Genomic DNA, 72089 nt, shown 5'->3' on the forward strand with positions numbered 1-72089 from the left:
ACAACAGCCCAACCCATTTCAGAGTCATCAGCCATCTTAACAGGCTTTTGCCTCTGCATCATTAAACCCATACCTTTTGCTATGCTTGCTCCCGCTGCTTCAATGTCCATCTTTCTAACATGACTTTCTGTTTCCCTCAGCTACGTTGTTACTTTAAGATTAAACTTGAACTGGTCTTCACAACTTTTTTCTCTTGAATTGATACGTATCGTTACACAAAATGTCCTCTTGCATCTTACAGATTTGAGAGTCTGCAATGTCTTTCTGCGACTGAGAGGTCCTTTCCTCAAAACACGCTAGCTTGTTAGAAATCATTTTCTCAATTCTGTCCATTAAAACATTCTCACTATTGGCACTGATACTTTCGTCCATTATGAAAATAAATTAAAGAAAACCGAACTCATAATTTTGCCAGACTACTGTGCATGCTAGAACTGAATCAATTTTCGTCTCCAAAATCACGGTCTATACCGTTAATCCTTTCTATTGAATAACTCGACCCCTCATAACAAAAGGCAATCGCCTATTGGTCAACTGTGGTCAAACTGACCGTACAGTAAAGACAATACTTTCCAGCTATACTACGAAACGCTGTAAAGTAAAAACTAAATATCGAACACAGTGGTATGATAGACGGAACGTTGCAATTGAAAATCTTTAGACCATGAGGTATTATGACCACATAGACCAAAGGCATAATGGCATGCCGGATACAATGACGGAACGACAAAGCGTGATTCATTGAGAATTTTCTATTTAAAAGGTTCTAAAAAATCACCAACAATTCCAAATCGTCATTGTAATTTTCAAGGCAATATTTCGTGTAAAAATGCAGTTCGCAAAAAATGTAAAAAGACTATTTGTTCAGAACATGTGCCTTTTTAATTTTGATATTTGCTTGATTATTTTCATAGTTTTGTATAAACAATTTCTTTGTTTTCCTCAAATTCAACGTAAAAAACATTTTTTTTTATCATAAGGTTGATTCTTTTCCATATGATGCTTTATTAATACTGCCCCTGGACTTTTGTGTTTTTTGTTTAAAATAAAACAAAAAAACGTATAAATATATTCAAATTGATAATTTAAATAGATGTAATATATTTTTATTTCGTAATCTGTTTGCTCTCGAAGAATTACTGTTAGGTTTTCTAAAATTAATTTGAGTATTTTTAACAATTCTTTAAAGGAAGAATGAACTATTGGATGTCATTATAGGGGATACGAACACAGTTGGGCTTTTTTAAGTACGTGTTCAGTTTCTTTTGACTCCACAATCATTTACCTGCTCAACTGCGTTCATTACCCGGATAATGATATCAATAACACAATTCATTCTTCAAATTTAGTAATGCTGAAAAAATATGCAAAAAATTAGTTTTTATGAATTGCAATCTTTGATCAATACTTAAACACAATGTTGGTTTATACTTTATCGCGCATTTTTAAAGTTCTAACTTTACACACAACTTTACAACGCCTTAAATTTAATGAACTGCTACGGTAGGTTCCCTTTGAGTTATTTCAATTGCAAAATACAAGTTTACATACTCCGGGATGGACTACGTCTTGAAAACAATTGCTGAAACTCTATACAAGTAAGCCAGAATGGCGTGTCAATAGAAGTTTAAGTTATAGGTGTTCTTATATGTTCAGATATTTTCGACGTTGTGAAACATGACTTGTACATGCAATTCACTTGTGCATACGGCATTCAGGTATGTGCACTACGGCATTCAGGTAGATGCACTACGGCATTCAGGTAGGTGCACTACTGCATTCAGGTATGTGACCTTCGGCATTCGGGTACGTGCACTACGGCATTCAAGTACGTGCACTACGGCATTCAGGTATGTGAATAACGGCGTTCAAGTACGTACACTACGGCATTCAGGTACGAGCACTACAACATTCAGGTACGTGCACTATGGTATTCAGGTATATGAACTACGGCATCCAGACATGTACACTACTGTATTCAGGTATATGAACTACGGCATCCAGATATGTACACTACGGCATTCAGGTATGTGTTCTAAGGAATTCGGGTATGTTCACTACGGCATTCAGGTAATGTGCCATACGGCAGTCGAGTATGTGAACTACGGCATTCAGGTAATTACACAGCGGCATTCAGGTACGTGTACTAAGGAATTCGAGTATGTTCACTAGGTATTCAGGTATGTGCACTACGACATTCAGGTATGTGAACTACGGCATTCAGGTAAGTGCACAGAGGCATTCAGGTACGTGTACTAAGGAATTCGGGTATGTTCACTACGACATTCAGGTAATGTGCACAACGGAATTCACGTTCGTGCACTACGGAATTCGGGTTATGTGCACAACGGCATTCGGGTTATGTGCACTACGACATTCAGGTTTGTGAACTACGGCATTCAGGTAAGTGCACAGAGGCATTCAGGTACGTGTACTAAGGAATTCGGGTATGTTCACTACGGCATTCAGGTAATGTGCACAACGGAATTCACGTTCGTGCACTACGGAATTTGGGTTATGTGCACAACGGCATTCGGGTTATGTGCACTCCGGAATTCAGGTACGTGAACTACGGCATTCAGGTATGTGAACAACGGCATTCAGGTACGTGCACTACGGAATTCGGGTATGTTCACTACGGCATTCAGGTTATGTGCACTATGGCATTCAGGTACGTGCACTACGGCATTCAGGTATGTAACACGTTAATCATGTTTTGTGCACTTTGGCATTCCGGTACGTACACTACGGCATTCAGGTATGTGAACTACGGCATTCAGGTACGTGCACTACGGCATTCGGGTATTTAACACGGTTATCATGTTATGTGTACTTTGGCATTCCGGTACGTACACTACGGCATTCAGGTATGTGAACTACGTCATCCAGGTAAGTGCACGACGGCATTCAGGTATGTGAACTACGTCATCAAGGTAAGTGCACTACTGCATTCAGGTACGTGCACTACGGCATTCAGGTATGTTCACTACGGCATTCAGGTATGTACGCTAAGGCATTCAGGTATTTGCACTACGACATTCAGGTATATACACTACGGCATTCATATACGTGAATTACGGCCTTTTAGGTATGTGTACATTGTAACTGTTTTATGATGAGTAGAATGATTTATGGGAAGGAATTTGTTTGAATAAAACAGAAAATCTCCACTTTCAAAATCTTGGTTGGAAAACCAACTACTCATGAATTGTTTCCTGAATCATATTATACATGTATATATACATACAGAAGGTGTTGTATTTGCAATTTTATATTTCTATATTCATAAAGCTTACCTCATTAAGTGACTAATATATCTGTTTTAACAATGGTAATCGGATATATCTTGGTAAATGTAAGGGATTTGATTAACTTTTTTTCTTAACCAGGAAGTCGTCTTTATAGCGTAGTTTAAAAATGCAAGCATGAATTCGTTGAATCAAAAATACTATAGTCTGTCTGCAAACAAATGGTAACAGTTCATGTTTAAATTCAAGAAGACACAAAACAAGTTTAAGAGTAGTTTTTTATGTGTGTGTATTTGACATCTTTGCATGGTAAAAACAATTATTCAAACATTCAGAGTTGCAGGGACAACGAAATCTCCGCAAAGCACACACACACAATTTGAAATAAAATAACAAAAGGTCAGGAAAAACACAGTTTAAACCAATGCGTGTTGGGAAAAAGATAGCAAAAGAAATAGCAGAAGGGGCGGGAACCTTTCCTGGTCAAGTACTTTTCATCACAATTTTCACGTTAAGATTATTTTTTTCAATTTTTAGGGTATCGAACAGACTACCAAAGTTTAGTTTAATTTGCGAGGAGTGCCAAAGGGATAAAGTCATGGTAGTTGCATGGACCTTTTCAGGAGTATACAACCTTTATTCCGTTACAACGAATCATTTGCTGCGACATTTCTATCACATGCTTAACCTCCGCGAGCACTTCATTCTCTACAGCGTATGCTGATTTCCGTCACACAACTTGTTCAATCTCGTTAAGCACCGCCAGCGTAAATCGGTGAACGCCTGTTTGAGAAAAAAACGACGAGGCAGACTAATGTAGGTATAAAACAATAACTATACTATCTGAACAATGTTGACACCAAAATATTACCCTACTAGCATTTATATAAGTCAAATATCTGCATATAGCCGTCTTAAAATGTTGCTAATTCGGGTAGGAATGAAGATGGTCCTTTAGCTTGCGTCCCCGGCAATTCTACCAACCATGCAGTATGATGAACTTGAAGGTCTGAAATGTATATATAGTTTACTAATTAAACATTAAACTAGTATTAAATCTCTGTTGCATATACATAGATACTGGTAGTGTTTTCAGTGCGGCCTTGTGGTAACACAATTGACAGTCAATCCAGGGGTCGCAGGTTTACTACCTCGCCGCACCACTAAAATACCGATCGAATTACGAGAGGGACGTTAAATGGGGGCCTGGTGTGACAGTGTTATACACTGGTGCACGTTCAAGAACCAGGGCAGCTCTAACCATCGTTAAATTCTGTTTCTGTTTCTCCACCCCGACGCCCCCACCCCTCCCCCAAACAACAATAACAATCTTCTCGGAACACTCGCCGAATAGACAAGTGACGACTGCGAGTATAAATATGCTTACATACACACACATCTCAGTTGAGTAAAGATAATAATTTTGAAAGTTTACAGATTGATTGTTTTCGAATGTTACTTACGCGTAACTAGGGTTTGTCGTTCCGTTGGTATTCCTATTTGATTCTAAAAAGAAAGGTATATTTGAGTTGTTGACACACTAATAAGTCTCATCACTGCCTTGTAATTGGACACAATGGTATGAACTGGTTTTTATAAATAAGAATATGTCTAACTGTCATAATGGTTACTAAGGGAAGATAATCGTACATTTATAACGAGTCCCTCGCCTTAAAGGGGAATTATATTGGTTAATCACCCTATTATTATTATTATTATTATTATTATTATTATATTCAAGTACCTGCGGTAGTATAAATACCTGATGCTTGTGCAGTTCGATGTGCCTTTCCATTATTTATCCTCCTTCGAATAAAAACGATCGAAAGCATAAAAGGAATAAGACCAAAACCCGCTACTCCTCCTACGACGATACCAATACTTGCGTTCCTCAAACCTGAATAGACACAATTAGAAACTTCAACCATCTTTAATATAATGATGGATAAACGTCCATATAAAAACCCTCAACAAAATTTAAAGGTTGTTAATTTTATTGTAAATCACTAAGGTTTGTCGGTATAGCAATTTTGTTTCGTGTTGGGTCGGTCTGTGGTGTTGGTTTTAATGTAATGCGACTCTTATCAGGGTTTATTTATGTATCAATTTTTTTTCAATTTTCGACTACAGTGCCAGTCCCTGTACTTTTCATTGTACAATTGTGAAACTTAAAAAAATGAAGAAAAACAACAACATACACATGTAAATACTTAATTATTATGCAAAATGTGTCGTTGTTATACAAGTTTTATAGTGCATGAAATGAAATTGATGGAATTATTTCCACAAAATCACCTTTTTTATGTTTTGGTGTAGTTGATGTGTCCAATAGTGTTGACCCCAAAGTTGTTTTCGAATTGGATAAAGTTTCTACATTTATTATTGATGTTGTATTCTCTTCTGTTATATTTGAAGTGCTGGATTGTCCAGCAGTCGTTGAGATCGATGCTGTTGCTGTGGTGGTGGACGTCGTCACCATTGGTGTAGATGTTGAATCTGTTGTTGTTGTGGTGGTGGTGGTGGTCGGCGTCATTGGTGTAGATGTTGAATCTGTTGTTGTTGTTGTTGTTGTGGTGGTGGTGGTAGTGGTTGTGGTTGTGGTGGTCGGCGTCATTGGTGTAGTTGTTGAATCCATTGTTGTTGTTGCTTTGGTGGTGGTCGTCATAGGTGTCGATGTTGAATATTTTGTTGAAGAGACACCAGCACATGGATTCGTTTCAGGAGGACACGAGACTGTTACCCTACCATCCGGGGAGGATCCTGAAGGATAGAAAATAATGCCCTATGCCTTGGTTTTCCGCTAACCGTTGCAAAAACTACAAATATTGGTTGAAAATTTCTTCATATAACTTTTAACTTGAGTTTGTTTTTGTTTATGGCTCCGTGTGTCTTTTTGCATTGACATTTGTAGCATTGATCATAGTAATAATTTTGTATTTCTCTTTTGTTTCTCAAAAGCAATTGAGTTCGTACTAGCAGTTCGTACTTCAGTAAAGAAACAATTAGATTTAACATACATGCCCATAATCTATGATGGTGTTAAACGTTCTTTATCAGTAAACATTTTATTTTAACTATCAATTCCAACGGCATTGTAAACGTGATATTTCATACTCCGAAACCATGGTATACTTACCAGCAAATCCTAGCCAAAACGAGCCCAAATCAGATGTAAGGCTGTTCTCTAGCTGAATGATAAGATACTGTTCGCTTGTTTGCAATGTTTTCGGCGAAGCTGTGTTATTTTGACAGTTCCAAATACCGATAATGATACCGTCGGGTCGTCTCACAATAAGTCTTTGTTGGCATTGACCCCACCTTAAGATATTTACATTTTTACTTATCATAATGGTATCTAAAAAGAACAATAAAACAGAACATTTTAACCAAGGTAAATATGACTGCCTTAAATCAATGAACTCCTTGTTCGAACACAGAAAAAAATGCTGCTTTGCAAACAAAATACTTTCAATATTTGTTTTATATATTCAAATGTTCAAATACTAATGAATGGTAACTATACTTGTTTTCCATCACAATCTGCCACAGTGTTATAGATAGTTTTGAGCCCATATCACACGTGTGGACAGAGCAAGTCAGAGATTTTCCCGACGGGATCTTCTGAACGTTGTTGAAACCGGGACTTTGCAGATAAACATGCGGCCCTAAGCTCGTAGAGGTTATCGTTCCTGACATGCTGCTAAGAATACTCGTCTCTAAAAATAAACAAAATGCCATCAAAAAATTAATAGCAGGTACGTCAGAGATAGTTAAGTCCCTGAAGAGTTTCAAAATGAAACATTATGAACAGACATTTTGTATACAGTCAGTTTTATTATACGCTTAAAAATAATGATGTTAATGGGAAATTGAATTTATTTCCATCGAAATAATCCACCCCTATTGTTACATTTGAAATGTGAGAGTGTTGCACGAGCATCACTGTCAATACTCATTTCCAATTATTTTCATACCTGGATGTAGTTTGAAGGATCGACATTTCAAGAATGTATTTTTAAACATAACTGAACGTGGAGGATAAACTACATTTTACGTGTATGACCAAACTTACCAGGTATGCAATAGTAGTTTATATGCATGTAGTTTGGATAGTGGTCAGGTATTCCAATACATTCCTGTGATATAACACTAGTAGCCATCACGTTGCAACTACGCCTACCATTGCAATTTTCTATATACTGAACTGCATTATTGGGATGAATATTATATGACATTTGGCAGTCTTGTTCGGTTATGTTCGAACAACAAAGTTGAAACTGATTTTGGATGCGAACGTTGTCCAAAGTGCAATTCAGTGCCGCTGTTTTGTAGGCGACGGTAAAAGTCTTTATTGCAATTACTTCTCCCGGTGGACACGAAGAAGACATAAAATTACTTGCTGGTGAGGTAACGCCGAAACAAGAAGCGGTGCTTTTGTATAAAGTACCAAGGGCAAAAGTCCCTGAAAATATAGTAATATATTTGAGTACAAAGCCAGAAATGATCTTTTTCAAGTTCATAGTTATCAGTTGTGTCATCGAATGAAACTTGATACCTCGTTGCCTTCGTGTTAAAATCGTTAGGACATATCTGGTCTTATTTTATTGATCAATAATTGGGTCAAACAACTTAATCCATAATAATTCGTTCGGTTCATGCATATAAGTAAAATATTCATAACAGGTTTATGTCATGAATATGACTTATACATATATCTTCATTTTTTGAGTTGCAAAGAACATGAATAGTATTGTTATTCATATTTTAGGAATAAATATAATGTACTGTTATGTGTAGTATTTATTATTAAAATATTGACCTTTTGATAGGCCACACTCTTATTTTGGATTTTATAGCAAATTGGATATACTTAAACTATATGTATTTCTTTAGAACTTGCGGTCAAGGAAACCCGTGAAAGTGCAAGCACTTGTTTCCAACGGTGTCCTTTGTTTTTGCTGAAAGGACAACACGCGGAAGAGACAACGGTTGGATACAAGGAGTCCGGGTGCGATACCCTAGCTCCTTTTCGAACAGAACCCTTGGTTCTTTTACGTGCTCGGTGTAAAGCACCGATACACTGGCTACAGCTTTTCTGGGTTAAACCAGTACTACCCTTTAATTGCTGAGCACTAGGCAAGGGAGCTACTTGTTCCAACTTTTAACGTCTTTCGGTATGACGCGGCCACAGATCGAATCCACGACCTCCCACTCCGACGGCGGACTCCTTAACCACTAGGTCACGGAGACGGTAAACTATACTACAGAAAGACTGTGCCATAAATTTTTATGTACCTTTTTATTTGATCCAGCAAACTTCTGCTGTGTTTTTGTTTAGATTTTTAACATATCACAAACATCACTCGAACGACGTTTATTTTTGTTTCAAATATATTTCTTGTTTAAAATCACCGAACCTAATGATCCCGAATTAGTCTTTGTCATCGCCGACATCTATAAGGAAGATCTTAATTTGACAACACTGTAATGTACCCAAACTTCTTGACATTTTCTTTTCAAAAATAAAGACCTAATGCAAATGTTATCATGTCATCGTATTCTTACAAAATTCATACGTTTAAACGATAAGTTTGTAGAAACGCTATATCACATTACAAACAGTTATTCATGTGTACTTGAAAGAAATTGTATTTGATATTAACAATCTACATTTACCCGTCCTTCTTAAACCCCATCAAAAGGCTGATAATATTACTGCGTTTTATTCTGGATTGTTGTATTCAACTCTAGTGGATTTTCTGCAGACTACACGAAGGGCTAGCATCAAATACAACTTCCCGGATCAAAATCAGTACTTATACATATAAACGTTAGTTTGTTTAATGACGCAACATTATGTTTTCTGATGTCATAAAAGTATCACGCAATAAATATGATGTATTATGATAGGAAGCTTTTCTGGTGACATGTATCACGTCGAGTTCGGTGTGTAAACATGTAACCGTCAAGATTTAAGGTTGAGAAAGCTACATGTAAACACAACAAACGAGACGTGGTGCAGGTCACCAGAAAGGCATCCTGTCGTAGTATTCCATTTATTATATATTTGACTTTTTCAATATGCCTCTCAAAAGTCCAAATATTGAATGGCTTGCGCGTATGAATGTGTTACGTACTTTTGTGTATTGAAGACAAGGGAGGCTTTTCCAGCGAAGCGAAGTAATAAGTTACAGAATTCACATAATTGAACAAAATAAGAAGAACATGTTTTATATCCATGCTATAGCTAACGTATCATAAAATTGTTTCACAGTCATACCTTCCTTTGTTTGGAAATAACTCATAAAACGTAATAGATGCAAACTCCGTTGAATGAGTTAGTTAACAGATTCTGTATTCACCCCGAAGTATTTGAATCATACGGAATAGACAATGTTAACTAACAAAGGTCATACAACCTCAAAACATCAGACGTATATAGGTTGGCATTATTTGGAAGGATATTCAGTGCATAGTTGTGTTGGAATTCACGAAGTTTCGTAAGCAATTCACAATAACTTTATTTATATTACATCAATTATAATAAGACGTTGTTTTTAAGCACAAACAACCGTACAGCTACTTTAATTCTTAAGGAATCAAGAATAATTGAAACATAGATATACAAATTTTCGTTTCGATGAAAACCGATAATAATAAAGCTTAATTTCACAGCGAAATATTCTTGATTAAATACCTAAAAAAAAAGATTTTTTTTAATTCTGTTGAAATTCCTGTATAAGCCGGAAATACAATTTGTTTGGTAAAAAAGACAACAATGAAATAAACAGTTATTGTTGTACATACCATGGACAATATGAAAAGCCAGCAATTGCACGAAAAAACTCATTTCAATGACTATAACTACATGCACAACTTTCAAGCACAAGTGGTATAAATCTTCTGGAAAAAAAATCAGAATAAGGAATCCAGTTTTTTTGACAAAGAACTATTTAAAGGTCCGTGATACACGTGTGAAAAACGATAGTCGGTTTTTAAACTCTCCATTTCATTATATAATTCTAATTGCTAAATGCCTTCACCGACTACTTAAAATGTTTATGGTAATAAAATAGACAAATCATCAGTGGTTTTTCACAGACAATAAGGTTAAAGGTTCTTAAACGTATATTGTATTAAATTATTTTGATGAATACAAGTGTGATAGTGTCAAATATCGGGAAGTGTTGGGGTATTTTTAGTATGACATTGCATTCCTTTTATTGGATATCCTAAATGACGTTCTGGTTTGTATAAATTTTCCCATACGAGTTGAACCTTATTGAATAATGATATAGGTTGAATGAACCACCCGCTATGCCAAAATTCAAATTATAAATCTGAACAGTATAAGCCGGTGAATATCTGTTAATATGCATTGATCAAGTTAAAGTAGTCAACTGGCTATTTAAATGAATTAGAATACATGACATAGTGTGTATACCACGTGTTAAATTACGCCATATATGCTACGTCGGATGGCAACATTTTGCTTAAAATTAAGACTTTAATCAAAGATAACTTTTCTTTTTCTCGCATAACACTTTTTAGAACAAAACAAAAACACGAACAAATATTTAACTGTACATATATGACATCTTGAGTAGAAGGAGCAGAATGAACGTCTGACAATTCACGCGATAATGGTGTTGCCTTTTATCATTTTTGTTTAAGTCTGATTAATAGAATAGTAATAGAAACAGAAAATCTACATATATGGTCTATGAACTTCTAGAACATCCCTCGTATATTCGTAAATATAAATGAAGAATTTACACTTACTCTCACTGGAAAAAAGCGGAATGTTAGCAAACACATAGCACGTTTTTTCTTGGACATTTTAAAAAGACGCACTTCTGTAGAAAACCAAAGTGAACATGACATATAGTCGTCGATGGTTGTTTAGACCAATGAGACACTATGTTTTATAGGTCATATAGTTTGCATGGCACGGTGTGGACTTGATCTCAAAATAAATGTTGAAACTCTATACAAGTAAGCCAAAAAGGCAAGTCACTAGGAGTTAAATTTATAGGTAATCTCAAGTGTTAAGTTATTTGAGAGGCCGTAATACACTAATTGTTCATGTACGCGAGAGCAACTTAATGTGCACTTCGGCATTTAAGTTCGGGCACAACGGCATTTCGGTACGTGCACCACGGTATTAAATAACGTGCACAACGGCAGTCGGGTACGTGCATAAGGGCATTTAAGAACGTGCACAAAGCCATTCGGGTACGTGCACTAGGGCATTTAAGAACGTGCCAAAAGGCATTCGGGTACGTGCACAACTGCATTTCGGTACGTGCACAACGGTATTCAAATTCGGGCACAACGGCATTTCGGTACGTGCACTAGGGCATCTGAGAACGTGCACAACGGCATTCGGGTAAGTGCACAACTGCATTTCGGTACGTGCACAACGGCATTCGAGTTCGGGCACAACGGCATTTCGGTACGTGCACTAGGGCATTTAATAACGTTCACAACGGCATTCGGGTAAGAGCACAACGGCATTTCGGTACGTGCACAACGGCATTCGAGTTCGGGCACAACGGCATTTCGGTACGTGCACTAGGGCATTTAAGAACGTTCACAACGACAATCGGGTAAGTGCACAACGGCATTCAAGTTCGGGCACAACGGAAATCGGGTAAGTGCACAACGGAATTCAAGTTCGGGCACAACGGCATTTCGGTACGTGCACTAGGGCATTTAAGAACGTGCACAACGGCAATCGGCTAAGTGCACAACGGCATTCAAGTTCGGGCACAACGGCATTCAAGTTCGGGCACAACGGCATTTGGGTACGTGCACAACGGCATTCAAGTTCGGGCACAACGGCATTTGGGTAAGCACAACGGCATTCAAGTTCGGGCACAACGGCATTTCGGTACGTGCACTAGGGCATTTAAGGACGTGCACAACGGCATTCGGGAACATGTAGAACTGCATTGATGTACGTGCAGTAAGGCATTCAGATACGTGCACAACGGTAGTCAGGAACGTGCACTCAGGCATTCAGATACGTGCACAACGGTAGTCAGGAACGTGCACAACGGCATTCAGATACGTGCACAACGGTAGTCAGAAACGTGCACAATGGCATTCAGATACGTGCACAACGGCATTCAGGTACGTGCACAGCGTCATTCAGGTTTGTGTACAGCGGCATTGAAGTATGAGTGCATTATTTACGTTTAAGCATGAGGAAAGTGATTTACGCGAGTGCACAAGTTTAAATTGAAAAATTGCACACGACTTTAAAACTTAACTATATATGTTACAAAGGCGTGTATATGTACACGTACACATGATTTTCCGCAATCTCTCGAGGTTTGGAGACCTTATTTGCGCTTCTGAATTGAAAAATAAATTATCTGCATTATTTAAGAATAATACTTTATATAACAGGAAGAGCAAAATAAATAATTCTGAATCAACTTAACATCAGTCTTAATTTGAATGCAACCGGTCTTAGAAATTAATTTACATTTACCGCCAGTGAAATTGCAGATTGGCGATCATTCAGTACTAGACTTAATCATTAAGATTTTTACTTTTTGCGGATGTCAGATTTTGTGTTGACAATGTGTCAGCCAATGAGATTGTTTTCTGCGTCAGTTAGATGACCTGAATTAATCTCTTAATAATTGAAATGAAGTCCTTCGCTACGTTCAATCCACCTCTTCTTAAACATTAACATTTTAATTCATGTCATTTTACTATTACATAGAAAGGAATTAAAATGCCACACTTACTCGCTCGATTAGAACACGTACACGTGGCGTTCCGCAACCTATCGAATAAAGAATAAGAGAAAGAGTTCACGATGCAATGATTGCAAAGTACCAAATTATAAATAAATAAACCGTAAACAATGTTAATACTTGTAAGTTCGATGTCAAACCGATTAAAAAGAAGGATTGTCGCGTTTGATCTTAAACCTACCATATACACATATTGGTGTCACGTTTGTTCCAGTGCAGATAGCGGATTTATGTATCACTAGCGGACTCGGGCGAGGACACACACGACCCCACCACCCAGCTAAATTTGACCCAAGTGAAGTTTTGATATCATACTCAGAATTGTAGAGGAGTTATGCATAAATTAAGCCCAAACACAACATTTTGGATTAAGTGGTCCCGCTCTAATGTCACATCTAGGACCCACCCGTGTAAATCCCTTGATTAACACCGAGGCCACAGTTAATAAAGAGTTTGTTTGGCTTTATCCGACCGGCTTATAAAACCCCCAACCCGTAAATTTGTTTAGCCTTAAAACATATTTTCGTTTTCACTACAAATTTAAGGATGACCAAAATAAAAAAAAATCTGCACTCTTAAAATCTTGGTAGGAAAACCAACACTTCATGAATTGTGTCCTGTATCATCTTGTGTATATACAATAATTAATGTATTTGCAGTTTGATATTTCTATAGCTTATCTCATTCAGTGAAAAACACATCTTATTTAACAAAACAAACACAAAACGGGTTTCACAGTGTGTTTCTGTCGAGCGCGCGCGCGCGCGCGTGTGTGTGTGTGTGTGTGTTTGTGTGTGCGTGCGTGTGTGTGTGCGAGTGCGTGTACGTGTGTTTTTATTGTGTGTGCGTGTGCGTGCGTGCGTACATGTGTGTTTGTGCGTGTGTGTGTTTACAAGTGTCATATTTTGATAACTTTACATGGTAAAAATTCAATCATTGAAGCATTAAGATCCGATTAATGTTTGCAAAAAGAAAAGCAACCAAACAAGTAACAAACATGTAAGAATGTTTTCCTTAACAAGGAATTGACTTTAGATGCCAAATAAATGAAAAGACACTAAGATGACTGTTCATATACTACGGGATGGCTGTTTTATGTACTTATTGATAATAATAATAATATAAATAAATAACAACAGATACATACTAAACAATTAGAAAGAAAGACACACTGAAAACAAATAAGTGACTAGCATATTAAAACACATTAAAATCATTTGTTTTGGTAACATTTGTAAAATATTTAAATGTTGAAGAGCACTCAAGCTTTTATAAGAAAACTATATGTTAAATTAATACGATAAACTATATGTTTTTAATTGAAAAGTTGAGCCTCAAGTAAGTGATTAAGTTTAATGAAATGCGTGTAATGTATACTAATTTTCGCGAAATTGGAGCCTGTAATCAGTAAGGGTTTATTCAGTTATATAATGCTTTCTCGCATGAGCTCATCATAACACAGGACCATTAAGATATAACGATAAAACCTCAGATATAGTTTATGGCAATCTGGTGTCCTTTTGTATTTAACTTTTATCTTAAGCTTGGACTAATACCAACTCCTAGCTTTAATGAAGTTCTGCATTTATGTAAATATCCTTAATTGGATGTTCTATAAACAGGGGGATATCGAGGATTTAGCGCTAAAGGGGACGCACTTCGAGATCGCAAGATCACGTGCGCCCCTCTCCTAGGAACCGAGAGGAACGCTTCGAACGTGGTGTGGTTGGGTTTGTGAAACATTTTCCCCAGGCCATTCCCTCATATAAAGCTGATTTTAGTCTGAAGTTTTTTAACCTGGTGTAATTTAGGACTAGATTGTTCTTCCAAATTAACAAGAAATCATCACTTCAACCGCTTTTGGATTCGTAGTGTAAACAGTAAATTCATCTGAATATTCACGTTAAGATTATCTTTATGAAATGAAATTTCACGATATCGAACAGACTACCCAAGCTTAGTTTAATGTGCGAGGCTTGCCAAAGGGATGGGGTCATCGAAATTGCAAGGACATTTTCAGAGTATATATATCCTTTTATCCTTATTGGTATTGTTCACATTTTCAATACATCTCTATGTACTACAAGAATTCAATGGCTTAAGAAACAAACTGTTATGTTTTTTGAAGTTTATTAATGACAAAGTCACAAAGACCAAATAAAACTTAAAAGTTAAAAATCAAATACACAGAACTACAGTGAGTGACTTTACGTTTAATATGTGCAAATTAAATTTTAGTACTGTACATCTGTTTTATCTACAATTTTAACTTAATGTGTTTGTAGTTGTTCGTCTATAATACACGCACATTCCTATGATTGTGAACAGCTCAATTGCAGCAACCGCTAACAGTGCTCCGAAAATTCCCCAAAATGTCGCGATCGGAATTGTGTCTGAAATCGAAATACAAAACAGAAAGCTGGAACCTCAGAGAATGATTCATTCAAAAGCACAGCCATTCCTCTCTTTGTATGTGGATCCATGTGACAATGGAGCATCCAAAGACCTGGATTGTTGGCAGTAATTCTAACAACAGCATAGCCTCCCTTTGGAATCATTATCGTGTCTTTCTCGATGGAAACTTTATATCATTAAAAGTTATACAGTCGACATTTGGTTGACCAGGATACACTAAAAATGGACAATTTACAACAACACACCTATCACTCGAGGTACACGCCCGATTTGATGTCAATGGTTCTGAAGTATCCTATTCGTTATACTGTAAAATGGCGTAAACAGAGTGGTCCACCCCGGCCTCAAGAGTCTTTGCTCTAATCCAGTAGTTTCCCACACTTTGGTGTGCTATCATTTCAATATCGCACCTCTCTCCATTGTGTAATATTATCGACTCAGCAGTTATCGGTTCTATGTCGAATCCGTCGCCAGCCACTATTTTAAGACTATGTCCGTCCATAGAGAATCTAAATGGAAAAGCATTGCCTCCGCCAATAATTCAGAAACGATATTTTCCTCCGGCTGCGACCTTAAATGATGTCAGCGGAGCTGTGTCGGCCGTTTTCATTTAAATATGTTTCTCAACCGGTTATAAGCCCTGCATGCCATTTCATTTTCGTAAACGATGTACCGTCGATTGCCGGTACCTCAAATGGCGCCTCTAATGGTTTGTAATCACCAAACATATTCTTTTGAAGCTGTAGATCTGCCTCCCGTTCATGGTTGTATTTTGTTATCAAGACAATATGCTCCTCAGACGCATTTTGAGTTCTTAACCCCGACATTTGAAGCATCCCAATGTGATTGTGTCACGTAAGCTGCTCCATCCATCCAAGGGATTCCAATCTGATGATTTCCATGCCAATGAATGGCAATTGCGTCACTGTACAAGCTATTTGTGACATGAACTTTCAAATCTGTCCTTCGTAAACGTTTATAGTGGGACCAGGCATTTGACCATTTATGGTTATTATCATTCTAGGTACTGCGTAGCCATCTGCGTGAGTAGGGGTTGGCAAAACGGATGGGTCGGCGGCATTAACGTCGTACCTGTATAGCTTCCTTTCATGAAGATACACCAGTTTGTTGTCGTCGCCGACCATGGTTTGTTTGAAACCAACGTCCATCGTAAACTCACAAAAGTTATCCGTCGTGTCACATTCTAAAGTTGTGTGAGCAGCTACCGAACAGACGAGCAAACTGACGAATAGATGGTAAATAATTGTTTATTTATAATATAATATTGAATGACTTCTTCTTTTTCTTATGAATAACGATTTGAAATTAGTATTTCACAGTTTTATGGAAACTGAAGAAAATCCTCTTAAACAGACACGTTGTATTCGCATGAATATTATATACCGTATCATGTATTCGCATGAATTTTCCATACCGTGTCTTGTATTCGCATGGACATATCATACGATGTGACTGTATTTGCATGAACATTCCATACCGTGTCACTGTACTCGCATGAACATTCAATAACATGTCATTGTATTCGCATGAACATTCAATAACATGTCATTGTATTCGCATGAATATTCCATACCGTGTCTTGTATTCGCATAAATATTTCACACCGTGTCATTGTATTCGCATGGACATTCGATACCGTGTCATTGTATTCGCATGAAAATTTTATACAGAATCATTGTATTCGCATGGACATTTGATAGCGTGTCATTGTATTCGCATGAACATTCCATACCGTGTCATTGTATTCGCATGAACATTCTATACCGTGTCATGGTATTCGCATGAACATTCCATACCGTGTCATTGTATTCGCAAAAACATTCCATACCGTGTCATTGTATTAGCATGAATATTCCATACCGTGTCATTGTATTCGCAAAAACATTCCTTACCGTGTCATTGTAATCGCATAAACATTCAATACCGCGGCATTGTATTCACATAAATATTCCATACCGTAGCATTGCGTACGCATGAACATTCCACACCGTATCATTGAATACGCATGAACATTCCATATCGCGTCACTGTACTTGCATGGACATTCCATGCCGCGTATTATTGCATACGCATGGACATGCCATACCGCGTCTTTGTATTTGCATGAACATTCAATATCGTGTCATTGTATTCGCATGAACATTCAACACCGTGTCATTGTATACGCATGGACATTCAACACCGTGTCATTGTTTTCGCATGGACATTCAAAACCATGTCATTGTATTTGCATGAACATTCTAGACCGTGTTAATGTATTTGTGTAAACATTCCATACCGTGTCGTTGTATACGCATGAACATTCCATACCGTGTCATTGTATTCGCATGATTATTCCATACCGTGTCGTTGTATTCGCATGAACATTCCATACCGCGTCATTGTATTCGCATGAATATTCCATACCGTGTCATTGTATTCGCGTGAACATTCCATACCGCATCATTGTACTCGCATGAACATTTCATACCGTGTCGTTGTATTCGCATGAACATTCCATACCGTGTCGTTGTATTCGCATGAACATTCCATACCGCGTCATTGTATTCGTATGAACATTCCATACCGTGTCATTGTATTTGCGTAAACATTCTATACCGCGTCTTTGTATTCGCATGAACATCCCATACCGTGTCGTTGTATTCGCATGAACATTCCATACCGCGTCATTGTATTCGCATGGACATTCCACACCGTGTCATTGTAATCGCGTGAACATTCCATACCGTGCCGTTTTATACGCATGAACATTCAATACTGTGTCATTGTATTCGCAAGAACATTTCATACCGTGTCGTTGTATTCGCATTAACATTCTATACCGCGTCATTGTATTCGCATGAACAGTCCATACCGTGTCGTTGTATACGCATGAACATTCCATACCGTGTGATTGTATACGCATGAATATTCCATACAGTGTCGTGTTTTTTGCATGAACATTCCATACCGTGTCATTGTATTCGCAGAACATTTAGGAAATTCGCCCCTGTTGTGACATCAGTGCAATTGGAAGGAGATGCACAGCAGGGGATTGTCATGCCAAACATTCCTTAAATTTTAATTCTTCTATAAGTGATCCACTCCCTAAAACACAAAAAATGTGTATAGTACACAACCTCTGTGTATTTATCTTAATCTAATTGCCTAAATATAATTGCCTTATTGTCAGATCTCCGAACTGAGTGTCCTGCTGTGCAGTTCTGGATATTTTTATTATAGAAATGGACCCTAAATGGCCCTGGGCTAATAAACGAATACACCGGAATTCGGCCCCTACTGTGACACCAGTAAAATTAGCAGAAGATGCACAGCAAGGGATTATCATGCCAAATATTCCTTAAACTGGGGCTTTAAGATATTTATCTTGCGACGAAGGTAACGCGAATATTAAATATATAGCTAATTAAGTGGCTAACACGAAACAATTCGCGAACGTTAATAGGTTATCTTTCGGCAGTTATATGCCACCATAGGAATCATATAAACCCGCTCCACAATCTAATTTTTAATTATCACGTTTTAAGTAAATCACCTTTTTACACTGTATAATTGAATAAGAATCATAATTAATGATAGATGGTAAAATCACAATGAAGAAATCTGACAGCGGCACAAATAAATGGAATATGTTATGAATATTTTTTCCAGGCAGGTTTTACAATTATTTTGTTTTGAAGACAGAATGTCAATAACATTGGTCATATCTGGATGAAATTCTATGGACAGGCGTGTTGTCAAATATGTCCGTTGTTTAAAAGAGTAAAAAAAAATAATTTTATATTATTGTATTTCATTTATTGTCGGTGCATGCTTGTGTGTGGTTTATTTCCAAAGATGCTTACTTTCGATGACTGAAGTTTAAAAACAAAAAGTCTTCACTCTCAAATTCTTGGTTGGAAAACCGACTACTCATGAATTGTTTCCTGGATCATATTATACATGTATATATATATATACAGTATGTGATGTATTTGCAGTCTTCTAGTTCTATATTCATAAAGCTTAGTCATTTAGTGACTAATATACCTGTAAATGTAGGGGATTTTATTAATTTTCTTTTTCTTAACCCGGAAGTCGTCTTTAAAGACTGGTTTAAAAATGCAAGCATGCATTCATTGAATAAGAAAACTATAGTCTGTCTGCAAAACAATCGTAACATTTCATGTTTAAAATCAAGAAGACACAAAACAAGTTTTGGAGTAGTTTTTATGTGTATGTATTTTGATATATTTGCATGGAAAAAACAAGTATTCAAACATTCAGAGTTGCTGTGCCAAAGAAATCTCCGCACAGCACATACACAAACAATTTGAAATAAAATAACAAAAGGTCAGTCAAAACACAGTTTAAACCCATGCGTGTTGGCAAAAAATTAACAAAAGAAATAGTAAAAGGGGCGGGAACTTTTTCTGAACAAGTACTTTTCATCACAATATTCACATTATGATTATCTTTATAAAATTTCAGGATATCGAACAGATTACCCAAGTTTAATTTAATTTACGAGCAGTGCCAAAGGGATAGAGTCAACGAAGTTGCAAGGACCTTTCAGGAGTATACAGCCTTCTCTCTGTTACAACGAATCATTTGCTGTGGCATTTTTATCATTTGCTTAACCTCCGGGAGCACTTTATTCACTACAGCGTATGCTGGTTGCCGACACACAACTTGTTCATTCTCGTTTAGCGCCGTCAGAGTAAATCGTTGAACGCCTGTTTGAGAATGAACGACGAGAAGCCAACAATAAAACGGTCAAAATTGGATTGATGTCACTATTTTCTATTAGGCATTATTTACTGTTTTCAATGTCACCGACGTAAGCTGAGTCATGTGACTGACTTGCACTGATTTATTAATGTAGGTCATAAAACAATAACTATACTTTCTGAATAATGTTGACACCAACATATTACCGTATTAGCCTTTATATTAGTCCAATATATGCATATAGCCATCTTAAAATGTTGCTTATTCGGGTAGGAATCAAGTTGGTCCTTTAGCTTGCGCCCTCGGCAATTCTACCAATAACCATGCCGTATGATGAACTTGAAGATCTGAAATGTATATATAGTTTACTAATTAAACATTAAACTAGTATTAAATCTCTGTTGCATATCTGGTACTGGCAGTGTTTTCAGTTGAGTCTGGCGGATCTGTGGCCTTGTGGTAACACAATTGACAGTCAATCCAGGGGTCGCAGGTTCGCTTCCCAGCCGCACCACTAAAATACCGATCGTATATCGGGAGGGACGTTAAATGGGGGCCTGGTGTGACAGTGTTATACACTGGTGCACGTTCAAGAACCAGGGTAGATCTAGCCATCGTTAAATTCTGTTTCTGTTTCTCCACCACACCCCCACCCCCCAAAAAATAAATAAATGAATAAAATAAATCTTCTTGGAGCACTCGCCGAATGGGCAAGTCCCTACTGCAAGTATAAATATGCTTACATACACACACATTTCAGTTGAGTAAAGATAATTATTTTGAAAGTTTACAGATTTATTGTTTTCGAATGTAACTTACGCGTAACCAGGATTTGTCGTTCCGTTGGTGTTCCCAATTGATTCTAAAAAGAAAGGTACATATTTGATGTTGACACACTTATATGTCGATCGTATATAATCACTGCCTTGTTAATTCATAAAAGTGATATTAACTGGTTTTTAATAATACGAATATGTTTAACTGTCATAATGGTAACTAAGGGACGATAATCGTACATCTATAACAGATCCCTCGCCTTAAAGGGCCATTATATAGGCTAATCTTCAAGTACCTGCGGTAGTATGAATATCTGATGCTTGTGCCGATGACAGGGGATTGGTAGTTGGCAGTGCCTTTCTCTTATTGATCCTTCTTCGAAAAAAAACGATCGAAAACATAAAAGCAATAATACCAAAACCCGTTACTCCTCCTACGACGATACCAATACTTGCGTTCCTTAAACGTGTATAAACACAATTAGAAACTTCAGCCTCTTTAATATAATGATTGCGCCTCTTTACAGGGTTTATTTATTTATCTTTTTGTTTATTTTCGACTACAGTGCCAGTCACTGTACTTTTCATTGTATAATAGTGAAACTTAATATAGTGTAAACAAATATGTAAATACTTAATTATTATGCAAATTATGTCGTTGTTATACCTGTTTTATAGTGCAAAAGTTGAAATTGATCAGACTATTTCTACAAAATCACCTTTTTTATGTTTTGGTGTAGTTGATGTGTCCAATAGTGTTGACCCAATTGTTGTTTTCGAATTGTATACAGTTTCTACATTTATTATTGATGTTGTATTCTCTTCCGTTATATTTGAAGTGCGGGATTGTCCAGCAGTCGTTGAGTTCGATATTGTTGCTGTGGTGGTGGTGGTGGTCTTCGTCACCATTGGTGTAGAAGTTGAATTTTTTGTTGTTGCTATGGTGGTGTTTGTCGTCATTAGTGTAGATGCTGAATCCGTTGCTGTTGTTGTTGTGGTGTTGGTTGTCAAAAGAGCTGACGTTAAATCCGTAGTTGTTGCTGCTGTGGTGGTGGTCGTCATTGGTGTAGATGTTGAATCTATTGTTGTTGTTGTTGTTGTGGTGGTGGTAGTGGTTGTGGTGGTCGGCGTCATTGGTGTAGATGTTGAATCCGTTGCTGTTGTTGCTGTGGTGTTGGTCATCATAAGTGTTGATGTTAAATCCGATGTTGCTTCTGCTGTGGTGGTCGTCGTCATTGGTGTAGATGTTGAATCTGTTGTTGTTCTTGTTGTGGTAGTAGTTGTTGTGGTCGGCGTCATTGGTGTAGATGTTGAATCCGTTGTTGTGGTTGCTTTGGTGGTGGTCGTTATAGGTGTCCTGAAGGATAGTAAATAATGTCCTATATCTTGGTTTTTCGCTTACCGTTGCAAAAACTACAAATATTGGCAGACAATTTCTTCATATAACTATTAACTTGAGTTTGTTTATGGCATCGTTAAAGTGGTACCGGTCAATAATATTTTATTCTCCGAAGCCGTGGTATACGTACCAGCAAATCCAAGCCAAAACGAGCCCAAATCAAATGTCAGGCTGTTCTCCAGTTGAATTATAAGATACTGATCGCTTGTTTTCAATGTTTTCGGCGAAGCTGTGTTATTCTGACAGTTCCAAATACCGATATTGGTACGGTTGGGTCGTCGTATAATAAGTTTTTGTTGGCATTGACCCCACCTTAAGATATTTACATTTTTACTTATTTTGATAGTTTTTAAAAAGAACAATAAAACAGAACATTTTAACCAAGATAAATATGCCTTAACTCAATGAACTCCATGTTCGAACATAGAAAAAAGATGCTGCTTTGCAAACAAAATACTTATCGCTTTCTATATTCTTTTTATATATTCAAATGTACCAATGAATGGTTCTATACTTGTTTTCCATCACAATCTGGTATATTGCTATAGAGAGTGTTGAGTCGATATCACACGTGTGGACAGAGCAAGTCAGATTTTTTTTCGACGGGATCTTCTGACCGTTGTTGAAACCTGGACTTTGCAGATAAACCGACTGCTCTAAGCTCGTAGCTTTGCTAAAAATACTCGTCTCTAAAAATAAACAAAATGCCATCAAAAAATTAATAGCAGGTTTAGTTCCAGAAAGGTTTCTAAATCAAACATTATGAACAGAAGTTTTGTATAAAGTCAGTTTTAATATATGCTTAAATATTGATGATCTTAATGCGAATTTGAATTTATTTCTAGTCGAAAAAATCCACCCCTATTTTTAAATATGAAATGTGATAGTGTTGCACATTCATAACTCTCAATAAACAACCCCAATTATTTTCATACCTAGATGTAGTTTGAAGAATCGCCATTTCAAGAATGTATTTTTTAGACATAATTGAAAGTGAATTGAAAAGGGAAAAACTACATTTTACGAGTATCACCAAACTTACCAGGTATGCAATAGTAGTTTATATGCATGTAATTTGGATAGTGGTCAGGTACTCCAATACAATATTGTAGCAGAACAACAGTAGCCTTCACCTTGCAACTACTCTTACCATTGCATTGATCTATATACTGAACTGCATTATTGGGGTGAATATTATATGACATTTGGCAGTCATGTTCTTCTATGCTCGAACAACACAGTTGAAACTGATCTTGGTTGCGAACGCTGTCCAAAGTGCAGTTTGGTGCCGTTGCTTTGTAGGCGACAGTAAAGGCCTTTATTGCAATGACTTCTCCAGGTGGACACGAGGAGGACATAAAATTACTGACTGGTGAGGTAACGCCGTAACAAGAAGAGGTGCTTTTGTATAAAGTACCAAGAGCAAAAGTCCCTGAAAATATAATTATATATTTGTGTACAAAGCCTAAAACTATTTCTTCATAGTTTTCATTTATCTCATCGAAAGAAACTCCATACCTGGTTGCATTTGTGTATAAAATCGTTAGGAGATATATTGTCTGAATTTATCAATAGTTTTCTCAAACAACTTCATCCAAAATAATTCGTTCGGTTCATGCATGAAAGTATATGTAATGTATTCATAACAGGTTTATGTCATCAATCTGATTTATACATATATCCTCACTTTTCGAGTTGCAAAAAAACATAAATAGTATTGTTATTCATATTTCGGGAATACATATAATGCACTGTTATGTGTAGTATTTATTATAAAAATATTGACCTATTTATAGGTCATCCTCTTTAGAACCACAATTATTACGCAAGCTATTAATTTTGATTTTGTAGCAAATTGGATATATTTTAACCATACTACAATGAACAGAAATACTGTATCATAAATGTTTATGTACCTTTTTATATAAGCCATCAAACTTCTGCTGTGTTTTGTTTAGATTTGTAACATATCGTTGACATCACCTGAACGACGTTTATTTTATTTTTGTTTGAAATCACCAAACCTTGTGATCCAGAATTATTCTTTATTATCGCCGATATCTATTAGGAAGATCATTAATTTGTTTACGGTAATGTTCCCAAACTTCATGACATTTTCCTTTCAAAATCAAGACCTAATGCAAATGTTATCATGTAATCGTATTCTTACAACATTCATGCGTTTGAAGGATAAGTTTGTAGAAACGCGATATCACATTACAAACATTTATTGGTGTGTACTTGAATGATACTGTATTTCATACAATAACATTTACTGTTCTTCTTAAACAGACTAATGATATTACTGCGTTTTCTTCCGAATTGTTGAAATCAACTCTTGTGGAATTTCTGCAGCCTACACGAAGGGCTAGCATCGAATACAACGTCCCAGATCAAAATTCAGTAATAATACATTCATACATTAATCATTTTAATGACTCACAATTTTGTTTTCTGATGCCATTTTAAAATCCCGCAATAAATAGGGGATATTATGATAGGACGTTTTTTTTTTGGTCGAGTTTGAAAGTGTAAACATGCATCCGTCGGGCTTCTGGTCGAGACGGCTACATGTTAAAATACCAAACGATACGTAATGCAGGTCAGCAGGAGAGCGTCCAATCGTTATATTCCATTTATTATATCCTGCTAATTTCATTATTCCTTTTTATTTTTCGGTTTCAATTTGATTAAATTTTTTGTGTCTGTCAAAAGTAAAAATATGGAATGGCTTGCGCGTATGAATATGTTACAAACTTTTGTTGTATTGGAGTCAAGGGAAGCTGCTCCAGCAAAACGAAATTTGAAGTAAAAATGTTCACTTTATTAAGCAATATAATAAGGAAATATTTAATATCCAAGAAAAATAAACAAATTTCTAGTACGAAAACAAAAAATAAATGTCACAACAAATAGAAATAACAAACATAAACGGGACTTATTTTACGAGTATACACTTATCGTCATTTCCTGAAGACCCGGCCATTTTAACAAAGCTCGTTGGATTATTTTGACGATCATTATATACGGTGGGAATTCAATTGCTATTAATATTGCTTCTTTCTACATTGACAGGATTTTACCTATGTCACTGATGGACAAACTGAACAGATTCATATCAGTTTTTTTATTATACATATGCAACCTGCTTAAATCTCTGGGCCTTGCGGCAGATAGCTTAAAAAATAAACAATATATTTTCTAATTGTTTCCATCCCATATTTAAGGAATTTTCATTATAGCTAACGTATCACAAAATTATTTCACAGTCATACCTTCCTTTGTTTGGCAATAATTCATAATACGTAACAGTTGAATGAGTTAGTTAAAGGATTCTGTATTTACCCCAAAGTGTTTGAATTATATGAAATTCCTAAAAAAAGATAACAATAAAATAAACTGTTACTGTTGTGAATACCATGGACAATATGAAATGCCAGTAATTGCACGAACAAAATCATTTCGGTGTTATTGACTAAACTACATGCACAGCTTCCGAGCTTCTGGAAAAAATGAATTTCAGAATTGGAAATCCAGATTCTTTGACAAAGAACTATTTAAAGGTCCGTGACTCACGTGTGAAAAACGATAGTCGCTTTTTAAACTTTCCATTATACTATATAATTCCAATAGCTAAATGCCTTCACAGATTACTCAAAATGTTTATGGTAATGAAAAAGACAAGTCATCAGTGGTTTTTCACAGACCATAACGTTAAAGGTTCTAAAACGTATAATTCTATTGTATTAAATTCTTTTGATGAATACTAGTTTGACAGTGTCAAATATCGGGTAGCGTTGGGGTATTTTTGATATGACACTGCATGCCTTTTATTGAATATCCTGAATGACGAACTGGTTTGCATAATTTTCCCATACGAGTTGAATCTTATTTAATAAATATATCGGTTGAATGAACCAGGGACTATGACAAAATTCAATAAAAAAATCTGAACAGTATAAGCCGGTGAATATCTGTTAATATGCATTTATCAAGTTAAAGTAGTCAACTAGCTATAGAAATGAATTTGAATACATGACAGTGGGCCGATTATCAAAAACTTTATTAAAGTTAACAACGTTATTAACGTCATCGTTGTTAACTTTCAAATCGATACTGCTTTGGAAGTTTAATGGATACATTTGTTATTTACTGTATGTTAACAAAATTTGTGACAACTGTTTCAGCTGTACTTGATTATATTTAAATAGATGAGCACACGTTGTTAACTTTAACAAAGTTCTGTACAATGGGCCCAGTGTGTGTATACCACGTGTTAAATTTCGTTATATATGCTACGTGGGAAGGTAACATTTGGCTTAAAATGGAGAGCTAACTCAATGATAACTTTTTCCTTTACTACACCATTTTAAATATTTTTACTTAAACAAGAAACGATACCGTATTAATATTTTGATTATTTCTATAAAAATATGTAAATATCCTTAAAAGTTAACTAAAATTAAGTGGTTATAGTTCGTACATGTAAATCAAAGGGTTTAGCTAAATTCATTGAAGCATTTAAGTTAACGACCTAGCTTTAGATCTTCACGTGCTGCGCGGGTACATGGTACATGTTGAGTTAAAGCGAAACATGATCTATGTAAGGGTAAAAGAACAGTTGAAGAAAATAATTAATTATCCGGTTTCTTTCGTAACAAATATGCCACGTTTGTCTACTGATAAACGTAATCGGGCTACTGATATGCTACAGGCAGGTGCACGTCATAGTGACGGCGCTGCACGTTTTGGTGTGTCGCGTGTGACAATATCTCGTCTGACAGGTCGTTATCGAACTCTAGACACAGTTAATGATCGCAATTGACCTGGCAGGCCGTGAGTAATGACCCCTTCGCAAGACCGCTATATGAGGACGTAACAGATTTTTGCCGGCAATGACAACCGCAGTTATAACAGCTGGACGTACCAACGCCAGGATATGTGCTCAAACGGTCAGAAATAGGCTTGCCAAACATGAACTAAGGGTTTAGACGCCCACATAACGGCCCGTGCTTTACAGCCGAACGTCGACGTTAACGTCGAGATTGGGTAGACCAACATCACCGTCGTACTCAACAACAGTGGAACACCGTGTTTTAAGCGACGAATCACGATTTTGCTTGAATCACGCTGATGTACGCATACGTTGCTATAGAAAACGTAACGAACGTTTTTCGGACGCATGTGTACGTCAGAGAGATCGATTTGGGGGACCTTACGTTATGGTATGGGGTGGAATATCCTTTCAATCTCTAACCCATTTAGTGTAAGTGCAAGATAGGCTAACAGGACAACGATATCGAAATGAGATACTGGAGCCAGTTGTTGCACCATTCATCAACGCCAATCCGAACGTCACTATGTTCCAACATGAGAACGCTAGGTGTAACACCGCTCGAGTTTCAACAACCTACCGTCAGAAGAGAAATATCCAAGTTCTTCCATGGCCTGTATTCTCACCTGACCTGCCTCCAATCGAGCATTTATGAGATGTCTTGAATCCTCATAACGCTAATGAGCGTTCACGTTTTATGCACGAAGAGTGGGCAGCGATACCACAGGAGACGATTAAGACACTGATTCCCTCAATGCAACGTCGCTGTATTGCAGTTAGAGACGCATATGGTGGACATACCAGATACTGATAACTTGTGAATTGAATTTTTGCATCATCGTTGTTACAGTAGCAAATAATCTGCCAGGATTGATATTTTTCTTACTTATGTTATGAACTTTTATTTAAATGGTTCTTAAACATTAGATTTAAAAAATAGTTCAGAAAAGTGTCATAGAGAGAAGAAATAACGTGTAAAAGTTTCTATGTATCGTTTCTTTTTTGACTGAGTATATATTGAGGGGCAGTCCCGCCCTCGTTCTATCACCGAAGTTTGATAAGGTGATTAGTTTCATGAAACACTTGTTTCCGAAATAATGTGTTTACAGTGCCCCATCAGACGGCCGTATTGTGAATAGGTTTGTCTTGTTTTAAGAAACGACGAAACTCTCAATAAATAAAAAGACAAAAGGCGGGACTCCGGAAGCGGCGTAGACTGCGCTTTGCGTCTGTTAAAAAGATGAGAAAATATTGAAGATATTTTTGTTTGAGTTATTCACTCGAAGCAAAAAGATAATGAGATGAGAACAATTAAGAAAAATACGACTGATTTCTAAACACTGTAAGATGAAAAAATGGACTGGTTTTGAAAAAGGAAAGAATTGATGTTTTTCAGTTGTATTGTTGTTGTTTTAGAAGTAAGAACTTTAAATCGCATTTCAGGAAGATATATAAGTTGGTTTTCCGTCATTGTAAATTTAGTAATCTGACTTCATTTTTGGGTACAGAATGAATCTCTGGCAATTTACGCGATAATGGTGTTGCTATTTATTGTTCTTGTTTACGTATGCTTAATAGAATAGTTATATAAACAGAAATTCTATCTATGGTAAATGTCTTTCTGAAACATCCCTCGTATATTCGTATATATAAATGTAGATTTTGCAAAAATTCTCACTAGTTAAAAGAAAAAAATATTGCGGTTTTACTTGGACATTTTCAAAAGACGCGTGGAGGGGTCGCGATGTCCCTTATAGACTTCTGTTAAAAAACGGAAGTGTACTTGATAGATATTTTGTTTGTCAATCGCTGTCAAGACCAATGAAAGACTGTGTTTTATAGGTCATATAGTAATAAACTAATATTGTACTAATGAAGTATTGGATTACCATTCAGCAGAACGTCATAAGAAAAATGATTCGATCTTGCATTATTTGTCTTTGTACATAAAAAAAGAAGAAGAAGTTCGATAACTCCATACCATTGTACACGAGCAGAATAAGTTATTTTCGGTTAGCCAGTGCCCGTATTCACAAAACATCTTAGTTTAATTCATTTTCAATTCCTTTCATTAACAAGTTGTGTTTTTTTCGAAGTTTGATTGAAGGGAACAGTACTAATTACCTTATAAATACAATACAGTTAAATTAGAAATAATTCAGGTCATTCCTTATTAAGGTTGGCAATTTTACGAAGTTGTTATATACTAGAATGAAACTTCGTGTTGTATTCCAGAATATTGAAGTATTGGGTTACGTTTGTAGTAAGCAAACATACCGACGATTATAAACATAGACCATAGACAAAAGGTAATTATTACCCCGAACATCAACTGAACATTATCTAACATGATACGCAACATGCTTTTATTCATTTTGCATTATAAATAAATATCTGGAAATGTGTAAGGGTTGCGTTCTTATAAACTAGACATTACATCCAGTAACCTCTATGTTTCACCGTTCGGAGGCGATTACTATTTGTCAATAAAGATATTTTGATATATGTGAAGTTTGTCTTTCATGATTTGAGACGTTGTGCGTTTATCGTTAAGTGTATGCCCATTCATGATTGTGTGCATCTTTACATGGTATTCTTTTATTTACAAGAAATCGAAACACAGTAATTGTTAATGATAGTTAATATCGGAGTACAAAGCGTTTTATATAAAAGCCTTTTTATCAAGATCAAACATGAATTAAATTTTCAGTGTCTGAAAATATCTAATATAAGGACAAAACATGCTGTTTTCCGCCACCACAGGTTCTCATACATGTCTGTCGCACGCTTCGTTGATAAATCTTAACATTCTGATTCGTGTTCAGTTGTAACAATGTTACGGCTCAATGTCTGTTCCGTTCACATATTTACTTTATGGCATCTGTTTGCTGAACTTCGGCGCTACAAATTATACAATCTGGCATTCCAATTGGTGAATGAGGGATATCCGTTTAGTAGAAGGCCCATGCCTATAACTGTATGTGTAGCCTTATGACAATGCACAAACCACTCGCCTGGAGTACTGCTATAACGTTGTATACTGACCCCATAGGATGATAACCCCCGGTCATTATTTTATATAGAATAATGACCCCTTTCTATAAAATACTGACACCCTTTATAAAATAAAGACCCGCCCCCCCCCCTCGATTTTATCTATAAAATATTGATCCCCACCTAACTTATTACTAACATACTCATTACCATACCAATTTTAGTCACTGTCGTGTTTATATTACTTATATTTGTTGTTGTTGTTGTTGTTGTTGTTGTTGTTATTTCCCTGTTTTATGTCCCTCCCGCCTCCTTACGAGGACATTATGGTGTGGACATACCAGTTTTACATGATCGAGGAAGACCCCAGCTGCCTCTCCGGACAATTTTCAGGCTCGGGCCAGCACCTGGGTAGAACCACCGACGTTCCGCAAGCTAGCTGGTTAGCTTCCTCATATGAAAGATCTTGACCGTGAGCCTCGGTAACGCAATGATATCGCACTTGCTTATTAAAGCGGATCAGTCTCACCAAACGTATATTGTTTCACAATATAAACTTTTTCCAAAAGAAACAGATTTCCTAATGGAATGGGGATACATAAAGGAATCAAACTTGAACCTCCTGCAACTTTCAAGGTACACTGTAGAACGTACTAAAAACATAGATCACGAAACCCTTGCTTTAAAGATGCATGACGTTTTATTTAGAATATGCTTCAGCTCTAAATCTTTTAGTTACCTATCAAGATATCATGCTTCAAGTATTTTAACAGGCTGAAGTTTTACTTTTCAAAGATGTTTGCAAGATTCGTTGAGATAGTACCTTTAATAGCCTCATAACTGATGTGACATCGCATTATGTTTCTCATACATGTATATAAGTATTAATTTAATTTCTGTACAATGTAGTGTAAGCATTATCAACATCAATTTGTTATTGCATCCTACAGGTTGCACTAATTTCGTAATAGCAAGGGCTCGCGGGCTCATTACGAAACAATTGCTAGTGACGGTAAAACAGTTCATTTTCTGAAGTGCAAGATTGTAAAAAGGGCAATTCATACGTAGAAAAGCACAATGTTTTATGCCACCCCTGAAAGTAATGTCAAAAACCCTTAATCTTCTTCTATTAGGTTTAAGGTCGGGCATTGTATGAGCTGTTTATGAAATGTTTTTCCCTAGTTAGTCATATCTGGAAATTGTGTGTCCTCATTCTGGAATAGAATATAAAAATAATAATAATATAGTATAATATATAGTCAGGAGCCGTGAACCGAAATCTGAGAAATTAGTTAGTCAAGGTTTTCAGAAAGAGTTTGCGATTTTAGAGAAAGTTAGATTTAACCGTGGAAAGTGTTCTTTATTGTGGAGTTTATGGTCTTAATATGACAACACATTTCCTAATATTAAAACGGTTAAGAGAATAAACTACCTGGATCGATAGCTGGAGACTGCTCATTGCCATGGGTAGTAATTTGTTTGTCCTCCGTCTATGGACATTGCATTCGCGCAATGACAGGTCTTTCTGCCCAACAACCCGCTTCCTCAGCACTACAGTGATTGTACACTTCCCGAGATTGCTTGAATGATTAAACAGTGAACACATTTTTATTGCTTACCATTTGCTGATGCATTCCAGGGACGGAGAACTGGGAAAAACATTTTTTTTAAATCTCCTTTTTTCATTCTGATCTTGTCCGAAAAGCAGGAATGACTCACGCCCCTTAGTCCTTAATTATATACGATACTACCAGATAAGATTTGGTTGTTTTAACTTTAACGAATTTTTCAAAATGGCAAACCAATACATTTAAGTGGGTCTGAGATATTTGGTTAAAGGTACTCAAAATTATTGAGAACCCATAATTCAATGTTGCAAAACATTTTAGGGTGTAAAGTGTTCTACAAATAATTCTGTTGCTTTAGGAGAATGTTGACGTTTCTCCTTTCTCTCGAATATGTAAATAGATTTATTAAGTATTGGTATTAAATGCGTAACTTATGCCCAGACATAGATATTCTAGAAATTGTCATTTAATGCTAATGGACCTTGCTAGTGTATAAAGGTGAACCGAGCCTTCGAGGTCCGCGAGACCCTGAATAAATTTGGTTATAATTGTGTATGGTTATCCCATGACGTGGGAAATATTAATATGTTCATACGAATTTAAACTCCGTGTGTCAGACACTAAGAAGCAAGACTGACATAATAACATATCCAAATATTCTAGATGCGACCACAACTAAAAAGAGTTCAAGTCTATTCTGGACATTGAATGTTACCTGAAGAAGAACCTTCCCCTATATCTTCGTAAAAACTTTTCGAGATGTAGGTGTTTAGTCATAAGCTGGGTATTAAAGTTGTAAGACACAATGCGGTTCTTAGCGGGATACGCTTATGTACTCTTGATATTACCATAATATAGATGCGGTTGAAGGATGAATTTTTACTTGGGTCTCTGATCAGAATCAAGTACAGTACAGTAAACATTTGACAAAAAATGTTTAAGAACTATCTGATATCTGTCAATTTATCTTATAGACAATTAGACAACACGCATGTGTGTCTTATCCACCACCATCTATAGAACTGTACTTCTTATAGGTCTTATGATAATTGACATTTCTTACTTTTGTCGTTATTTATGACTTCGTGAATGTATGTACTTGTATTATGGGCCGGTGGCCTTTTCTACTTATAAATAAAAGACATTGAGAAATTGATGATTCTTTCTCTTTTAATCAATGAAGATGAAGGATAATATAAGTGTACACTAATCACAACAATGCATTTGTCACTTTTATTGCAATTTCTGAGAAAAATTTATAGATCAAATTTCGGTGCATTTTGATTTCTGAGAATAGGTAAGGCGGTTTGGTCACCCCTTACGGATGTTCTTGCACTGATCCTGATATTGTCCATTGATCTGTCTTCAAAATAAAATCGTATATTTCACCATTTTACAGAATTAAGGCATCATTCTCTATTGGCTTCAAATGCGCAATAAAGGTTGATGAAAAACCTCTTATGATCAAAACAAGAAAAACGAACATGATTTATAAACATGTGTACAGTTCATTTAGCATTTGTGAATAGGTCTCTTTGTATGTATAGCCAATTGGCCATAAAATCCTCCATAAAATTATTTTCAAATCACACCATCCAGTTTCAATTATTAATATCACTTCTTTTCTAATATGATATTGATTTATGTTCATTCATTTAAAAAAGCTTAATATTAGATATTGCAATCTATAATCAGTGTTTTTCACAATGTAGTGAAAAGTGTTTTTACTTTATCAAGCATTATCCAAAGTTAAACTATTCACACTATCAACGATTAAATAAACTGCTTGATTTGCTTCTCTTTGAGCTATTTCACTTGTAAGATTGTACGGTGTAAACTTCATATTAAACGATTTGTTGAAACTAGATACAAGTAAGCCAAAATGGCGTGTAATTGTCATAATTATTTTCTCATTCTACATTAATCTTTCATATTTATTTATTTTTATTATGATATTTTTTCACCCTCAGGTTGAAATAAATTAATTTGTACTGTCGGATTGAATAATATCTACTAAATGTTAGAACATTCCTTAAGAAGCGCAAAATAATTTCATTATAGTTAATTAAGACAACGGCCTTAGTTTAATTGAAACTGATAAATTGCAGGAAAACCATCGCTCCATAAGGTATAAGTAAAAAAAGTTCACCAATAAATGAGTACGAAAGGGCCAAGTTATAAATAACTAAACCGCTAACAAATTAAATACAATTTCTTTATAAATCCGATTTGATAGAATATGTTCGCTTTATATCTTCAACCGATCATATACACATGTGTCATATTTGAATGCCCTGGGATATATACAGTAGGTAATATCGTTTCTGTATGACATTTCCTACATTCAGCGAACAATACATCTGTTTGAATGGCAATCGGTTATATCTCGAAAGGTGTTGGAAATTTTTATATAATCGTGTTATTTTTACTCGGAAGTTTATTTGCAAACAAGAAAGTAACATTCAATGTTTCAAATCAAGAAGACAAAACTTTTCTGTGTGTTTTTTACACAGGTGTCATATTTTATTCTGGTTTCTTTACGTAGTAAAAACATTCATTGAAACATTCTGAGCTGTTGGGCAAAAACATGCGTTAATCTAAATAATAATGAGCAATAAAATTACAAGAGGGCAAGCAAACCAATAGTTCATATTGATTAATGTTTGCAAAATGAAAAGTAACAATACGAATAACATACATTTAAGAAGCTTCCCCTTAACAAGGATTTGACGTAAGATGTCAAATAAATAGACTCAGATGGTTATTCATATATATATATATAATAATAATAGTAAAGACAATTACAACAGCAACAACGAAAACAACAACAGATATATACTAAACTTGAATAAATAAACAAATAAAAAGGAAAGAGCTTAAGAAAGCAAATAAGTGACTTGTATTTTACAACATATGTGCATTTGGCCTCAATATCTCGAACAATCTAGTACACTTGTTTTGTTTTGGTATAATTAGTAAAATATTCTCATTTTGGAAAGTTCTAAGGCTTTAAAAATGATATTTATTATTATAACAATTAAAAAAATCAATAATTGTAAAATTAAGTTAAGTCAAGTATTTGGTTTAATGAAAGAATATATTAGCTTACCATGCTTAAAGTGACACTCTTATTCAAAATCAATACATACACATGTATAATAAATATCATTTGTTATTGATAAACATTTAAATACTTAATAAATGATTCATTAATGGAATATTATTTACTAATAAGAAGATTGTTACCATGTATGTTATATCAGAAAGCGCAAAAATATTAAATGATTGGTGAATGCTAAAAGATTGACTGTGGTCTACTATAGTCTCATTAGGAAGATATAACAATTTAATGTTCATTTATTTCAAAATAAACTCGGTATCTTGCATAAGAACCATTGTTTCCAACAATTATTCCACCTTTTTGGAATATTAAAACAATATCATGAATTGTGTAGTAAATTGTGTTTATCTTTTACCTGGGAATGATACTTTTTTTCTGGCTCCAAGCTATTTCTTAAAACTAAAACTAGATCTACCTTTATATCCGTAATTCAATGTTCAGCAACGCGGGGTAGAATGAGGATTTGAAGTAAAAGGCGCGCACTAGAAGTCCGCAAAATAGCATATTCTCCCCCCGGAACCGAATTTTTTTTTAAACGTATTGTGGTTGGCTTAAGGGGCAATATGAAAATATTAAAATATTCAATCTGGTGCTAAGTATTCTTCCAAACTGACGTGAATATCACTTCAACCATGTTTGGATTCGCTAGTCTTAACTGTAAATTTCGTCTGAATATTGATGTTTACTCCATTTTATCAATTAAAACGTCAGGATATATACCAGAAAAGAACTACCTAGTTTAGTCTAATTTACTAAACGCAAAAGGAAATCCCATGAAATTGCAAGAATCTATTTAGAATTAAACATACTTTTTACATTAATATAAATCCTTTCCTGACTGTTTGAGAATGGGCGACGAGCAGCAAACAATGTAACGGCCACATTTGAACTGGTATTATGTTTTCTTTTAGTAGGGGGTTCAGTTTTCGACGTCAAATATGTAATTGACCTTAATTTTGTTTAAAGTTTTAGGTGTATTTCTTTGCTGGCATCAACTAAGTTCTGTGGCTGACCTGCACTGCTGTACGCCGAAAAAATGTTGAACGTAGGTCAAAACACAATTATGTTCCTACCTGAACACTATTGAAACAAAAATATGATCCTGATAATATTTCTATTCATCCAGTATAGGCAAATATGCATCTTATTACGAGTTGCTATTTCGAAAAGGATTTTTGGGCCTTGTGTGGAAGCCCCTGTCACCCGCAATTCTTCCCAAAAGTCCGTATGTTGAATTAGAAGAAATGGATCTGAAATGTATGGATTGTTCACAAACAACACATGAAACCAGTACGTTTATGTATCTTTATGCGAATTGAATGTAATAATAGGCTTGGTGTGAGTTGATATGAGTAATTGTATGCAAACACTGAGGGAAAAAAACACACTTTCTTACGCGTAAATAGGATTCATCGGTCCATTTGTTCCTAAAAAGAAATATAGTTATTAGGTACATCACACAATATAAAAAATATAAGCTATTGAAACGTTTATGAAGGCTTTTTATATTATATATATATATGAACTGTGTTGTTAGTGGAGTTTTGTGCTGTTGTTCCATGTTTCTTGTTTGTGATTTTTTGTTTGTGTGTTCTTTGTCTTTGACGTTTACCCTGGGGGTTATGTTTAAACTTTTTGGCAACAGAGGTTGTATCTTTAATTGTTCACAAAAATATTAATCACAAAAGTCAAATAAGGTTAATATAATAATACCTTTAAATAAACATTAGATTGTATTAACCAATAGTAGACCATTTTACGACAAGAAATGGAATGAAATAAAAAAAAAACAAAAAAACATATTATTATTATTTCACTACCTCCAAAAGTAGAAAGACGTCTTTGAAATGCTATCTGTGCAAATAATTTGGAATTGGCATTTTGATGTGCCTTTCTCTCATTTATCCTCCTTTGAATAAAAACTATCGAAAGTATAAAAACAATAAAACCAGAACCCGCTACTCCTCCTACGACGATGCCAATATCTTTAAAAAAAATGACATAAATAAGAAACTACACCAATCTTAAACACAATCATAGAAAAACGGCTGTGAGAAATATCATTAAAAAACTGTAGAATGTGTCGAGTTTTATTGTAAATCAATGAGGTTTATGAACCGAACTCATTAATGAATTATATTTTTCAGTATTACTTGTTAAAAGTCATTAAGATGTATTGTTGTCGTACCGTTGTTTTAGTTCATGAAAACGAATTTAAACACAAAATCACCTTTCTGCCGTTCTGAAGATTTTTTTGCCGATAAACCAGGACATGGCTTTGTTTCCGGTGTGCATGAGACTGTTACCCTACTGTCTGGAGAGGATCCTTAATGGAAAACAATACAATATTATACGCTTACCATTGCGAGACCACCATGTATTGGTAGACGATATGTTCAAATTAATGTTTATATGTGTTTTATGTTTTGTTTGTTTGTGGGTCAGTTTGTCTTTTGGCATGTCATTTGTACCTTTGATCACAGTCATATAAGAAAGGTTTAATGAATGGTTATCTTAAATAAAATCATTTTTTAACAATTCTTAAATGAAATAAGGAACTCTTGTTGTAAATATAAGTAATGAATTGCGGGGTTGTTGTCATTATCGGGGATATGAACGCAATTGGGCTGGTCAAAGTACGCGCGGAGTCCTTCGGACAACACACACTTTGACCAGCTCAACTGCATCATAGCCCGATAATGACATCAACCCCGCAATTAATTCCTTAATTTATCTGTAGTTTCACATTTCCTTATAGTAGTTTGAACTGGTGAAATCAACAATCGGATTAAACTAATATTTCTCAAATATGTGGCTATGTTTCAAAATAACGTATTATTGTAAACACTAGTATCTGTTCCAAGGTCATTGTTAATGTGGTGCCAGTCAATAAACATTGTAACTCCTCATCAATGAGATACGTACCAGCAAATCCAAGCCAAAACGAGCCCAAATCTTCAGGCAGTGTATTCTTCAAGTGGATTGTAAGATTCTGTTCGAGTGTTTGCAATATTTCCGGCATGGCTGTGTTGTCCTTACATTGCCACTCATAGATTATACTTTCGTCGGATCCTTTCACTATAAGTGTTTGTTCGCACTGGCCCCACCTTCAGAAATAAACGCTCATTGATTTTTTTTAACTATATTTGATTTTACATAGCAAGAATAATGAAACCTGATAATTTGAACACGACTACATTAAATCAATGTACTCATTGTACGTACGTATAAACAGTTGCTTTGCAAATGCAATACTTCAATGAAATGATCTTTGTTTTGATTTTATTTTATAAATATTCAAACCTTTTTACACCGTATAATAAATATATCAACTATGCAAGTAAAATGACTGGTAATTGTACTTGTTTTCCAGCACAATCTGCCATATAATTATAGAGACGGTTGAGCCTTTGTCACTCGTATCGACAGAGCAAACAAGGTTTTCCCCACATGGGATCTTCTGCTCGTTATTGAAACCGGGACTTTGGAGATAAACTGGCTGCCCTGGGCTTAAAGAAGTTATTGTTCCTGATATGCTGCTGAGAATAATCGTCTCTAAAACAAAATGACGTCAACAAATAAAAGCAGTTAAAGTTCTTAAACAGACATTATACATACAGTCAGTTCTAAGATATGCTTAAATAATAAATATTGATGATCTAATTTGGACTTGGAATTCATATCCAATCGAAATAATCAATCTAAATGTTGATTATACTAATTATTACATATATATTAAATGTGACATCCATTACAGTCAATGAACAATGCAAATCACTGTCGTACCTAAATGTACTTTTGTTATATTGACGAATATCAATCTAAACACACATAAACATAAAGACTAGATGTATTCCTATTCCAATCCCATAACTTTACCATAATTGAACGTGGAGAATAAACTACATTTTACGTGTATAACCAAACTTACCAGGTATGCAATAGTAGTTTATATGCATGTAGTTTGGATAGAACTCAGGTACATTAATACATCCTTGTGGTAGAACATTAGTTGCCATCACGTCGCAACTAGGTTTACCATTGCATTTTTCTATGTACTCAACAGCGTCGTTGGGTTTAATATTATAAGTCATTTGGCAATCTTCATTTTCTATGCTCAAACAACAAAGTTGAAATTGATCTTGGTCAATAACGTTGTCCACAGTACAATTAAGTGATGCTGCTTTGTAGGCGATAGCAAAAGACTGTATGACAATAACTGTGCCACGTGTACACGAGGATATCATGGGATTTGCGTTAGCGCCGAAACAAGAAGATGTGCTATGTTTTAAAGTACCAACAGCAAAAAAATCTGAAAATATAGAAATGTGTTTTAAACTCCTTTAAATTAAAAATGTGGTTTGGAGGTGTGGGAGGCAACAAAAGCACTCGGGCAAAATCTACTGAATTGCTAGTCCACCTTAGTGACTAAAGACCAACCCCAAATGCACCCAGGCCGGGAATCGAGTAATTGTTAAGATTTCCCAATCAATGTATGTACTTTGACAAATGAAATGTTTGATTGGTTTATATTTTAAACAGAGAGGCAAAAAATGGGTGTACCTTGAAAACATTTTTATTCAGATGTGTCGATTTTCATTGTTCATCAATGAGGTTTGTGATATGTTTTTGTTCTGTACGTCTTTTTTAAATATAATATAAAGTGATTGATTGTAGAGTTGTCGTAACATTTTTATAAATATAGTGCATAAAAACAGATCGAATATTTTTTAAGTCACAAAATCACCTTTCAGATGTTCTTGTGTAGTTGATGTGACAAATAAAGATGTTGTCGATAAATTAGATAACGTTTCTTCTGTAACCGTTGGTGTTTGATTCTCTGTTGATTGAGCTGTACTGCTGGATTGTCCAGCACTCATTGACGTGGATGGTTTCGTTGTTGTCGTTGTAGTCGTTATTGGTGTAAATGTTGAATCTCTTGCTGTTGTTGTGATGGTGCTCGTCGTCATTGGTGTAAATGTTAAATCTTTTTTTACAGACATACCAAAACATGGCTTTGATTCACGCGGTGGACATGAAACTGTCACCCAACCATATGAAGAGGATTCTGTTGGATAGAAAATAATGTTTTTTTTTGTTTTTCGCTTACCGTTGCGAGACCTACACATATTGGTAGAAGGTATGTTCAAATTATAAACTTTGAGTTGTATTATGTGTGTTGGTGTGTTTGCTTTTTGCATTGACATTTGTACCAAATGTTTTATTCAGTTTTAAGATTTTCTCCGTAGTTTCGATTGCAAAATCGTTTGGATCAATTTGTACTTCAGTGAAAGAAACAATCGGATTAAACTGATATTTCTCTAACATGAGAAACGACTGCGTTAAACGAATTTTAAGTTAACATTTGATTTTAACTATCTGTAGCAACGGTAATGTAATAGTGATGCCTGTCAAACACAATTTTACTCCTAAACCTTGAGAAACGTACCAGCAAATCCAAGCCAAAACGAGCCCTTATCATCAGACAGGGTGTTCTCCAAGTGGATTGTAAGATACTGTTCACTTGTTTGCAATGTTTTCGGCGTAGCTGTGTTGTTCTGACATTGCCAATCATAGATGATACTACCATCGGATCGTCTCACGATAATTCTTTGTTCGCACTGACTCGAGCTTCAGAAAATAACATTTAATTTTTACTAATTTGATGGTACCTTGCAAGAACAACAAAACAAGACATTCTATATCAGATAAACTTCCTGCAATCAATAAGGCTTTTGCAGGTTCACATAAAAACTATTGCTTTGCAAATTAAATACTAATCCTTTATCATTTCTTGGGTTTTATTTATTTTTTTATAAATTATCAACACTTTTTACAACATAAATTGAATATATTAAATTTGCAGCACAGAGTGACTGGTAATAATACTTGTTTTCCAACACAATCTGCCATAGTGTTATAGAGAGTGTTGCACCAACGTCACACGTATTGACAGAGCAAGTCAGATTTTCTTTTGACGGGATCTTCTGACCGTTGTTAAAACCAGGACTTTGAAGATAAACTGTCTGCCCTTGGCTTAAAGGTGTTATAGTTCCTGATTTGTTGCTTAGAATATTTGTCTCTAAAACATAAACAAAATGCCGTGAAAAATTATAAAGCATATAAAGTTTCTAAACCATATCAAAAATACATCTTGCATTCAAACATACAAAAAGATATGCCTAAAAAAGTTGATGATCTCATTTGGAATTTTATTTCAAATCCAATAGACATTGTCAATTTAAACGTTGATAAGACCTACTGTAACATATTCAATATGACAACAATTCAAATTTATAACTGGCAATGTACAATTCCAATCACTTTCATACCTAGATGTCGTTTGCTAGTTTGACGAGTATCCATTTTAACATAATTGAACGCGAAGGCTAGATTGCAATTAACATGTGTGACCAAACTTACTCGGAATGCAATAGTAGTTCATATGCATGTAGTTTGGATAGAGCTCAGGTACTCCACTACATTCTTCTGGTGATAGAACACTAGCAGCCTTCAAGTTGCAACTAGGTTTACCATTGCATGTTTCTATGTATTGAACAGAATTGGTTGGTTCAAAATTATACGTCAATTGGCAATCTTCATCGTCTATGCTCGAACAACAAAGTTGAAACTGATCTTGGTCATTTACGTTGGCCAAAGTGCAATTAAGGGCTGCTGCTTTGTAGGCGATTGTAAAGGATTGTATGGCAATAACTGCTCCTGGTGGACACGATGATTTAATGAGATTTTCGTCATCGCCGTAACAAGAAGATGTGCTCTGGTTTAAAGTACCAATAGCAAAAATATCTGAAAATATGTATATAGCAATATGTTTTAAAGTAAAACTACCATCCAAAATCAATGCATACACATGTATTACAAACATAGATTTTAAGTGATTAGTACTAATTCGGTATCCTTCATAAGAACAATTTTTTTTTACATTTATTTTTGGTAAATTAAAACAATTGTTTTAACTGTGGTAAATCACATTTGGGAGTAAGAGTGCATCTTTAAATAGTTTGTGTTAGTTTTAGACAGGTCTTGTGGGTGGCAACGGAGAACCCTGATAAAATCTACTCAAGGGCTAGTCCGGCCTAGTGACTTAAAACACTACTCAAATACACTCAGGCCGGGAATCGAACCCTTATGAGAAACGACTTCAAAACGTGTTTGCTTTTATAGCCATGATGAAGATAGAGCGTCGCAACCTCTCTGTTCTCATCCTTTTAGATATATATAGACGTTGATAAAAAGTAATGCATGTAAGCTTACGACAACTTTTGTTGATACAAGCAATTCAATACTTTGAGTAAAATTATCGAAAAAAAAACAACGAATGATGTTATCCGAAATATCAAAGAACATGTATACGCTTTTTGTTATAGGTTATGATGTATTTATTTATCAAATGAATGTCTTGACAAGCCGTTGTTAATATTTTCTCCTAATCAAGGAATAAATAAGCTACAGTCACGGCATAATGCCACTTAGGACACAACCAACATCTTTAGACAATGAAATGTCAGGTAGGCAATCATAACGTACTAGGCTTAATCAAGGCGGTATGCATTTAGGCTGGTATCAACATTCGCCGGTGTTTAAAGGTCCGTATCAGATTTTGTGTTGATAATGCGTCAGCGTGAGGCTGTATTTTAAATCAGTAAAATTACCTGAAGTAAAATTTGAATGAATTAGAATACCTCGTGCAAATGTAACCGGGTATACGATGTGTTTGTAGTGGCACCTATACTGTCTAGCTATAGAGCTAGCGTATATAGCGACGCGGTAGAATGTTCGACTGCAGAGCGAGAGGTGGTAAGTTCGAACCCCGACAGATGCACAAAGCACTTTGTGCAGTCTATTATATTTGGCACCCAACGAGGAATCCGTTTTGCACGATTAGTCTCAAGGTCATTGCAAATTGACCGTTGTCTCTGAAATTCGAGGACGAATTTCAAAACGGAAGTGAATGTGAAACCGGGTATACGATGTGTATATAGCGGCACTTATACTGTCTCGCTATAAAACTAGCTTTTATAGCGACGCGGTAGAGTGTCCGCCTGCAGAGCGAGAGGTCCTGAGTTCGAACATCGCCAGGTGCACAAAGCAATTTGTGCAGTCTGTTACACGAACACAAGGTTTGATTGGTTAATATAGTAAACGCAGGGGCACGAGACGGGAATGTCTTGGTAATATTATGTCTACCAAGTCTGTGTTAATATTTAATGCCAGTAGAAATATATGACATAGATGTCATGTGTATGTTTTTGTACCAAAACCTGAAATGATTTTTTCCCAATTCGTATTTTTCAGATCGAAAGAAACTTTCAATACCATTGCATTCTCGTCAAATACTTCGTAGGTAACATCTCGTGTGAATAAAGCTGAATAATAGGATCAGACCATTCATTCATGAAAGAAATGTATTTATTAAATGTTTGCGCCTGTACGAACCCTAACAATTAGTTCATGACTTTTATTTAGAAACAAAATTATTCATTTATCACGAATAAATACAATCAACCGTACTATTTTATTTAAATCAATGATTTTGATATATTTAAAAACCGCATTCTATAGACTATATGTCTCACAAATGCATGCACACATCGTAAATGTCAATCTTTCAACTTCTGCTGTGTTTTTGTTTGTACTATTCGTTTTTTAACATACCGCAAGTATCACTCCATCGACGTTTTGTTTTCAAACCTAACAATAACTCTTATCCTAACCCTTACTCTAATCTTTTACAATCACCGTACCAAGTGCTCCCGAATGAGTCCTTATCATCGCCGATATCTGTAAGAGCGATCATAAATTGTAAAACAAAACTAGAAATTATCCAATTGTTGTTTGTTTTTCAAACAGGAAGAGCTATTGCAAATTTTATCACGGTCATCGTTTTTTTGTGATGTACATATACTTAAAAGATCAGAAGTAACTTAGAGACGTGATATCATAAAACAAATCGGTAAGTATGCGTACTTGAATGAAACTACATTTCATAATAAAAAACATATGTTCTTCCTAAACCCTATTAAATACGGGTGTTATAAGAACTGCGTTTTGTTCCGGGCTGTTGTATTTAACTGAAGCAAATTTTCTGTACGCAACACGAAGCGCCAGGATCCAATACGTCGTCCAAGATAAAAAAAATATTTCAGTACTTATATCAAACACTAGTGATTTTAATGACGCACTTTTCTGTTTGCTAAAGTCATTGAAACATGTGTGTTTAACGATATGTATTACAGGCATATTTATGATGCCCATATAAATATTTGTGTCAACTCTTTTTTCAATATCATATGAACAAGTGCATTTTCAACTCACTAGGATTTACCATTTTAAGGCTTCCGATGCACAAATAAGCTAGTTTTCTGATAGTTTCATTAATCTTCAATGTAAAATTATGCTTGGTGACCCATTTAATCATTTGGAAGAGCATTGCTTGCTAGTTCCTGGTAAGGTACATTATACCTTAAGTGATATCATTCCGTACATTTGGTCTATCTTGTCCCTGCAATCAGATGTGAATGACATCTTCAAAGACCATTATCATTATTCAAGCAATACTTTGCTAGTTTCTGTTTTTATTGTATAAAAGTGTGTCTAGTGTTGTTTGTCGTATAAAAAGATTTAAGTTGAATATAAATCAGTTTGTATAACAAAAGTAAATTGATCTGAATCGGCCTCAATAAATACAAAAAAAAATGGAGAGATATGTGTGAAGGGCAAAAGAAAAATTGTTCTTAAATTAAAAATGAAACAAAACAACACTTTAAAATTACCAGCTTTTTTATAAATGACAATATTTTGTGATAATGTCATTTAGATATACCAGCCTTAAATCATACTTTCATATGAGAAAGCACTGCTAATAAAACTATAAAAGATATCAATTCAAATATTCATTGTTTCTAAAGTTATCAGAAAAATATATACCTTTCTTTGTTTGGCAATGAGTCATCTTAGACAATGATAATTATTTTAAGCAAACTCCGTAAATATGTTAATAATTATAATAAAAGCCTGAATTCAATCCAAAATGTTTGGGTAATATGACATTCCCAATACATGCGGATTTTGAAGTCAATGTCCATTTTACAAATGAGTGAAAAAGAAACATCAACTGAAAACAAATATATTGTATGTATATTACTTGGCATTTTTTTTTCGAATGATATCCATTATATACTTGTATTTCATTTCCGTTTCTTTTGTCAGAACAAGTAGCTGTGCATACACATGTTTTCATTGAATAGAGTTCAATAGTTTTTGAGATTCCCATTATTCCCTATTTCTACTTTCTGGTTTAATGCATATTTGGATAATATTTACCATTTACCTTCCTATGTTGTTGTTTAAGTATAAGGTTGTGCTCGGAAATGAGTGAAATAATCAAGATATCAATCATTAATATTTTTCACTCGTTCATCGGTATGCATGAAATAAACATATTTATTTGATTCGAGTGGTGCGAAAATGATCTAAGTGACATCAAATAAAGAAGAAAAAAGAACCCTTTCGCTTTCACCCCTCGAATTATTATAACTCGGATTGGAGTTAAAAGCTGGTTGAGAAAGAGTAACCGTATAATTTTAAAGATGTTTTAAAATAATTAGTTAGACACATCTGTGATTGCTGCGACCTGAATTGCAATAAAATATTCATTATATATTGATATAACAAATACAACAATATCTACATAACATTCATTAAATACAAAAGTAGAGTGCACTATAATACAGCATATTGGCCTAGCATCCACGCTTTGGCTCAAGCTCCGTGGCTTTTGGCTCTTGCTCAACTCAGACAAGGATAAACATGCGTTTCCAGTAAATAGGCGGCCATATTCATTCTCGACAAAAAAAACAACAACACTATTTTCTTAAATGTAAGCTTCTTTAGTGAAATTCAGATGAAATGTTATGAACATTTTCTTCTTTCGTTTGCAAACACCCATGTGTTTCGTTTGAGAATAATTCTTTTTACAGCATTAACAGTATGTTCACAAACCAGCCGGAATACGTGTGCGGATAAAACGTATTTATATGGCACTGCATTTCCGGCAGCCCTCGCAATCATGACATTAGGTAAAATTGGTATAATTCTTACTTTTTATCACAATGACCGCTCTTTGTCTCTAGCTCAGACGTCCCTTTGACACTTTTTTATATACACACCCTAAAAGAGCTGGAACCACTGTTTCGCATCCATAACATAGTAAGTAGGCGTTTGATTTGATATATTGTCGTTTAAATGGGTTTTCCAGTCATCAGGACTCAACATCAACTCAACTCAACATCACAAACCTTTTCAGGTCAAATCTCAAGTCTCAGTCTCATCTCATGTTACCAGATAAAGGTATAATTCAAATTATTGCATGTTTTTACACTTTTTAAAATCATAATAGAATGTGTTAATGGAACTCAGTTCTGCTCAATTACATTTTAGGCTGTATATATTTTTTCTTTGAAATCTTGACTTACTTGAATCAACATATTCTTAAAAGTTATGCTGTTGTAAAATGAGTGAAATCATACATAATTACAATAACTTTTTATTTTATGAAGCAAAATGAAATTGAAACCTATTTTGAGTATTTTGTGATATTGTTGCCACGAATTCAAAGGATTAGTAAAATGTTCAACAGTTAAGATTAAGATATATATAAGAAGTGAAACCAGGTGGCAAATAAATTAGGATTATGCCATGTTATGTAATATATATATTTACATGTATATATGTCAGTCACATAACAATTCATTACAACTTTATTTAAATACGTAGAGTATAATGAATTCAAACATAAAAAATGCATTAAGCTTATTTTACTATGAATTAATAAGGAATACATATAAAAACGAAAATCCATTTACAAATCTATGTTTCGACGTCAGATAGCCGACAATATATAAGCTTTATTTCACAGCCAATTACTTTGTGTCAAACAAATATTTATAAAATACAAATTTCTTAGCAAGCAGATAATGTACTTTGTTTTAAAACTAAATTTTGAAAACAACGAAATAAACAAAAGTAAGTGTACCTACCATGGAAAATATGAATTATCAGTAATAGCAATAGCAAAGCCATTTTAATGTCATTTGACTTCATCGATACTGGCACAGCTATTCACACAAACGTTAAAGCTTTCTGAAGAGATGATTTCAAAAATGGGAAACCGGATTCCTTTAAAAAGAACTATTTAAGGTTTACGACTTAGATATCTTGTTGAAATTGGGCAATTGGGTAATCTATCAGCTATCAGCCTTTATTTATTCAGTAAATTTAAAGACAGACTTTGGCAGCAGAAACAAATTTTATTTTAAATACGTTTAAAACATTTAATTGAATTGGTCAATGCATAATTACCTTTAAGGCTAAGCGGTATAATTAGATGCACATTATAATGTTTAACTCATTTGACTTTCATGATCAAAACAAACAAAAACATATGATTTGTGTACAGTTAAAAACACTATATAAGCCTATAATGGGTGTGTAATCAATAGTTACGTGGTCGGAAATTCACCAGTTAAAATGATCATTTGCTTAAATTTAATACGTTTGTTTTGTAGATGTATGAAGCCTACGTACCTTTCACCACTTCATATGGTGTGGTTTGTCAGGGTTAATCGGAATCAAGCTTTATTTGCATTGCAAGCTTCGTTATCATTTTGAGGATATGTTTGTACATTATGTATATAAAATGATGCATAATCTATTTTATTCACCCGAATATGTGTTCTGCAATATGTTTTTTTTATAATTCTTCGAGCTTACAATAGGATTGTACCATTTACCATTGGCGAGTGCCAATCAACCAATGTTACCAAGAAAGGACCTTATTAATCGCCGACAACCCTAATTTTACTCCGTTTTCATTTTGCTCATGGCAGGAGATGTTGTTATTCAGATTTTTCCAAAAAAACACTTTTTAAATTGCCTCGGAAATAAAATTGTTGTATTTGTTCTTTTTTGAATATTTATAAAACATGCTACATATTATCTTTGTTATGTAATGCTTTGATGTATGTATTATTTGTAATTTTCAATGTTTTGATTCTGCACTCTCACAGAATGACCGTTTTGACAACTTTTTTTATATTTTATCTCAGAATGATCCAATTTTGTACGTGAATGTCTAAGAACAAGTGATATTAGACTGCTGACAAAGGATCAGATAGCAGCCTTTCATATTATTGAAAATTGATGTTTTCTGCCGAATAAATTATTTCGAACGTAAATTTTCAAAACTACGATCTGATATTGTGTCACCAGTCTTATATCACGTTTTTCTAAGTATTTACCATAAGATTGGTTCATTCCAATACAATTAATAAAACAGTTGTCAAATCGATCAATCTGTGAGAGTGCAGCTTTAATAACAAGCAATTACTAGTACTTTGGTATTAAACTCAAAATACATATCGATATACTTGCGCAGAAAGATTGACGCAGATGGGCATTAGAAAACGCATGTAACGAACTGAAGAGGTATTTGAAAACGCAGATTTCAATATCAACTTAAAGTGACTCTTATTCAAAATCAATACATATACATGTAAAACTAACATCAATTTTAACTGATAAACCTTTAACTACTTACTAAAAATGCATTAATGGAAAATATTTATTAAAGATAACAAGATTATAACCGTATATTTAATAGCAGAAAGGGCAAAAAATATTAAATGATTGGTGAATGTTAAAATATTTACTGTCGTCTACTATAGTCTCATAAGGTAGAAATTCGGCGTTTTATGCGTTTTATTTCTTTCTCGGTATCCTTCATAAGAACAATTGTTTTTGACATTTATTCATCATTTTTGAAATATTAAACTATATTATTAATTGTTGTAAGTCTTATCTGGGGTATGAGTGCATCTTTAATATTTTTCTACATTGAAACACACAGTCTCAGCACAGTTTTGTTCAGGCGAGATTGATGACATGCACTAACGTTTATGATACATATCGTGTGTTTCCGGCCGGGATCATAATATCCGAACCGACGGACGTACATCGTTTTAAATTAATGAATTTATTTAGGCAACTGTTGGTTTGTGGTTTATGAATTTCGTATGTAAAAAAATTGTCAATCACTTCCTGTTCTACTTGTTATCTAGACTGTTGTAAATTAGAAGAAAACACTGGTACTTCGATAGAGTTTTTTGTCTAAATGCATACGTTTGATAACACTTTGCACAATGCTCATATAAATTACTTCTATTTATTTGCACACAAAGAGGAATTCAACAGCTAGATTAGTTGAGATAAATTATTTTCAATCATGGGCTATGCAATATATGACATGAATCACACGTTGTACGTAATGTAGAACATAAAATCAGTAATAAAGTTCTAATGCAAATAAAGCTTAATTCTGATTGTTAAAACACAGATAATAAAAACTCAAAGAGTCAGTTTTATTTGCTATGATAAACTGTATCTATCAGACTATGTCTAATAAGACATAATTATTCTTTTCTCACTTGGTTTCTTTTTTAAATAACATATGTGCGAAACGTCAAATCAAAAGTTTTTTATTCTAAATTTTATCGAAAAATATATAATGACGTTATGGCATAATGACAATGTCATTTATGATATGAAAACCATTCGTGATAACTCTGGAACAAAATTATAAAACTTGTAACAATACATTACAATACATACATATTTATTACACTGAGGTCATACATACGAGTACAGGCCAGTATGAGGACATATAAGATTAGACCACAGTGTCAATAAGAGCTCAGTAGGTCACAAAATTACCTAAACAAGAGCTGTCAAAGAGACAGCACGCTCAACTATTCCGCCGCTTTTTGGTGTATGTATTGAAAGGTTTTGGAGAAACATCACTGGATCACTGTTAGACTAGATTTCAATGCAATACATGATGTGCTGACGTGATGTGTGTTTGTACGCAAACTTTAACGTAAGTTCTAAATAGAAAAAGGGGCATAATTTTGTCAAAATGCTTGATAGAGTTACCTCCTCCTGTGTACAGGTTGGGGCATGATGGTGAACAAGCGTGCTTAGTTTCAAAGCCAGATGTCAATGGACTTTGAAAATATTTGAGGTGGTACGCAAACTTTAACGTAAATTCTAAGTCGAAAAAGGGGCAATATTTTGTCAAAATGTTTGATAGAGTTACCACCTGTGTACAGGTTGGGGGCAAGATGGTGAACAAGTATGCAAAGTTTCAAAGCTATATGTCAATGGAATTTGAAAATATTTGAGGTGGTACTCAAACTTTAACATAAGTGGTTACGCCGACGCCGACGCTCGGGTGACTAGGATAGCTCTCCTTATTCTTCGAATAGTCGAACTAAAAATGGTCTTGCTCCAAGTTATATAGAGATCATTTATTTTACAAAAACATGTATTTCTTAAAACACAAGGCTTAGCCACAGTGCGCCCATGCTGTCCCTAATGTTGGGGCTAACTTGACAATTTAATTCCATGTAAGGTTGCCCTTTTCTAGTTTATTATAGGCGGAATACCTTATATCTTACAGCAATACACGCTGGTTTATATGTGCATATTAAGTACTTGCAACTTAAATGATATTCTGCGATACAATCTCCAAACAAACATGTGATATCTTATTTTGTGATACTGTATTAATATAATGTTCTTATTTATAACATATGCTTACATATATACCTTTATCATTATTAATTATAGCAGTTTTTCAATGTAACCATGTGGGTAGTGGATCGAGAAATATCTGTAGATAGTGTATTACCAAAAAAGGGATGGAGACCCTTCTTTAGCTAATGTAATATCAAATAGTGGATAGAGACACATCTGAAGATAGTGTTATATCAAATAAGGGATTGAGACCCTTCTGAAGATAGTGTAATATCAAATTAGGGATCGAGACCGTTCTGTAGATAGTGTCATATCAAATTAGGGATCGAGACCGTTCTGTAGATAGTGCCATATCAAATTAGGGATCGAGACCGTTCTGTAGATAGTGTAATATCAAATTAGGGATCGAGACCGTTCTGTAGATAGTGTAATATCAAATTAGGGATCGAGACCCTTCTGTAGATAGTGTCATATCAAATAAAGGATCGAGACCCTTCTGTAGATAGTGTAATATCAAATTAGGGATCGAGATCCTTCAGTAGATAGTGTCACATCAAATTTTGAATCGAGACTCTTCTGTAGATAGTGTCGTATAAAATAAGGGATTGATACTCTTCTGTAGATAGTGCCATATCAAATTTTCAATCGAGACTCTTCTGTAGATAGTGTTATACCAAAATAGTGGATCGAGACTATATATATATATATATAGATAGTGTCGTATCAAATAAGGGATCGAGACCCTTCTGTAGATAGTGTCATATCAAATTTTCAATCGAGACTCTTCTGTAGATAGTGTTATATAAAAATAGTGGATCGAGACTATATATAAAGATAGTGTCGTATCAAATTAGGGATCAAGACCCTTCTGTTGATCGTGTCATGTTAAATCATGGATCGAGACGCTTTTGTAGATAGTGCCATATCATGTAATAGATCGAAACACTTATGTGGATAGTACCATATCAAATTTTGGATCGAGACTTCCCTATATCAGATGTTATTAACTTGATGGCACTGACATAATATCTTAAGATTGTTTAAGAATTTATAATTGTGTAATAATGCAGCAAACTTCAGACCCATTAATAATAACTTTAATTCATTAGGCAGTTAAAAAAATATAAAAAAAACACATAAAAATAATATGATAATTTGTTGAGAAACTCTTAAATCTCTTTTCAAAAAAGAAAGGAAAGGTTGTATTATTGTTTGGTTTGCATGTGGAATTTTAATAAATAATAAGTTATTTGTACGAATAAGATTTGTGTTTGTTGTTCAATGTCCTTAAGGCCATTGCGTTATGTGCTTCTAAACATTGTATTTCTTCACTGTGTTTGCTACTGTGCTTGTCCATGTAGGTTTCTGTTTAGTATTATTAAGATGTGATGGGAAGTTAGCGGAAATAAAAAACGAAGGTGAACGATATAAGGTTCATTGGAAACATATTACCATAACAGTTTATGGTGATAATTTGAATATGATGGACTACTGATACCTTTCATTGTCGAATTGCAAGTACATTTAAGTTTCTATGGTTTGCGGTCTGGATCACAATAGCTCATTATTATTTTTGTGATTATGTGTTGCATCTAATCATTTCCAATACTAATCGTGTTACGTTCACACATCCACGACCATTATTATTGACCTGAATGTAAGTTGAGTTCATTTGTGGGCGACAGTACGATTCCTTTGCTCGTAAAATACCCAGTCATATATTTTAAACTTTGCAAGGTTTTGTGTTATAAATTCGTTATCTGTACATCTTGGCATAACTGAATTTTTGATATTCGATTCTAAAACAAAAATTGAAATATTTTAAAGACTTTAAAGTTGTGTATACTGGTCACGTATTGAATTTTAACAATGTGTTAAGTATCAAGGTTTGCTGTTTACAGTTATCTATAAGAAGATAGATAACTTTTTGTTTATAGCTTTGTTCGCAAAGTGGTAAATGATATGTTGACGTTACTTATAAATATATTTGACTGTTGAATCTTGTTAAACAGTTCAAAGACGTTCCCATAATTGCTTCAATAGTTTAGCGATTTATTTAGCAAGTTACTTTGGCATAATATCTGTCTTAATCATTCCTTACTATTTTGCAGCAAGACATGGTGTATTTTATCAAGAATACAGAATGTAACTTTGAGTAAAAGGACACTATTTCACCATAAATTATATGAACGGACAGGAAAACCTTTGAAAAGAAAAAATATGTAGATTCAGTCCAAATTAATGGACCTCTCAAAAGCATTCGAGTGCTTGCCCCATGATATTATCATTATCAAGCTTAATGCATATGGTCTGCATATGGTGCTAGATCTCAACCCCGGCATTTAAACTTGTGCACAGCTAACATACACATAGATAACAACGGATTATCCTTGCTCAAATTACCAGTGAGTGGGGCTCCATCCTGAAAGGCGTGCCACAGTGATCACTATTAGGGCCTCTAGTCTTCAACATCTTTATAAATGACATTTCCTACTTTAACAATCAAGCAGCATGGTTGTATAAAAGACAATAATCTATTTGCGTGGGATAAAACTCCTGGTTGTTAATACCACTCTTGGAGAAGAGAGATTTTAATAAACTGGTTTACTTCCAAACAATATTCAAGCGATTGCAGTTGGCTCAAATATGTTAAAGAAAAAAAATCATATATATTAAATCAAACTATTTTTTGTGAAGAGCAAGTTAAACTTTGAGGAGTTGAGATGGATAGTTTATTAAATGTTGATGCCCAGAGTTCTAAAATGTACATCGCTATTTACGCTTACAAATGCTTGTACGGTATCTCATCAGAATATGTTCAAACTTTGTAGTTTTAAAGAGATTTCAATTAAATCTCAGATATGGAAACTGTTAATGTGCCATCAGAAAGAACAACTAAATATGGGAAGTACTATTTCTGCTTTGAGGACAGTCATGAACAGTCTCTCATTTAGAAAACTAGGTGCTCTAAAACCTACCTGAAAATTAGAACGCTGATCTGTACCTTGATGTGCAAATACTCATTTAGGACTTCATCAAATAGAAGAAATGGATAATTGTAAGTTGTTTCACTGAATACGTTTAAGCTCGACTATTCGAAGAATAAGAAGAGCTATCCTAGGCACCCGAGCGTCGGCGTTACCACTTATGTTAAAGTTTTTGTAAGAGTTTGTGTACCATCTCAAATATTGACATATGGCTTTGAAACAAGCACACTTGTTCACCATCATGCCCCCACCCTGTACACAGGAGGAGCTATTTTGACAAAATTATGCCCCTTTTTATACTTAGAATTTATATTAAAGTTTGCGTACCACCTCAAATATTTTCAAAGTCCATTGACATTTGGCTTTGAAACTTTTCACACTTCTTCACAATCATACCCACCCAGTACACAGGAGAAGGTAACTCTATCAAGCATTTTGACAAAATTATGCCCCTTTTTCAACTTAGAATTTATGTTAAAGTTTGCGTACCACCTCAAATATTTTCAAAGTCCATTGACATATGGCTTTGAAACTTTGCACACTTCTTCACTATCATACCCCCACCCTGTACACAGGAGAAGGTAACTCTGTCAGGCATTTTGACAATATTATGCCCCTTTTTATACTTAGAATTAACGTTAAAATCTGGGTACCACCTCAAAATATTTCCTAAGCCCATTGACATATGGGTTTGAAACTTTGCACTCTTGTTCACCATCATGCCCCCAACCTATACACAGGAGGAGGAAACTCTATCAAGCATTTTGACAAAATTATGCCCCTTTTTCAACTTAGAATTTATGTTAAAGTTTGCGTACCACCTCAAATATTTTCAAAGTCCATTGACATCTGGCTTTGAAACTGTGCACACTTGTTCACCATCTTACCCCCATCCTATACGCAGAAGGAGGTAACTATATCAAGCCTTTCGACAAAATTATGCCCCTTTTTCGACTTAGAATTTACGTTTAAGTTTGCTTACCACCTCAAATATTTTCCATTCAATTTATGTAAATATCTCAGCACATCATGTATTGCATTGATTCTAATCTTACAGTGATCAATGCAGGTTTCGCTAAAACTTTTCAATCCATACACCGAAAAGCCGTGGAATAGTCGAGCGTGCTGTCTCTGTGATCTTATCCATATTACATTTTTAAATTTGTATGCATGGATATGATAAAAAAAATGGCATTTTTAAATACTTGTTCCAATATTGAACCTATTTTAAACTATTTAGCTTTATATTTCTTTGTATACGGTTAGGAATACCATTCCCTCCAATTCTTGTCTGTCGCCTTCGGTAGTGAATGATTTATTGAGATTTATTTCCTAAGCAAGTAGTAGGTGGACTATATAGTGAATGACATCAGGGATATCATAAATGGTTCTCAGAGAAGGAAGCGATCCGCCATTTTTTATCAATTTATTTTAAGGAAAGTTACTTCTGCGTGGCGCTTAACCCATACAACTATCTTTTAAATGTTGTGATGTAACCTTTATTAAATGCTTACATCATAGAATGAAAAAAAACAGTTTTATTTATCTCACTTAAATGTCAAATATAAAGTGTTTCTATGTCAAACTTTTTAAACATCTTTTATATAATAGCGTTTTTAAATAAGAGTACATTAATGAAATATTTTGTGTATCGTTTGTATTTTTAAGAATCGTTGATGTATGCGGTTTCCTTTGTTAAAATACAGAAGAATGATATTTTGTCCTAATTTGTTATGTAATTAAGATCAACCATTACCATTATCGTCATGGAATGTATTTCATAAAAAGGCCAATAGAAATTTTAATTGAAATAGGACATTAGTATATTCGTATTTGTGATAAACGGTTACATAATCAGGTATCAGAAATTATATTGTGTTCCCAATTTCACTGTATCAAGTTCATGGAATGTTTTAGTTGTTAATTATAATAAATATCGGAGTACAAAACGTTTTATATAAAAAGCCTTTTTGTCAAGGTCAAACATTAATTCAATTTTCATTGTCTGAAAATATCTATTGTAAGGACCAAACATAATGTTTTCCGGCACCACAGATTCACATGCATGTCTGTCTCACGCTTCCGTCGCTGAGTCTGAACGTTCTTGTGCGTGTTCAGTTGATACAATGTCAATGCGCGATGTCTGTTCCGTTCACATATTTACTTTATGGCATTTGTATACTGAACTCAGGCGCTTCAAAATTGTACGATCTGGCATTCCAATTGGTGAATGAGGGAAATCCGTTTAGTAGAAGGCTTATGCCTGTATGTGTAACCTTATGACAATGCACAAACAATTCGCCTGGAGTGCCGGCTATTATACGCACAGCAGCGTACGAACCCCGAGGTATATCGACGGTATCGTTAATAAGAGGTATATTAGGTTCAAGGACGTGCATTGTATGAGGAGTCCAAGAAACGTTTTTTCCATTTGAAGTCATCTCAATATCTGGAAATTTCGTGTCCTCATTCTGGGATAGAATATAGTAATAGTATAGCATAATATATAGTCAGGAGCCGTGTACCGAAGTTTTTAACTCCGAGAAATGAGTTGGTAAGGTTTTCAGAAAGAGTTTAGGATTTTAGAAAAAGTTCTATATAACCGTGGACAATGTTTTTTTTATTGTAGGGTTAATGGTCTTTAAATGACAAACATTCTTCTAGTAGTAAAAGGTTAAGAAAATAAACTACCTGAATCGATAGCTGGGGACTGCTCAATGTCATGGCTAGTAATTTTTTAGTCCTCCGTCCATGGACATTGTATTCGCGCAATGACAGGTCTTTCTGCCCCACAGCCCGCTTCCTCAGCACTATAGTGATTGTACACTCCCCGAGATTACCTGAATGATAAGACTTGACATTTTTTTCTTGCTTACCATTTGCTAGTGCATTCCAGGGACGGCGGGGAGCACCGGGAAAAAACTTTTTAATCTCCTCTTTTCATTCTGATCTTTTCCGAAAAGCAGAAATGATTCATGCCTCTAAGTCCTTTAATTGAATACGAGACTATCAGATAAGATTTGCTTGTTTTAACTATAACGTGTTTTTTTAAAATGACAAACCAATACATTTAAATGGGTGTGAGATATTGGGTTAAAGATACTCAAAATTATTGAGAAACCCCAAATTCAATATTTCAAAACAATTTAGGTTGTAAAGTGTACTATGAATATTTTCTGTTGCTTAAAAAGAAAGTTGACGTTTTCCTCTTTCTCTCGAATATGTAAATAGATTTATTTAGTATTGGTGTTAATTGCGTTACATATGCCCAGACATAGATATCCTATAAAGTGTCATTTAATGATAGAGGTCTTTCTAGTGTATATAGGAAAACCGAGCCTCCGAGGTCCGTGAAACTCTGATTAACTTTGGTTATAATTGTGTATGGTTATCCCATGACGTTGGATATATCAATATGTTCATTCGAATTTAATCTCCGTGTTTCAGCAAGACTGGCATAATAAAGTATCCAAATATTCTAGATGCGACCATTTCTAAAAAGAGTTCAAGTCTATACTAGATGTTGAATGGTATCTGAAGAATAAAATGAATGGCCTAATAAAGCAAATCACAGTCCTGTCAATTGTATTTGTTAACACATCGCTCTCAGCTTATTTTATGTATATTTACTAACATACACTGACTTGAATGCTTTCGTTAACTTTGTACATGCATTCATTATCGTATTTATTTATTTGTACATTTCTTGACATTATGCCTTAATTTTCTATTGAATCATCGATATGCTATATATGCATAAGTTAAAAAAACACATTCTGCTCTGTTCTGTTCTGTAAAAAATAATTAAAATTAGGTATTGCAATCTACAATCAGTGTTTTTCATATAAGTAGTTTAACACAATGTTTGTTTTTACTTTATCCAGCATTTTTTTAAAGTTAAGCTATTCACCTTATCAACGATTTAATAATCTGCTAGATTTGCTTCTCTTTGAGCTATTTCCATTGTAAGATTGTACGGTGAATTTCAATGATAAAATGTTGGAATTCGAAGCTTGTTTAGAAAAATGGAAAAAAATGGAATCTTTGACTTTTAGGAAAAATAATAGTTCTGAAAACGTTTGCAATTCCATAGTTATTGTACCCATTAACAGTACTAGAATCACCCTCACATACATTTTTAAATGATATTAAACAAAAAATGTTTAAATATGTATGGGACAATAAACCTGATAAAGTTTCAAGAAATCAGATAATACAAAGTTATGAAAATGAAGGTTTAAAAATGTTCGACATATTTAAATTCGAATATGCAATAAAATCAAGTTGGGTTAAACGAATGATGTTTCAAAAAGATTCAAAATGGGTAAAATATATGAAAATATGATGGTTAGATTTGGAAAAGATTTCATTTTCAAATGTTATCTAGACCCAAGTAAAATTGATAGGCTTGGAATAAAATCGATAAAAAATTTCGTGATATAATTAATCATGGGCAAGTGTAACGTTTAGAAAAGAAGTATAGCTTACACGCTTTCTTACAAGCATATTTGAGGTTGATATTTCGACAATAAATTACAGTGAGGTCACTTTTTGTAACTTGTAACTTTGTAGCTTTTTGCATAAATATTAAAGTCTTTAAATGGAAATTATGAATATGCAATTAACTTCGTTATACTTCTTGCAAATACTTTATCTTTAAATGAAAGTGTGAAGGAAGTACGCCTATCTTTGAGGCTTTTGATCCATAATTTTCAAAGAGACTGCAAACTGAAAAGATAATAGCTATGGCCAAAAATAAATTGCATACGTTTCATGGAAGATGGATCATAGTACTTAACAAGCTTACTTCTTTAATACCGCAAATTTGTACACCAATGTAAGAATGTAAATTCCATCCACATTGCTTTCTTGCCTTCTTCTATCTTACATTTCTTACTTTCTTAACTAACACCCCAAAACAGAAAAAAACAACAACATTTTCTTCATGATTGGATTTGGTACACGACTTTTGTATACCTTATGAATATATGTTTGATGTACATAAAATTGAAAAAAAAAATTGTACGGTGTGAACTTCATATTAAACGATTTGTTGAAACTAGATATAAGTAAGGCAGAATGACGTGTCACTAGAAGTTAAATTAAACTTGCAAACCTAATTTGTACTGCCGGATTGAATAATATCTACATTGTGTTAGAACATTCCTTAAGAAGCGCGAAATAATTTCATTATAATGAATCACTACAACGGCATAAGTCTGTTTAAAACTGATAAACTGAGCATTTACAGGAATGTCATCGCTCCATATGGCATAAGTAAAAAAGGTTCACCATGCAATCAGTACGAAAGGACAATATTATAAATAACTTCAACGTTAACAATGTAGATACTTGCAAACACAAATTCGATGTAAATCCTATATTATACAATAATGGTCGCATTTTATCTTCAATCGACCGTATACTCATATGTGTCGTATTTGTTTCAGTAGCTAGTACTTACTACTTATATATCACTTGCGAATTCAGGGGGTGACACCCCCTCAAGAACACTAAAACTAAAAGATACCCGCGATAAAACTATTTCACTGTTTTGTTTTCAAACGGAAATAAGGGGTCAGGATGTACAAATAAAAGAAAACAAACTATTTATGGTTTATATCATGAATCATCTATATATATATATATATATATATATATATATATATATATATATATATATATATATATATATATATATATATATATATAATAGGGAATGTCGTTGTTGTATGAACTTCCTACATTCAGCGAACAATACATCTGTTTGAATGGTAATCGGTTATTAAATTAAGTTTTGGCACGTATTTGGTTTGATGAAAGAAGATATTTAAGCGTGTCATGCTTAAGAATTTCAAAGAATTTTGCAGCCTCTATGCGCTAAGGTAACAAATCAATTTTAAACATCAAGGATTGACTACATCATACTTTCTCGCATGAAATCATTAAGTTATAATAACTATATAACTTCGGATATAGTCAATCTCATTAAAATCAGACTCTTTATACATGTATTGTACAACGCCATTGAATATAATGTATAAAAATAGGCGTTTAATCAAATAAACACGTTTAACGTTTAACGTTTACATGCTTTACGACGTTATACTAGGTTACGTACAAACGTGATGAAATAAAGTGAACCTCATGATATGATTTTAATGAGATTGGAATATAGTATATATCAGCAGATGTAATAGTAGACAGAAGTGTCGAAAATTGTGCTTATGTTTTACCCGGGACTGATACCTTTTCCCGGTTCCAAGCTATTTCTTAGAACTAAACTAGTTCTACATTTCTATCCGTAATTTAATGTTCCGCAACGCGGGGTAGATAGAGGATTTGACGTAAGAGGGTGTGCACTTCAAGTCCGCAAAATAGCACATTAACATTCTTCCCCGGAACCAAAGAAAAACTTTAAACGTATTGTTGTTGGCTTAAGGGGCAATATAAACATATTCAATCTGGTGAAAAGTGTTCTTCTGACTGACAGACAAATCACTTTAACAATGTTTGGATTCGCTAGTCTTAACTGTAAATTTCCTCTGAATATTGATGTGTACACCATCTTTATCAAATAAAACGTAAGGATATAGAGCAGAAAAGAACTACCTAGTTTAGTTTAATTTCCTAGAAAAAACAACAAAAGGATGGTCAAGAAAATTTTAAGAGCCGTTTTAGAAATAGACATACTTTTAACATTAGAACGAATCATTTCCTGTATGTTTGAGAATGGGCGACGAGCAGCAAACCATGTAACGGCCACATTTGGATTGGTGTTATGTTTTAAAGTAGGCATATTTCATTGTTGACATAAGCTGAGTTCTGTGGCCGATCTGCACAGGTGTACGCCGATATCATTATGAACGTATGTAAAAACACAATTATTTTCCTATCTGAACAATATTGAAACAAAATGTAATCCTGATAATATTTCTATTCATCCAGTTTAGGCAAATAGCCACCTTTTTAAGAGTTGCTATTTCGAAAAGGAATTTTGGGCCTTGTGTGTGAGCCCCTGTCACCCGGAATTCTACCAAGGAATCCGTATGTTGAATTAGAAGAAACGGAACTGAAATGTATAGAAAGTTCACTAATTACACATGAAACCAGTACGTTTTAGTATATATATATGCAATTTGAATGTAATAATAGGCGTGGTTTGAGAAGAGTTGAGTAATTGTAAGCAAACACTGGGGGGAAATTAAATACTAGTAAAATAGTTTTTACAAATGCAGAGATATCAAAACTTTCTTACTCGTAAATAGGATTTATCCTTCCAATTGTTCCTAAAAAAGAATGGTAGATATTAGGTTCAGACACACTATATAAAAATATAAGTTATTGAAACGTGTATCAAGGTTATTTTTTATATTTTATCAGGCATCATATATATATATATGTGCACTGTGTTGTTAGTTGAGTTTTGTGCTGTTATTCCATGTTTCTTATTTGTGATTTTTTTGTTTTCGTGTTCTATGTCTTTGGCGTTTACCCTGTGCCATAAAACGTGGGTTATGTTTAAACATTTGGCTACTGATCTTGTTTCTGTAGTTTTTCACAAAAATATAAATCATAAAAGTCAAATAAGGTAAATATAATGATACATCGAAATAAAAATAAGATTTATTAACCAATATTAGACCCTTTGACGACATGGAATGGAATGAACAAATTAAAAACAAAACATATTATTATTATTATTATTATTATTATTATTATTATTATTTTATTACCGCCAATTGTAGGAAGATGTATTAGATATGCTGTCTGTGCAGTTGATTCGGGATCGGCATTTTGATTTGCCTTTCTCTTATTTATCCTCCGTCGAATAAAAACGATCGAAAGAATTAAAGCAATTAAACCAAAACCCGCTACTCCTCCTACGATGATGCCAATTTCTTCGTTCTGCAAACCTGAATAAATACATGAAATAAATAAGAAACTTCAACAATCTTTAACAAAATAATAGAAAAACGCCTGTAAGAAATATCCCGACAAAACTTTGAGATGTGACGACTTTCATTGTAAATCAATGAGGTTCGTGAAACGAAATCTTTTAGTAATTTTATTTTTCAGTGTGTCGGTTTTAGAGTCATTAACATTTATGGTTGTCCTTACAGTTGTATAGTGCATGAAAACAAATTTAATCACAAAATATCTTTCTTTCTTACGTTTTGATGAACCTGGTGTTTCAACTGTTGTTGATTCCAAAGTTGTTCTTTCAACTGTTGTTGCTGCCAAAGTTGTTGTTTCAACTATTGTTGATTCCAAAATTGTTGTCGATAAATCAGTACATGGCTTCGTTTCAGGGGATGTGCATGAGACTGTTACCCTACTATCTGGAGAGGATCCTTAAAGGAAACAATGCCATATTTTACGCTAACCGTTGCGAGACCACCAAATATTGGTAGACGATATGTTCAAATTAATGTTAATTTGTGTGTTTGTTTGTTTGTTTGTGGGTCAGTTTGTCTTTCGGCTTGTCATTTGAACCATTGATCATGGTCATCATTTGGTTTATCGTCAATCATTCTGTAGTTAATTCTTTATAGTAGTTTGTACTTCAGTAAAATAAAAAAAATCGAATTAAACTAATATTTCTCAAATATGTGGCTATGTTTCAGAAAAAAACGTATTATTTTAAATTCTAGTATTTGTTACAAGGTCATTGTTAAAGTGGTGCCAGTCAATAAACATTGTTACTCCTCATCCATAAGATACGTACCAGCAAATCCAAGCCAAAACGAGCCCAAATCATCAGGCAGTGTATTCTCCAAGTGGATTGTAAGATTCCGTTCACTTGTTTGCAATATTTCCGGCGTAGCTGTGTTGTCCTGACACTGCCACTCATAGATAATACTACCGTCGGATCTTTTCACTATAAGTCTTTGTTCGCACTGACGCCACCTTATGAAATTACCGGTCATTGTGTTTTACTTCTTTTGATTTTACATAACAAGAATAATGAAACATGATAATTTGAACTTGACTACATTAAATCAATGTACTCATTGTACGTACGTATAAACAGTTGCTTTGCAAATGAAATACTAGTCCGTTTATATAAAATGATTTTTGTTTTGTTTGTATTTTATAAATAATCTAATCTATTTACACCGTATAACAAATATATCAAATATGCAAGTAAAAATCTGGTAACTGTACTTGTTTTCCAGCACAATCTGCCATATTATAATAGAGACTGTTGAGCCATTGTCACTCGTGTGGACTGAGCAAACTAGATTTTCCCCACATGGGATCTTCTGCTCGTTATTGAAACCGGAACTTTGGATATACACTGGCTGCCCTGGGCTTGAAGAAGTTATTGTTCCTGGTATGCTGCTGAGAATACTCTTCTCTAAAAATGACGTCAACTAATGAAAGCAGTTTCTAAGCAGTTTTAAAATTTAAAAAATATGAACAGACATTATGCATACAGTCAGTTCTAAGCTAAGCTTAAATAATAAAATAATAAATATAGATGATCTAATTTGGAATTGGAAGTCATATCGAATAAATCAATTAGAACGTTGATTATACCAATTTTTACATATAAAATATGACATCCATTACAGTCAATGAACAATTCCAATCACTATCGTACCTAGATGAAGTTTGTTATATTGACGAATATCAATCTAAACACATTTGATCATAAAGGCTAGATTGCAATTTACATGTATTACCAAACTTACCAGGTATGCAATAATAGTTCATATGCATGTAGTTTGGATATTGCTCAGGTACTCCACCACATTCTTGTGGTAGAACACCAGTAGCCATCACGTTGCAACTTGGTTTACCATTGCATGTTTCTATGTACTGAACAGCATTGTTGGGTTCAATATTATACGTCAATTGGCAATCTTCATCTTCTATGCTCGAACAACAAAGTTGAAACTGATCTTGGTCGACAACGTTGTCCAAAGTGCAGTTAAGTTCTGCTGCTTTGTAGGCGATGGTAAAAGACTGTATAGCAATAACTGCTCCAGATGGACACGAGGACTTCATGGGATATGCGTTAGCGCCGAAACAAGAAGATGTGCTCTGGTTTAAAGTACCAAGAGCAAAAGTCTCTGAAAATAAGGAAATATGTTTTAAACACTTAAATTAAGAATGTGGTTTGCTGTTGTGGGAGACCACAAAAGTACCCGGGCAAAATCTACTAAATAGCTAGTCCAGCTTAGTGACTTCAAAACAACCTTAAATGCACTCAGGCCGGGAATCGAGTAATTTTTAAGATTTTCCCAATCAAGGTATATACTTTGACAAATAGTTCAGCTACAGCGACGGAACAATGACACTTAGAATACAACCTACATATTCAGCCATTAAAATGGCAGATAGGTAGTCATTAAGTTCTAGGCATTATCAAAATAAAATCAACTTTCATGGGCGGTTAAATCTCACTGTCACTCATACACACTCCCTGTATCAGATTTTCTGTTGAAAATGCGTCAACCAATGAGGTTGTACTAATCTGTTTCTAAAGTAAAATTTAAATGACTACTTAAGGCTCACTCGCTACGATCGCTCTGCCCAATTTTATTATTCAGATTTTACCCTATGTTATTTTAGCTCACTCCGCCCATACTTAATCATTAAGTTATGACTTCATGTCATCTAAGTGTTACTTATCAAACCATTCTCGAAGTACGATTGACAGCAATGGTAGGTGTAAATCTTACAAAACCACCATGCATCGGCTGCATCCAATCCGTCGTAGATTTTGGACCAATCAAATCTTGTGAATAAAAGGCGAGCAAACACAATGTTTGATTGGTTTATTTTTTAAACAGAGAGGCACAAAAAGGGAATATCTTGAAAACTTTTTTATTCAGATTTGTCGATTTTAATTGTTCATCAATGAGGTTCGTGAAATGAGTTTTTGTTCTGTACGTCTGTTTTAAATATAATTAAAAAATGTATTGTAGAGTTGACGTAACAGATTTATAATTATAGTGCATACAAATGTATTGATATAATATTTTTAAGTCACAAAATCACCTTTCTTACGTTCTTGTGTAGTTAATGTGACAAATAAAGTTGTTGTCGATAAATCAGATAAAGTTTCTTCTGTAAACGTTGATGTTTGATTCTCTGTTGATTGAGCTGTATTGCTGGATTGTCCAGTACTCATTGACGTGAATGGTGTATTTATGGTCGTCGTTTGTGTCGATGTCGAATATATTGCTGTTGCTAAGGTGGGAGTCGTCGTTATTGACGTAGATGTTGAATCTCTTGCTGCTGTTGTGATGGTGGTCGTCGTCATTGTTGTAAATGTTGAATCTGTTGTTACAGACATACTAGCACATGGTTTCGTTTCACGAGGTGGACATGAGACTGTTACACTACTATATGAAGAGGATCCTGTAGGATATAAAACAATGCCTGTTTGTTTTTGTACCAATCGTCAAAGTCATCATTAGGTATTTCTCAGTAGTTTCAACTGCACAATCGTTTGGAGTAATTTGTACTTCAGTAAAAGAAACAATCGGATTAAAATGATATTTCGCTAACATATGACTACGTTAAACGTGTTTGAAATTAACATTTGATTTTTACTACATTTGATTTTTTTTACCAACGGCACTGTTAAAGTGATACCGATCAAAACACGTTGTTACTCCTAAACCTTGAAAAAAAACGTACCAGCAAATCCAAGCCAAAACGAGCCCTTATTATCAGACAGTGTGTTCTCCAAGTGGATTGTAAGATACTGTTCGCTTGTTTGCAATGTTTCCGGCGTAGCTGTGTTGTCCTTACATTGCCAATCATAGATAATACTACCGTCGGATCGTCTCACTTTAAGTCTTTGTTCGCACTGACCCCACCTTAAGAAAATAACATTTGGTTTTTTTTTACTTATTTTGATGATACATATGTACTTGGAAAGAACACCAAAACAAGACATTCTGTATCAGATAAACTTCCTGCAATCAATTAGGCCCCTGTACCTTCAAATAAAATATTGCTTTGCAAATCAAATACTAATACTTTATCATTTCTTTGGAATTTAAATATTTTTATAAATGATAAAAACTATTTACAACATAAATTAAATATATCAAATATGCAACCCAGAGTGACTGGTAATTATACTTGTTTTCCAACACAATCTGCCAGAGTGTTATAGAGAGTGTTGCGCCAACGTCACACGTATGGACAGAGCATGTCAGATTTTTTTTTGACGGGATCTTCTGACCGTTGTTAAAACCAGGACTTTGAAGATAAACATGCTGCCCTTGGCTTAAAGATGTTATAGTTCCTGGTATGTTGCTTAGAATATTCGTCTCTAAAACATTAACATTATGCCATGAAAAATTATAAAAGCATATAAAGTTTCTTAACCATTTCAAAAATATAACTTGCATTCAAACATACAAAAGGATATGCTTAAAAAGTTGATGATCTCATTTGGAAATTAATTTCAAATCCAATCGACATAGTCAATTTAAACGTTGATAAGACCTACTGTAACATATTCAATATGACAACAATTCAAATTCATTACTGTCATTGTTCAATTCAAATCACTTTCATACCTGGATGTCGTTTGCTAGTTTGACGGATATCAATCTTAACATAATTGAACGCGAAGGCTAGATTGCAATTTACATGTGTGACCAAACTTACTCGGAATGCAATAGTAGTTCATATGCATGTAGTTTGGATAAAGCTCAGGTACTCCACTACATTCTTGTGGTGATAGAACACCAGTAGCCTTCAAGTTGCAACTAGGTTTACCATTGCATGTTTCTATGTATTGAACAGAATTGGTTGGTTCAAAATTATACGTCAATTGGCAATCTTCATCTTCTATGCTCGAACAACAAAGTTGAAACTGATCTTGGTCGACAACGTTGTCCAAAGTGCAGTTAAGTGCTGCTGCTTTGTAGGCGAGTGTAAAAGATTGTATGGCAATAACTGCTCCAGATGGACACGAGGATTTCATGGGATTTTCGTCATCGCCGTAACAAGAAGATGTGCTCTGGTTTAAAGTTCCAAGAGCAAAAGTCTCTGAAAATATGTATATAGCAATATGTTATAAAGTGAAACTATCATTCAAAATCAATGCAAGCACGTGTATTACAGACATAAATATTAAATGATTCACCGTGTACTACTTACTACATAATACATTTATGGAAAATAACCGTGTATTTAATAGCTGAAAAAGCATAACATATTAAATGATTGCTGAATGCTGTGATCTTCTATCGTGTCATAAGTAGAAATACCGTGTATTCTGAATTTTTCTTTCAAATTCAACTCGGTATCCTTCATAAGAACAATTGTTTTTGACATTTTTTCATTATTTTTGGTAAATTAAAACGATTGTTTTAACTGAGTGTGGTCAATATCATGCAGGAGTAAGAGTGCATCTTTAAATCTATTTATATTGTGTTAGTTTTAGTCAGATCTTGCCGGTGGCAACGGAGAACCCGGATACAATCTACGTGTGGGCTAGTCCGGCCTAGTGACTACAAACAAAACTCAAATTCACTCAGGCCGGGAATCGAACCCTTATGAGAAACGACTTCAAAACGTACTTGCTCTTATAACCATGATAAAGATATAGCGTCGCAACATCTCTGTTCTCATCCTTTTAGATATATAGATGTTGATTAAAAGTAATGCATGTAAGCTTACGACAACTATTGTTGATACAAGCAATTCAATACTTTGAGTAAAATTATCGAAAAAAAAGAACGAATGATGTTATCCAAAATATCAAAGAACATGTATACGTTTTTTTATAGGTTATGATTTATTAATTTATCAAAAGCATGATTTGACAAACAGTTGTTAAGCTTTTCTCCTGATCAATTAATCAATAAATAAATCAATTAGCTACAGTCACGGCATAATGTCACTTAGAATACAAACAACATCTTCAGACAATGAAATGTCAGGTAGGCAATCATAACGTACAAGGCTTAAATCAAGGCGGTATGCATTTAGGCTGGTATCAACTTTCGCCGGTGTTTAAAGTTCCGCACAGATTTTGTGTTGATAATGCGTCAGCCAATGAGGCTGTATTTTAAATCAATTAGATTAACTGAAGTAAAATTTGAATGAATAAGAATACCTCGTATGCTATGCTCACTCGCCCATGTTTTATTGTTAATATTACCGTATTTCATCTTGACCTACATTTTAGACCAATATGTTCTAAATAAAACTCCAGCAAACACAATAAGTTCATGAGTATTATTTTAGAAACATAAAGTTATTTATTGATCACGAAAAAATACAATCACCCGTAATATTTTATTTTATTTATTGATTTTGATCTATTTAAAAACCGCATTCTTTAGACTTTATGTTTCACAAATGCATGCACATATCGTAAATGTCAATCTGTCAACTTCCGCTGTGTTTTTGTTTATATTAGTTCTTTATAACATACCAAACACCACCCCATCGACGTTTATATTTTTTTTTTCAAACCTAACAATACCTCTTATCCTAACCCTTACTCTAATTCTTTACAATCACCGTACCAAGTGCTCCCGAATGAGTCCTTATCATCGCCGATATCTATAAGAGCGATCATAAATTGTAAAACAAGACTAAAATTACCCAATTGTTTTTTTGGTTTTCAAACAGGAAGAGCTTTTGCAAATTTTATCACGGTCATCGTTTTTCGTGATGTACATGTACTTAAAAGATAAGAAGTAATGTAGAAACGCGATATCATGAAACAAATAGGTAAGTATGCGTACTTGAATGAAACTACATTTCATAATAAAAACCTATGTTCTTCCTAAACCATATAAAAAACGGGTGCTATAAGTACTGCGTTTTGTTCCGGGTTGTTGTATTCAACTGAAGCAAATTTTCTGTACGCAACACGAAGCGCCAGGATCGAATACGTCGTCCAAGATAAAAAAAAAATATATTTCAGTACATAAAACCCTTTAGTAATTTTAATAACGCACTTTTTTGTTTGCTAAAGTCATTGAAACATGTGTGTTTTACGATATGTATTGCAGGCATATTTATGATGCCTATATAAATATATAAATATTTGTGTCAACTTCTTTTTTTCGAAAAACATATGAACAAGTGCATTTTCAACTAAATCGGTTTGACCATTTTAAGGAATCCGACACATAAATAAGCTAGTTTTCTGATAGCTCCATTAACCTTCAATATAAATTTATGCTTGATAACCCATTTAATCATTTGGAGGAGCATTGCTTGCTAGTTCCTAATATGTAAAATAAGTCACTTAAGGTACATTATACCTTATGGTTTTTCTTGTCCCTGAAATCAGATGAAAATGACATCTTCGAAGACCATTATCATTATTTAGGTCATAGTTTTGCTAGTTTCTGTTTTAATTGTATAAAAAAGTGTCTAGTGTTGTTTATCATACAAAAACAAATAAGTTACATATAAATCAGATTGTATAACAAAAGTTAATTGATCTGAAACGGACTTAATAAATACCAAAAAAATGGAGATATGATGTGTGACCAGCAAGAGGAAAATTGTTCTTAAAATACAAAATAACATTTTAAAATTACTAGCTTTTTTGTGAATGACAATATTTTGTAGATATACCAGCCTTAATACATACTTCCATACGAGAAAGCACAGCTTTTAATACTATAAAAGATAGCTTTTCAAATCTTCATTGTTGCTAGTATTAGAAAATTTACTTGATAGTCATACATTTCTTTGTTTTGCAAGGAGTCATCTTAGACAACGATTATTTGTTTAAGCAAACTCCGTTGAATATGTTAGTAATTATAATTAGAGTCTGAATTCACCCCAAAATGTTTTTGTAATGTGCCTTCCCAATACATGCGGATGTTTGAGTCAAGGTCCGTTATACCAAAGAGTGAAAAAAGACACATCAACTGAAAACAAATATATTGTATGTATGTAACTTGGCATTTTTTCGAAGGATATTCATTATATACTTGTATTTCCATGTCTATTGTCAGTATGAGTATCTGTGCATACACATGTTTTCATTGAATAGATTGCATATGTTTTTGATATTCCCAAGATTTACCATTTACCTTCCTTCTTTTTCGGGGTTGTTTAAATAAGTATGAGGATGTGCTCGGAAATTAGTTTAATTCCCGGTAAAATTACAATTTGGTGACCGTTCAAAGGCGGTACAACAACAATTCTTAAAACACTCTATGTTCATGCATTATGTATGCTGTGTGTTGTTTGTGGATGTGTGTATTTTGTTGTTCTGTATTTCTGACTTTGCCCTGTGTCATTGAACCGGGTTGATGTGTTAGCTTTTGACTACTGGACATCTGTAGTATTTTTATATAAACATCAAATTGAACTTGTAATGGTGGTATTAGTAGACTATTTTACCTATTTTCATTTTATTTTATTGAGATCATCTACAAACACGATTGCGAACGATACAGTTGCTCCAGCTCTTTAAGGAGCTGTATAGAAAGAGGAGCTAATGACACCAAAGAGCATACATCATGAAAAGGGTAAGAATGACTCGTTATATTAACTATAATCACGATTGTGACGGCTTATTTGAAAAATCGGGGAATGTAGTGCCATATAAATATGTTTAATCCTCAAACGTTTTTCAGTTATTTGGAAAACGTTAATGGAGCTCAAAGATCGAATCTCCCATAAAACACATACATGCAAAAAGGGAAAGTATAAATTTTTCATCAATTTTCAGCTGAATTTCATAAAAGAAGCTTTAACAAATCATTATTTAAGATAAAATCAGTATAATCGAATGTTTTTTATTTTGTCGGGAATGAATAAGACTACCTGTTTACTGGAATAAGCATGTTTATATATCTTTTTTAGGTTGAGTTGGAGTCAAAAGCCAGGGTATTTGAGTCAAAACGTATATGCTCTATAATTAGGCACGTTTTGGTATCAATATCCTTAATTTTCGAACGCTGAATTCTTAATCAATAAAAATTACTAAAATTAACATATATATTATATGTACTACCCCTTTATATATTCCCATTTAGAAAGTCAGATGCTAAGCAAAACCTGCTTTTCGTATTTTTAGGTTCGAATCTAACTAGAATCTATTTCGTTCTCTTAAATATATGTTCACACATTCATTTCTATATATAAAGTGTTTGTGTCTTTATTTAATCGTTATGATAAAGCATTCTGCTGTTGTGTTTCATTATGAAACAATGATAAAATTGGATTGAGGGTGAGGGATTTTTAAAAGGGTAAACACACTGGTGGTTAATTGGCTTAATATGTGTGCTTACTCATGCTGTGTTGTGCCTGCGTTGATAAGCGCTGTTAAGTAAATTGCTTGCTTGCAACTGATAGTCCAGGAACTAGTACATTATTGTATGAATACATAATAGTTTCCATTAAAACTAAGCCAAACTTTTGCTGAATGTCGGTAAATAAGAACCTCCACAAAAATTACTAATGAAACATTAATGAAATATTCAGAAAAATAACACTATCAATCGGTTTATTAGCGGTCAGTTTATTTCAAAAGTCCATAAACTAATGAATTCTTTTAATAATACAATACTGTTTCCACTCGGTGTACTGGCGGTCAGATTTCAAAGTTGATGGAATCTAGAAAAACAAAATAATCGTCTATTTAATATGTCCTAAATGATACATGTTTCTTTGATTCGAGTGGTGCGAAAAGGATCTAAGTGACATTAAATAAAGAAGAAGATAGAACCTTTTCGCTTTCACTCCTCAAAATATTAGAACTCTGATTTGAGTTAAAAACTGGTCGTAAAAGTGTAACCATATAATTTATAATAATGTTTTAAAATAATTAGTAAGACATATCAGTGATTGCTGCGACCTTTATCAGCTGAATTGCAATTAAATATTCATAATATATGGATATAGTGAATACAACAATATCTTCATAATATTTATAAAATACAGAACTGCAAGGAATCCAAAGTGGAGTGCATTATAATACAGCTTATGGCTTAGTATTCACGCTTTGGCTCAAGCTGACTGGCTTTTGGCTTTGCTCAACTCAGACAAGGAGTATAAACATGCGTTTCCAGTAAACAGGCGGCCTTATTCATTCCCGACAAAAAACACTATTTTCTTAAATATAAGCTATTAAAGTAAAATTCAGACGAAACATTATGAACATTTTCTTCTTTCGTTTGCAAACATGCATGTTTTTCGTTTGAGAATAGTTCTTTTCACAGTATTAACAGTATGTTCACAAGATAGCCGGAATACGTGTGAGGATAAAACAAATTTAAATGGCACTGCATTTCCCGATTTCTCACGTAAGCCCTCATAGTCATGATAGTGAGTGAAATAACGAGTCTTTGTTACTTTTTATCACAATGTCAGCTCTTTATCTCTAGCTCAGAGGTCCCTTTGGCACTTTTTTCTATACAAATCCTAAACGAGCTGGAACCACTGTTTCGCATTCATAACATAGTAAGTAGATGTGTGATATGACATATTGTCGTTTAAACGGCTTTTCTAGTCATAAGGACTAAATATCACCATATTCTCAAGTCAAATCTCAATCTCAGTCTCAACTTATTTTACCAGATAAAAGTATAATTCAAATTCTTGCATGTTTTGTTCACACTTTTTAAAAGCATAATTTATCATATAATGTTTTGATGGTACACATTTCGTAAATATTTCT

General features: G+C 34.3%; 3 protein-coding genes across 4 annotated transcripts; all 3 read right to left on the bottom strand.

Annotated features, from left to right (window-relative positions):
* Positions 1 to 3512: 3512 nt before the first annotated feature.
* LOC128216428 (uncharacterized) lies at positions 3513 to 23496 on the bottom strand. Of its 2 annotated transcripts, XM_052922991.1 has the most exons (8): positions 10056 to 10369; positions 7321 to 7710; positions 6772 to 6964; positions 6385 to 6566; positions 5544 to 6008; positions 5011 to 5145; positions 4712 to 4754; positions 3513 to 4257 (listed from the first exon to the last, which is right to left on the bottom strand). In XM_052922991.1, the coding sequence occupies exons 1-8, from the start codon at positions 10096 to 10098 to the stop codon at positions 4203 to 4205; spliced, it is 1506 nt and encodes a 501-aa protein (XP_052778951.1). In that variant the 5' UTR covers positions 10099 to 10369; the 3' UTR covers positions 3513 to 4202. The 2 variants fall into 2 exon arrangements, with proteins under 2 accessions (XP_052778951.1, XP_052778952.1); XM_052922992.1 differs by lacking the exons at positions 6385 to 6566; positions 6772 to 6964; positions 7321 to 7710; positions 10056 to 10369 and adding exons at positions 22470 to 22651; positions 22854 to 23028; positions 23382 to 23496.
* On the bottom strand, positions 19727 to 22284 carry LOC128216429 (uncharacterized). The gene is made up of 4 exons (XM_052922993.1): positions 21660 to 22284; positions 21237 to 21316; positions 20984 to 21026; positions 19727 to 20511 (listed from the first exon to the last, which is right to left on the bottom strand). Exons 1-4 carry the CDS (start codon positions 22237 to 22239, stop codon positions 20441 to 20443), a joined length of 774 nt encoding a protein of 257 aa, XP_052778953.1. The 5' UTR covers positions 22240 to 22284; the 3' UTR covers positions 19727 to 20440.
* A 14750-nt stretch (positions 23497 to 38246) lies between the features above and the next one.
* LOC128215902 (uncharacterized) lies at positions 38247 to 40848 on the bottom strand. Its single transcript, XM_052922506.1, has 5 exons — positions 40746 to 40848; positions 40306 to 40487; positions 39604 to 39924; positions 38788 to 39168; positions 38247 to 38365 (listed from the first exon to the last, which is right to left on the bottom strand). The coding sequence occupies exons 3-5, from the start codon at positions 39857 to 39859 to the stop codon at positions 38247 to 38249; spliced, it is 756 nt and encodes a 251-aa protein (XP_052778466.1). The 5' UTR covers positions 39860 to 39924; positions 40306 to 40487; positions 40746 to 40848.
* Positions 40849 to 72089: the final 31241 nt, after the last annotated feature.

This window comes from Mya arenaria, chromosome 14 (assembly GCF_026914265.1).
Source record: "Mya arenaria isolate MELC-2E11 chromosome 14, ASM2691426v1".
In the NCBI taxonomy this organism is placed as follows: Eukaryota; Metazoa; Mollusca; class Bivalvia; order Myida; family Myidae; genus Mya; species Mya arenaria.

What these genes read in the sequence shown, in the direction of transcription:
- LOC128216428 (XM_052922991.1), bottom strand. Translation starts at nt 10,098, where the DNA reads ATGAGTTTTTTCGTGCAATTGCTGGCTTTTCATATTGTCCATG. An exon ending in AAACTACTATTGCATACCTG is followed by an intron (nt 6,965 to 7,320) that starts GTAAGTTTGGTC and finishes GTTTATTTTTAG; the next exon opens with AGACGAGTATTCTTAGCAGC. An exon ending in TCGAACTGCACAAGCATCAG is followed by an intron (nt 4,755 to 5,010) that starts GTATTTATACTA and finishes CTTTCTTTTTAG; the next exon opens with AATCAAATAGGAATACCAAC.
- LOC128216429 (XM_052922993.1), bottom strand. Translation starts at nt 22,239, where the DNA reads ATGACGCCGACCACAACAACTACTACCACAACAAGAACAACAACAGAT. An exon ending in TACACCAAAACATAAAAAAG is followed by an intron (nt 21,317 to 21,659) that starts GTGATTTTGTAG and finishes TTTTTTTCGAAG; the next exon opens with AAGGATCAATAAGAGAAAGG. An exon ending in AGATATTCATACTACCGCAG is followed by an intron (nt 21,027 to 21,236) that starts GTACTTGAAGAT and finishes CTTTCTTTTTAG; the next exon opens with AATCAATTGGGAACACCAAC.
- LOC128215902 (XM_052922506.1), bottom strand. Translation starts at nt 39,859, where the DNA reads ATGTCTGTAAAAAAAGATTTAACATTTACACCAATGACGACGAGCACC. An exon ending in TACACAAGAACATCTGAAAG is followed by an intron (nt 39,169 to 39,603) that starts GTGATTTTGTGA and finishes CTATATTTTCAG; the next exon opens with ATTTTTTTGCTGTTGGTACT. An exon ending in AAACTACTATTGCATACCTG is followed by an intron (nt 38,366 to 38,787) that starts GTAAGTTTGGTT and finishes AACTTCTTTAAG; the next exon opens with CCCAGGGCAGCCAGTTTATC.